The sequence below is a fragment of the Coffea arabica genome, chromosome 5e (genome assembly GCF_036785885.1).
Source record: "Coffea arabica cultivar ET-39 chromosome 5e, Coffea Arabica ET-39 HiFi, whole genome shotgun sequence".
In the NCBI taxonomy this organism is placed as follows: Eukaryota; Viridiplantae; Streptophyta; class Magnoliopsida; order Gentianales; family Rubiaceae; genus Coffea; species Coffea arabica.
The window spans coordinates 51,876,835-51,939,614 of NC_092318.1; the positions used below are offsets into that span (position 1 = coordinate 51,876,835).

Below are 62,780 nucleotides of genomic sequence, written 5' to 3' on the forward strand. Positions count from 1 at the left end.
AGAAAGCCCATTTTGGAGAGGACCTTTGAAAAGTATGCAACTTGCATATGTTAATTAAATGATGAGCTTGCTTAAGAAAAATTGACCGACTTATTTTATTGGACTCTTGTGAAAGATAAAGATGTTTCCATTATCTTCTGAAACTAAAATATTTGTGGACATCAACGTTGAGTTGTTCTTGGGAAGGTTAAATAATGACAATAATATTCTATTGATTGGCTTTTTATACATGTTCTTTTCCTCTGTAATATAAGTTTCTGAAAAAGAAAATTCCATTTTATGAAGCTAGAAGTGAAAATATATAATGGCCACTTTTTTCTTTTTGGTAAGTAAGAGATTTTGAATCCAGAAGCTCCTACTCACAATTACTTCCACTTACCACCCAACCCAATCCTCCCTCGTCTAATTACCACTTGATTGTTCGTTTCTTCGGATTTCGAAAAAAACAAAAAAAAATCTTGAACTTGGACCTCCCTGAAAAATCATAAAATGGCTTAATTTGGATCACTGCATAGTCCCTCGAAAGCTTCCACAGCTATACATTTGACGTTTCGTAAAAGGATTTCCTAACCAGTAAAGCACCACTATCCAGTAACGACACATTGGGCCCATCTTATTGGACTTAAATAGGATTTGAGGCTGTGGTTGATTTTGGGCCTCTTTTGACTATCTATTTAAGCCTTCCATGATTTGTGATCTTGCAACATTACAAAAGTAAACGTGCAGCGACACAAATTGGCTCATGACATATGATTCATGGCCTCGTGCACAAGACTCAACCAGCACAAACTTATATTCTCTCCCCCTCTCTCTCTCTTCTTCCCCAATTTTTAATAACTTATCAATAAAGCATTAATCTTCTAGCATATACATATCAAGCTTTGGTGCATGATAATTAATTTTAATTTAATTTTAAAATTCAAAATTTACACGTGTGATATGTATCCAAATTCAATAATATATATACCATCAATGTATATATATATATATAAGATTAATTCATGGATGAATAGCGAGGGAGAGATTTATTTGGATTTTATATGTTGAACGACCTTTTTTTTCCTAGACACAATAAATTCTATTTTGGACCAATTTCTACCTTACACTAAAGGGAATGGTTAAATTCAATGGGGAACCCGAAAGGAGTTGAACGCTACTAAACCAGATGCTGGACAAGATTACAGGTCAAGCGCCCCCGGTGGCCAACTACTTGGTTGTTGAACAACTTGCCTTAGTCTTTTCATTTGCAGCGAGGGAGCTGCTGGTTTGCGGTGGGAGCAAATATGCGTTTACGAGAATCCCGCAAGAGCACGAAGTGCGACTGAACCTCCACGAATCATGGGTTTTGTCCATTTCCTAAAGCATTTTGCACCGCGGAGAACAGCAAGTTATTATTGCATTTAATATTTTTACGTTACAACTAGAAGTATTTATACATCCTTTGAAAAAGGAAAAAACTTAATCCTGCTCTTACTTATCGAGATTTTTTGAGAGAATGAAGTCGCCTATGGCTACATGATCAATGACCCGATTAGGGGTGATATTGAACCAAATAGCTCGATTCGAACTCGCGAGCTACTTAATCAACAGCTCGACTCTCGAACTCATTTTGATAGAATTCGAGATTAAGTTTGAGTTACTTGTTTAAACGCGTGAGTCTAGCTCAAATTCCAAATTATTGTACTCGAAGCTCGATGAGCCTAATCGAGTATTTTTATAATATATATATAATTTTGTATATTTATTATTGTGAAATGTCAATAGACTCGATTGAGTTTGATTAGAATCGATTAGATTTAGTTAGACGCGAGTGAGACAAACTGAAGTCGAATTCAAATTCGAATTCAATTATTTTACCTTGAGTCGAGCTTTACTAGTGCACTATTTGAATTCGATTCGACTCGATTCAAATGCACCCCTAAATCTGATAACACGACAGCTATGAAAAAATATCGAGGAAACAGCGACTATATATGCATGTTAAAAGCTTCACAATGTTAAAATCATTCAAGAAATCTACAATATAACTGTACAAGGTTTTAACTATTAACATCAATCGGACATTACATAGTTGCAATATTCTTGTGCCCAGATGCTTACAAGTTAAAAGGGGGCAAAAAATAAAAAAATCATAAGTTCCCTTTGGGTGTACTTCGGCTGCTGATGTCAGTCCCACTTGCAATAGTGAATAGCCTAATTGATGTACATACAATCCTTTTCACATAGAGATTACCTTTCCGGATTTTGTCAAAATATTAGTGAATGGATACGAAAAATAGTTGACATTCATTTTTACTATAGATGGATAGGCAATGAGATCAATGAGCATGAAGCTGCAAACAAATCACTCCTATAACTTCACAAACAAAAGCAGCCCTTATCATCATTGTTATAACCCCACTGAACTTCTCCCCAAGAAAAATGAAAAAGTAACCCATAAATTAAGGAGGTTAAATGAATCTTGTGACACGTGTCAAAGATATTACGCATATGTCCAAAGGTGGCAGTGCGTATCTTTATCTTTTGTTGAGAGGAAGTATTAGCTGTGTGACAGTAATATTTCTTTAGCTGCTAATTACTTGGATCAAGATAAATGACCAAGTATATGTCTTTGTATACAAATTTGGAAAGTGATTGTGCCCAGCAGCACCATGTACAGCATGGATTAGTATTATCAATAGCTAGTTGTGATTGCAACTTTTAAGTTAGATTATCTTTACATTCTATATTTGGAAAAGCAAAACTCAGACACCTAGAACCCTCTTCAATCGCAATTCTTAGCTCTTCTAAATTGTGGCCATGCTTGTCATTGTTTTAGATAATGAAATCCATTAGCAAAATCCTAGTTTAGGTGCAACGAATTCGTATTCGTGTTAGGGAAAGACTACCGCATATTATGCCAAATTACGGGACTTGATTTTGATAATTATTATGTGATTCATTACCATTGTTTTCGTACATTATACGGTAGATCTGCAATTATACACAATTTGAATATTCTAATTATAAATTGCTACTTTTGTACGTATATCTAATTTTGTTACTGCACAAAATATCTTCATCTAGCTAGTTGGGTGCGTGATTGGAGGTTTAAGAAAATTTTCGAATTTGGGACCTCAAGGAATTTCTTTTTCTTTTACAGGAAATTAAAACTGTCGTTCTTTTTTCAATTTTTGTTGTTAATCGTGTCATTTTTTTCATTATTAAATCATTTTCGTGTACGATAAGAAGATACTAAAACTTCAATTCTCTTGTTTTAGAGGAAAAACTAACAAAAATTCACGTCTTAATGGCAAAAAATAAAAGAAAAAGAAAACCGCAGTCTTCTTGAATACATCCATGATTGTCTATGGCTTTTAATTCCTTCTCCACCTATTTGAGAAAAGGTATTCCAAAGTATTTATAAAACCCATGCTTTGCAACAAATAAATAGATACTGATATTGCTTTACTTACATAAGTAAAGTGACGCACAAAAAATCCGTCTGTACATTTTGTCCATGAAGCACTCAAATTCGCTTTAGAAGTATTAGCCTAAATAAATAAATGAAAGGGTTGTTTGGAATAGTCGAAGATGGTTAAAATCACTATGGAATCGGAAGGTTGGCCTCTTTTGCTTTCTTAGGGCAGTCAATAATCAAATTGGTAACTTGTTTGCCGTTTGACGGATTCACTTCCCTCGTAGTCATAGAGGTTCATTCGTAGTACTAATGTGACATTCGAATATGGTTGACCATTGATACAAGAAAATCAAAATTACCATGAAACCTTCTTGCATTTGAAAAACGCAGTCAAAATGGACAAGTCCAAGTCCGCTAACAACTTAATTAATTCTACTTCTTCTTTTTTTTTTTTTTCTCCAGAATTTGCCTTTTTAGCTAGGAACCCTTAATTCTTCTTCAGTTCAATTTTGTTTCGGTTCCTATATATAAGTTCAATATTGTCAAAACTCTTAGGAACTCAATATTCAAATTGAGCATCTTGTCACAACTAGCTAGGGATATACAGGTGATGTGCAGATGACAACAGCAGAACATCATCAGTAATGGACACATGCATATATATGATGAAGATCATTGACGATGATAAAAAAAAAAAAGAAAAAAGAAATATATGATGATGATGATGATGATGTGGTTAGTGTATTAATTAAGAAGGAAAACAAATTGTTGTAGCATACCAAACTGCTGATTTCGTAAGGATAATTATGTACAACAGATTTATTTGATGAGGCTTGAATCACATGTGAAAGGGTCATGCAATTGTGACTTGCCTGAATTTGTTAGATGCTATGGAATTCTGCCTTTCTTGTGGCGTAATTCCAGGGCCTGTCTTTTAAACTTGTTCGGCATCATAACTGATGCATGCCAAAGGAAAGCTGACTTTGCCTACCCCATTGTCAAAATCATATTACATACAATCTTTGTCTATTTTCAGAATGCGTAGGAATCCCATTGTAACTCTTCTTCCCTGGATTTTAGCTACATCAAGGGTTTAATGGTTTTTTTTTTTTTTTTTGTGAGGCTACAAAAAGTTTTTTCCAGCTATCAAGTACCTACGTACAAATTGATGAAATGGTTCTCCAAAGGACAGGCTGTATATGCTCTCGATCGATTATTTTAACTAATTATAATCACCCAAAAAATAGCTATTTCAGTTTCTACAGTCAGATTTTGTAAAATCTAAATCAACCGAGAACAGGGCCATAGGGTTTTACTGCACGCGATGCAACAATCCCATATATATATATAAAACTTTTAATACGTACGTACACCATTGCTTAGCAGTGATGATGATACATTAATTGATGAAAGGAGTATGGATCACCGCTGAAGCATACAAAAAGTCACGAGTCGTACGAGATGCACATGCAAATCTATACTTTTTCTCGTTAAACAGCATAAAGAGCAAATTAGGTTTTCCAATTTCCGATAATCTGAAACCGATACGTACCATATTTTCACAGTCATGGCAGCCCACATGGACGGTATTAATTAATTAAGCTTATGTTTTAACTCTACTGTTAATTAGTAAATGGCTGTGCTTAATTATTACATTTCTTTCGTCCCCCGATGCTGGATATATATGATTTCCATGACCTCATAAATGAACGTATAGTAGTAGAATTAACAACTTCTTCTTGTCTTAAGAGGTGCCCCTTTTTCTCTGTCTGTGGTGTCCATGACGACAATGATGGAGAAATGACATTTTTATCTATCCTTCTTTCTTCAGCTCCCTCGTGAAAAGATGATTATTTTTCTTTCTAATTTCCTCTTCATGCACTCAGGACGTGATAAAAGCTGTGTTATGTATGTGTAACATATATAATCGGGGGATAAAATGGTGATAAAATTGTATACACTCGATCGTTTGTCCGGGCCGGGGTTACATCTGAACAAAAGACGGTTTTGATTTATGGATAGCATCGTTGTGGTTTCAATCACGTTAAGTATTATTATTAGTAACTTGGAATCTATTAATTTGAAGGAGAAGTAATAAATTCTGAGGATGCTATAGTTTATTTTGGCTTCTTATTGCTTCGGCTGCAACCATGCATAGGGTAGAGCACCCCAACCCGAAGTCCAAGTTTTTTGTGAAAGGAAAAAAGGCATCTGTTATTGATAATATTCTCGAAAATATTAACAAAAAATTGAACTAGAAATAGGTCCAAATGTATCTCCGACTTTGGCAGGCACCATAATCATATGCTTCAAGCTAAGACTTTGTCCTTTTTATTTTCATATAGAGCTGCATGTACAAATTATTTGTTGTCAATTTATGTAGATGTATAAAAATTCTTCCGAGCTTAACGGTAATTACTCACTATCTCCGATTACGAGTAGACAATTGATTTCGATCTGTTGTTGCGAATTGGCAGTCACCCACCCCCCAAAAAAAAAAAAAAACTAGAAACATGAATAAAACATTCACACCTAACACCCCCTCTTTATCTTTAATTTCCTCATGGTTGTATATGTGTAATACTCCGTTAGGGGTCCTAATTTGAAGCTTCTAACGTACATCAGGCGAAATTTTAGTCAATGAGCTATGTTTGTGATTGTTCTTTGTCCATCAGTTAGCCCATAAAAGCTTGGTTCAGGTAATCAAATTTTAATTAATATATATCATCAGAAATCATGATATATATATATATATATGTATACATACATGTACAAGCAAGCAAACATGCACATATAAGTCAACGTGGACTTGTGGACCGGACGCATCCATGACTAAAGGAACAAAAAAATCAAATCCCGGAAAAAGAAAATGGAGTATTTCCGGACTGCCTTTAAATAGTGGTGAAAGATGAGTCTAATTATTCGGTGCTTGAATCTAACTCGATTTGATAAGAACTCATTTAAATTTGATTCTCCAACTAATCAATTTAAGTTTGAACACGTCTAATAACACTCAAATTCAATAAAAAAAAAAAACTTATTCAAATTCAGTTTCACAAACAAATAAATAAAATTTAAAAATAATTAAATAAGTTTGAACACTAAAATATTTAACTTGATTAAACTTGTTTACACCTCTATCGATCTTTAAGGCGTGGGATCCACCATCTTGTCCAGCAGCCCACAGAGGATACTAATTTGACATTGATGGAAGGTTTTGACGGAGTAATTATACATATTCGAGACTGATGATAGGACGGGGCCAGCTTTCATTCTTTATACTGTATGGTTATCTATTTATTCCAATGGGGGAGATTAATTTAGGGGTTAATTAATGAGAGGAAGAAATGGAATACAAATACAAGGATGTGGGGTCATACAGATATAGGCTACAAATCAGAGATGTGGGTCGTGTTGGTTCTGATGATAAGAAATGGACTCCGAGAATTGACCCAATCGGGACCCTACTGGTCGATCATGAACCAGCAATTAGGACCCACCGCTCATCTCCATGCATGGTTTTCCATGAAGATTTTGTTGCCAACAGTCTCAAAATAATAACTTGTATGTCTTTTTTTTTTTTTTTTTTCTCTCTTGTTTTTTTAATCTTTCTTTTTTGGTCTAATTTTCTGATCAAGTCTTCGTCCTTAAAAATTCGCTTCCATTACCATACATATAACATCCCAGTATTAATTAAGAAGGTCAAATATTGGATTTGAATTTTCGTTTTGCGTTATTTTGTCAGCACTAGGGTTTGCATCTCGACCGTCTATTTTACCTGAAATGACCATAAGGAAAAAGAAAATCAGACTTACACAAAAAAGATTACGACTACCTAATGGGAGAAGACACGAGCGGCTAGCTAATAAAATCCATTATCAAAAATATCAAATGATATGGTCGCCGCCTAATATGCATTCACAACATTAGACTAGTTAACTTATTGCTTGTCATATATATCAAAATTTACTAAGAAACACAAATTGGGATTAATCAGTACTCACCACCACATAGCCTTTTAGAAAGATTCTATGGTTTCTTTTGGAAACCATCCATTCTCTTTAACTTGTATCTCTCAAGAACGATATCTATCTATTTTTAAAAATATTTAATTTGCTATAATTCACGGATCAAAATTACTTATTCATCATCCAACCAACGACAAATTTAATTCAAAAGAGAATATTTTCTCTCTCTTTCTCTCTCTTAGAGATACATGTATACATCTTTGGCACGAGCATTTTAACTAGTACGTAGATCATTATCTCAACTGATCAAAGTATATAATGGGTTTCTTTTCAAATAAGCATAGGAATTGTCTTTTTTTGTGTGTGTGTGTGGGGGGGGGGGGGCGGGATTAGTTGATTGAGTACAGCTGTCAAGTCGTTCCTGGGACCTGTATGATGTATGTCAAAACTTATTGAAGACCAGAAATAATTAAGACCATAGTTAAGATAATGACGACCATCATCTACCCTCTTATTCCTTCTCGTGTACAATCACGAAGGCGAAGAATAATTAGACTTCGAGTTCATTGGCCTAGGTTTCAGTTTCAAGCCTTAGCCCGTGCAAACTTGTCCAAAGTTAAAAGGATGATAATTATATGCTAACTCTTGTGGTTTTTCTTTTTCCTGTTCATGATGATTTTCTTTTGGCCACTGCCAAGAAAACTAGAAAAAGCGTGATGCTTGAGAGCTTTAAAGTAGGACCAAAAACAGAGGCCCTTACTCCAACCCGATCACCGGGGCCGGGGCAGGGGAAATTATCTTTCGTCCTATCAAACCTTTTATCGTCGATGTACTGGGAGAGTGTGTGTTGCGGAGTGGTCCCCACCCCCTGAGCTGCCACGTGTCACGAATTGTCCCATTTAAGAATCACGCGTGTCGGTTGATTAAAGGCCTAAATTTCAGTTCTCAACTCCCTCAATGCGCATATCCGGCGTTAATCACCTAATTTTCACACTCAATGTCCGGCTGTAACAACAGGGGCAAATTTGGCATGACGTGGAAGAGTGTGACTGGCCAGTGACATCTTGGCTTAAAGATAATTGAGGAATTTCATTGTATTTTATTATTGTGACACCACCGTAATCCCGTGGTCCGTACCCGTATAAAAGATGGACCAGCCAGCTCTAAACAACAATTCGGTCGATTCTCTGTATTTTCTGATGTTGTGCTAATGTTCTTCTTGCCCGATAGCTTTTCTTCTTTCTTTTTTTTTTTTTTCTTTTTTGGGGGTCCAAAAAATCCAAAGCTCAATAACAGTAGTATCTCTTCCTGATCAAATTCCACAGCTTTTCAGATTGATCAAATTTTGATCCATCAGTCCTAGTAGTAATTAATGGAGAGTACGGATTCATCCACTGGCTCTCAGCAGCCCCAGCTTCCCCCCGGCTTTCGCTTCCACCCCACCGATGAAGAGCTTGTAGTCCACTACCTCAAGAAAAAGGCCGCCTCAGCTCCCCTTCCCGTTTCCATCATAGCCGAAGTCGATCTCTATAAATTTGATCCTTGGGAGCTCCCAGGTCAGTACTACTATGTTGAAACTGTTAATCAACCCTTTTACTTTTTGTTCATGTATTTGCATAGGTCCTTTTGAGTCCTATACCGGGTAAAGCATTTTAATACGGGTTATGGTCGTTTTTCTTGTTTTGTTACTTTTGTTTTTTTGCAGCGAAGGCGACTTTTGGCGAACAAGAATGGTACTTTTTCAGTCCGAGGGACAGGAAGTATCCCAACGGGGCACGGCCGAATCGGGCGGCTACGTCGGGATACTGGAAGGCTACGGGGACTGACAAGCCTGTGCTTACCTCTGGGGGGACGCAGAAAGTTGGGGTGAAGAAAGCTCTGGTGTTCTACGGGGGAAAGCCACCAAAAGGGATCAAAACTAATTGGATCATGCATGAGTATAGGCTGGTTGATAACAAAACTAGTATCAAGCCTCCAGGTTGTGATATTGGCAACAAAAAAGGCTCCCTCAGGGTAAATGTCTCCATCATTTCCTCTTTTTCAAATTTATCATTTTTGTGGAAGATTGGTACCTTTTTTGATGTTAATTTCCTAGGATGATGAATTCAATTACACTTATTTGTGAGGTTTCTTTTATTTTTTTTCTCTTTTATTTTATTTTATTTTTGGCTTTTCCAGCTTGATGATTGGGTGCTATGTCGGATCTACAAGAAGAACAATACACCAAGACCAATGGATCATGACAGGGATGATTTGAATGATATGATGCCATCAATCCCTCCATCTTTACCGCCTTCAATGTCTATGTCGTCACAACAGAAGATTCTGGGACTGAAGGCTTCAAACTTTGGTGCATTGCTCGAAAATGAACAAAGCGCGTTTGAAGTACCGGGGATGCTGAGTAGTGAAGGTAACTCTATGTCTCAGTTAACTTCATCTGGGGCCGCAAAATCACAGCTGCCTTTGGTTGGTTCAGCTTCCAATCATGTCATCCCTGCAAAGAGAGCGCTCCCAGCTCTGTACTGGAACGACGAGGGAAACCCAATTTCTCCATCGAATAAGAGGTTTCTTGCTGACAGCAGTGATGGAAACATTGGGAGGACTAATAATGATGAGAACAGTTCAATCGCCACCCTCTTGAGTCAGCTTCCTCAAACAACTTCATTGCACCAACAAGCAATGTTGGGATCTCTTGGAGATGGGGTTTTTCGACAGCCTTATCAAGTTACTGGCATGAATTGGTACTCATAGATGGGTTGCATGATTCATGATGGTTTAATTATAGGCATGATTATTTATGTTTTAAATTTTCAAGACAATTTTTATATGCTGATGACGGAAACCAAGGAGTTAAGTTTGGATGATGAGTATCCGAAGATTGATTGCCGGAATGGAGGTTGAAATTTCGTGCTAAGCATATTATGCCAAGACTTCTCAGTTGAAATTTCGCCCGCGGTTCTCGATGGAGCTTTTAGCCAATTGTAGGTGAGGCCGTGCATATTTAACAGCCGGATTAATATGGATACTTCTCTATAGGATTGGTTATTCTTAGACTTCCAGAAGAATTTTCTACTCTTTCTTCAGAGAAATAGGGGATAAATACCTACCTATATCTTCTTCTAGAATGCAGCAACTTAATGGTATTTGAAGAAAATGTAGCACAATATTGCTCTTTATTGTATAGTAAATTTAAGGGAGTATACAAGTAACTCTGCTTGCTTATAATTAAGTAGTTCACAATTTAGTATCATTTGAGTTCCTTTTGATCATAAGTCTGAGCATGCATTTACATATGGCAGCTACGTACGTACCTTGAAATTGCACAACGGCCTTTCTTTCCGGTTGGCTTCAAAAACCCTAAAGAGGTTGCAAAATCAGATGTTTGCTCACTTAAACCATTAGTTCTTCGATCTTCAATAAGTTTTCCAGAACTCGAATTCTCTTTGGGTTTATTCATTATTGCCACCCGAATCCTGTTACTAATTTGAAGCTAATATTTTGATTTTGATTTCTTAATTCGCTTTCAAGTTGTTGTTTGTCTTCCATAAATTTGACGTGATAGGATTAATTTCTGCCAGGCCCGAGTATTTGAAAATATTAATTATGTTTTTGTTGAAGATTTTGCTCTTATGAAGCCAGTGGCATAGGCTTATAGAAGACAAAAGCCTTAATTTTGGTTGTGTTCAAGAAAACGCAAGAAGAATTGATCTTTGTCGCGTCCGAATACTGAATGAAGAAGTCCTGTTGTGGTTAATGTGCTAACAGATAATTAACTTAAGTACGGGGATTACTGTCCCAAATCGCGAAATCTGTATGCTAACTCAGAGATTCTAATCGCTGGAGCAAAAGAGTTGAAGATAAACCCTTGCGTGATTTGATTTGAAACATCATTATTGGCAGATGGCATTCTGATTAAGACGTATCATGATACGACATAATTTAAGGAGGAAAATCATACAGTGTAAAATTGAAGTCCCTTGTGTTATCTTGTTTTGACTTAAATTAGGACCCCCAAACCTCTGAGTAAAAATTATAGCATACCAAATTAATAATAATAATGTTTCTAGGAGGAAAATAATCAAGAAGCAAGCAGATATTACTTTTTTTTCTGTACAAAGGGAACCAAAAATACTAATACTAGTTCCTTTTAACTTAATTGCAGCAGCAGCTCTTGATCATTTGTTTGTAGTAAAAATGAAAGGCACTAGTGTGTGTGAACATGGTAAATGGGTTTTGGATTTTTCCACTTTAGCTAGCCGTTGGAAACGTTCCATATTAATGTACAAGAAAGCATTGTATTGCATCACGTCATCTCCTTCCATTCCATGATCATCTTCAAAAATGAGTTGATGAAGAATTTGAGTTAGCGGAATGGGGGCGTCATTATCTCTTCTCCTTTGTTCAATGAATCGATAAGACATGGGGGCGTATATTCCATCAGCAATAGGGTCTCACATGTTGACAACAAGAGGCTACCTCACAAATGGCTTTCTCTCTTGGCTGACTATATATGGGACCATTCTTGCTGTCACCCAAGGGAATCATTATGTTAAAATTAACCACACAAATTTATCATCGTTAATCCCATTCCTTTCTTGGGCAGGAGTACAAAACCACTTTAATTTTGTTGCTGCTTAATTTTGCATTTGATAATGCACTAATATTTTTATTTCCTCCTGGAACGACCATTTACAAGCTACAGCACTCGTGTCTGAGTCGAGTCCAGTGGAGCGGAGTAGTATTGCATGTTCTCTTCTTCTTCTTTTTCTTCTTCCTCAAAGACTGTATGTATATACATAATTCATCCACATACTTTTCACCTACCTGCATGAATGATTATGCCAGATCAAAAAAATGCTTACGCAAGGTACATTTGTATGCCATACTGGGAATTGTAGCATGTATTTCACGTTTTCGCAGCAGACCGCGATTGTCGTATATACGTATTTATGTACGTACAAGTGTATATGCACTAGCGGAAGATTATCGCATTGAAAGCAACACTTAAGCTCGGTTAGCTTGCTTGATGACCTATAGATGATAAACCCTTTCACATTCCTTTTTTCAGTCTGCAGATTTGGAGCAAATGAGAAAGAGGGATTTTCATTAACTCTATATATATATATATATATATATATATATATATATATATATATATGTTGATGATGAATCATGAATGGCGGGGGAAGTTAAAGATTGATGATCAAGTGTTGTGAATCTTGTATTTCTTTTATAAATGGGACAGTTCATTAATTGACTACAACGGCTGGGAAATAATTAACCTCATTGATGCCACAAAACCCCGAATAGTCGTCTTCTTGATTAGCGACTTTAATTACGTCCAACCAACCTTGTCTAGATAGAGAATTATTTGTCAAAATTTATTTGCTTACATCATCATTACAATTTCAAACACAACTTTTTATTTTTTTAATTAACTTTTTATCTCACATACATCATATCATAAAAAAATGTTACAGTAAAAATATCTCAAATAATTTACAATCCAAACAGAGCCTTGAATCTTTCCCAAATCATGTAGGCACATAATTGAATTAAATTTAAATAAATAAAAAAATTAGAGATGATGGTCTTAAATCCTGGCCCACACAAAATGGTAGAGTACCACAACTCCAAGTTGGGGTTATGATCAAACTTCAAAGCCCTGTATCCTCTTTTTTTATAGCTACATTGCAGCAAAAGGCTTTAATCATAACCAATCCTATCCTGATAGATATTTGCCGAATCACTGATTCGACTGCTGAATTCAAGGCTTCTACAAAGTTTACAGTAACAGAGTTCAACTCTGACGTTGACAATCGTTTGGCTTTCAAAAAGTACACCATCCTACCACCTCAAGGAAGGACCACCACCACTTTTCCGGCTGCCCGCCACCGCCTCACTGCCCTTTCATTTATAGATAAATCTTGATTTGACTCAGAAAAGATCTAAGTGCTAATCCACTACAAATCTCAAGATGATGGAACTATTAATATCAAATCACATCCCAAAAACAAAAAAAACAAAAAAAAGAATGGACCGTATGATGTATTCCAAGCAATTTAAGGGGTTAAAGTGATAATAATCCAAAAAAAAGGAGAAAAATACAAAGGAAGTGAAACTAGAAGATATTATTCTCTCTACACGGCAAATGAATCAAATAAAATCTTCTTGAAAGTTGTTTTTCTTCTTGACACCGTTTGAATAAAATCTGTTGGAACAAATTATTCCCCCACCTCTCAAAATGTATGAATCAAGTAAAATATGCCCATAAATGGGCAACATTAATGGGCCACATTTTCTCTGTTTTATTGCTGGGCTTTCCGGACATCAACAACCCGACAAAATAACAGATTGCCTACCTCTGAATTATGCTGGTGTTACACTCCAAGCCCTTCAATCCAGATTTTTTTTTTGGTGACATTAATTAACTTTGATTTATACACAAAATTAGTTAGAACTGGACCACTACTTCTTCTAAATACTTTATGGTTTTTTAGCTATAATTTAAAAAAAAAAAAACCACTCTATATCAATTTTTCCGGCCATCAAATCAAAATATCTATCCTATTTTTGTAGATTAATCTTTGCAAAACCATCTGTTTATAAATTCTTTAAACTAGTTGATTGACATAGATGCCAAATTTACAAAAAATAAATTTTAATAAAAGGTACATCACACGCATCTTTGTGCAAAAATTACTCAAACAACATCCTATACGGAAGATTTATTTTTATAGTATTGAGTTTAAAATACTGTCTATTCAAAAAAATAGAGAGAAAAGAATTAGAAGGACAATTATAAATCATATTACTTTTTTTGGATAAATGAGAGATTTTGAATCCAAATCGTACTATTTTAACTTCCCTCGAGTATGCCGTCATTACAAATTCCATCCATTTTAGTACTCCACTAGCATCTATATCTATATATATTGCAGGGAGAGTTTTTAGGATGGTTAAATCAGAATACTTATAATTCCTCATTCTTTTTTTTTATATAGAATTTTAATTTTTTAAATTGTTATATATCATTTCATGTTTTTTGAATTTAAAAGTAGGAAGTGGCCCACTTATATAGGAATTTGATTTGAAATCTATTAATGTAAGGGTAAATAAAAAGGAAAATCACTAACTCTACTAAAAGTAAATAAGTAAATAACAATATATTTTACTCTTCAATTTAGTAATCCTAACTAAAAGGGCAAATTATATAGAAAATAAAAAGAAAATAATATTCATTGGTTATGAATTAAAAATATCAATAATGGTACCATTTGTGAATGCTAGATTATGAAATCACTAAATAGAAAACAAAGTACTACTAGCCTAAAAAAACAAATTATGAATTTAAAGGGTTTGGGAGAATGGTGAAGGAAAAAGAATAGGAAATTGGGTGGCAAAAATAGAAAGTTAAAGGCTAGTTATAGGCGAGAGAAAGAGAATAGCAAGGAGTTTAAAGAGTGGTGAAAAAAAATTTGAAAAAAAGAAGGTAAACTACTACAAGATTGAATGAAGAAAGGAGAGAAGAAAAAAATGGAATTGTAAGGATATGACAGGAAGGATGACACCGTGGTAAGAGGTCTGAAAGTCATAGAAAACAGCGGATAATCAATTAACAGGTAAAAGAGAGTGGAAAGGGTGATAGTTTTTAATAATTTTGAAAATTTTAAAAACACATCTTGCAAAGATTATTTTAAATCTATATTAAAACTTATGAAGAACATTATTCTATAAGCACTCAACAATTTTAGGATTACAAGATGAGAGAAAAATTTTATAAAATTGAGGAAAATGAATTAGTTATACTTTATATTTTTAATGTTAAAAATTTTGATATATGGGTATAACATGATATACTGATAAATAAGTTTACAATTGCTCTATCATGTAAATTGTTATAAATTAAAAATTATTGTATTCAAATTGTTATCATATGCATTGACAGAAAATAGGTTAACAAAATTTGGTTTCAACTTATTTAAAATATTAAAATTAAGAAAATCTATTTTGTAAAACTTTTTTTAACATGTCAAGCATATGTTTTTTTTTGAATATTTTTATTTGTTTCATATATTTTATCCTATACTATAATAAAAAAGTATTATTTTGAAATGAAATATAAATACGTGCATAGCACTGGATCAAAATGCTAATTCTAATATAGCCTAAGGAGTATTTGACTGGGAAGTGGGAACGGATGAGAGCATCAACAGAAAATGCAATCAACAAGAGGCACGATCAAGGCATCTGTCGAAGTTTGACCAGTCAGTAATAGTGACCTGGTCAAGTACAGCAGCGTGTCTGGGAAGTTCCATCTGTCTTTCCTATTGAAGATTTACATGATGATCGGATCCAAGTCAAAACTCTGATCAAACATTCAAAAACCAAAAAAAGGAACATTCCCCGTAAGTGTAACCCCATCCATGCCGAGTAAAGCACACCATAGGAAAAAAAAAAAAAAGCAATACCATGGAAAAGTCAATACCACCATCGACCTATAAAACCAAAAAACCAAGAAAACCTCAACAGCAATCCAAGAGTACAACAATCATAGGACTAGTAAGTTCGCTTGCTCAAGTTCACAAAACGGAGAGCGATCCAATCCCTCTGATGGAGGTGACTATCACAGTGGAGAGGCTTCCAGTCGTGGCAGACGAGTCTTGGCACGGTCCAAAAGTAGCAACTCAAAGATCCCGTATTATGCAGGCTTCAAGGTTAGCACGAGGTTTGTATCCAGAGATGGTGTCCCTAGCGCCTAGATATTATGATAAATTTAGGAGAAAACAAGCCAAGAAGGAGATTCTGAGGAGAGCTTTGACGCCCCCGGTTCGCCGGCCGACCTTAAGGTGGTTGGATTTCAGGCCAACACCCAGCCGTCTTCGTAATATGTCCAGGGAATGATCAAAGATTTGGTTGCAATAATCCCAAGTCTCTGCTTCAGGAGAGGCGTTTGAACGCTTTTTGTTGTCAAATCTCGATTGCAGATGGAGCACTAACTAGTTTCTGTATCGCTATTTCTTGTGGCGTCTGTACATATTCTTGAGCTATGATTGATCCATGTAATTATTGCTTTCCGGGACTAATTATTAATTATCTTTTCATAAACCCAAAAAAGGGAAAAATAAAAATTCAGTACACAAACGTCAAATAGCAAAAAGCAAGTACATAGCATTTATTGTGTGTTACGTAACAAATCACAAGTAGATTTTTATTACTTGTTTTTAACACGAACTACAACAGATTATATATATACCAATGTAGGAGTCTGATATATAACCCTGGCCAAGTGACTGATTACATATTTCGATGGGGAATTACAAGAAGGGCTATACATACACAATGTTGTTTACAATGGAAATTGAAGTTTATACTACTGTCATCTTCCCCTGCCATGGTAATTCAATGGATGCATATTTCCCCAGCAGCCATAATCCTTGATGTCAAAATTTCATCGTTCAAAATTTACTAGAGGAATGGGACAACTCTTCTTCGTCCCTTCTTCTTGCCTCTGGTCCTCCGTTCATTTAGTCCTGTGTGGATCGAGTACGAAAGAGATTAACAATAACATCGCAGAAAGCCTACACATTTATCTCACAAAGCTATCACGGGCATACCTTCGGAGTGCTTATTGATGCAGGATTGACATTTTCTTCTGCTGCTTGCTCAGAGATTCTAGATTCTGATTTCTCATTTGAATAACTAGAAAGAAGAGATTTCAAGGGAAGCAGAAAATAAGTCATCCAAAGAGCTAGTCATCCAAGTCCTAATATAATTCCTAGTATAGCACTACCTCGTAGACTCATGCTCCACATGACAATACAGAATTCCACTCCCCAAGGGGAAAAACGAAAAAAAAAAAAAAAAAAAACCAAATGCATGTGAGAAAATTGCTAGAACTGAATTGTGAGAAGACTTACGTTGAGAGTATTGTCACCCAAATAAGCTCCACACAATCAACCCAAAGAAGTCTTTGTTCAATTGGGATCACACCATAGGTTATAAGGTGAGCAAATGGCCACAGCTTCCAACCTGCCTGAGATTTGAACCACGGCGAAGGATGGAGTTAAGAGGGGCATACCAATTGCAGAATAACAAGTTCAATAAAAATCTTTGATTGGTACAATTAGAGAAGCTAATGATCTAGTTTTTCCACCCATTTCTTACTTCAAACTCCACCAAAATATTGTGAACACAACCTAAAGCAGCGCACTCTCATTAGTGCTTCCCCCAGAAGCAAAGACGAGACTACCAACAACCCTCACATGTATCAGTACAGGAAAAAGGAATAAGAAAGTCCATCATATGCCATTCTTTAGGTATGGTTGAACTAAAAAGATTAAAAGATTATAGTCTACCGATGCGAAGACGTATCAAAGGTGGAGACAACTATCATAAAATGATTGCTTCCCTTTGCAAAATATCCCACCAAAACCACTCAACTAAATCAGGGAAAGAAAACTCCAATACCAGACTGACATTAACAATTACATTAGCAAGTATCTCAGCAAAAAAGAAAGAAATGTCATCTTACAGTTAACATGGGCCAGAATGTCGCCTTCAATTCGCCAAAAATACTGGCAGGGGATTCAAGACGCAAAGCCCCCACAACCGCATAATAGATACTGTTCCAAACTGCAGACCAAAAGGTCTGGTCGAACACTACTTTAGCAGGAACGACCCACCAATCATCAGAGGGAAAAAGAGCCTGAAAATGACAATGCTTTATCAATTACTGGAGAACAAAAACTGTGTATTTTAAGGTAGACAAAATGAAGATATCATGACAAAACATATACCTCACAGAAGTGATAGTAATAATGAGAAAGTGATCCGTGTAGGGTAAAGCCAACAAGACCTGATCTGAACATGCGTGCTCTATCAAACTCAAGAAGAGGTTTACCTTCATAACACTGTGCAGTTTAAAGGATAAGGATTAACAATCAGGGTGTGCTTTGAGACAACTTGAAAAAGAATAATGCTGAAGCCTTGCAAAAGGGTGGACTAACCTGTGCAATCCAATCACCAACAGAATAAACGACCCCACTTATCATCATTTTGGCAAAAACTGGATTTGTTTTAAGAGCTTCTTCATACGCACTCCAGTTGTGTTGCGGTACATATCTCAAAATCTCATAAAGTGTCCATCCCTAACAGAAGAAAGAGAAGTAACTTCTTCTTAGTAGTCATTATTACACATGTACAAAACATTAACAGGTTGTCAAGTCCCTTGCCTGAAATGCAAAACATATGCTGGTACCTTTTTTTGTTCCATGGTTAATAATGCCATTTGAATGCATAATAAGCTATTAACGTTTCACAATAATAATTACTTGCAACAGCTTAACAAGTAGAAAAGGAAATTAGCTATAATGGCGTATCAACTCTCTCAACCCCATTCTCGTTTTCCCTAGAAGGCAGTGATTGCATAGCTTCATTTTCATCCCTTAAATTCTGATAGACAGCATAAAACTTTGACATATCTAATTGCATGAGTCAGATTATACAGTCAAATTTATCTCAAAAATTTTCATGTTAGATTGTCTTCTTGAGTCAAAGAAGCACCTATTTGTGACAATGAGCAAGCATCTTGTCACTAGGTTAGCAATGCTTTTGGGAAGTAATTTAGCCCACTTTTCAGAGCTTTTAGTGAAAGAATTGGACAGCCGAACTTGTACTGCAAAAAACAATTTTTTGTAAACGAATGAAGGCTTCCAGTCTTAAAGACGAACACAAACATCATGCACCACACATAACATAGCTTCACTGGAACCATGAAAGAAGTACAACAACACGAACCTTATTATGATGATGATACCCAAAAATAAAAATATATGGGTTACAAACACAAAAGGAATAAGCTACTTAAACCAAAAGAAAAATAAACTAATTAGAGTATAACGTTTTTATGCATCAAGCAATTCCCTACCACGAATAGCAATCAAGCTTCATATCCAATAAATACACAGAAACAATCCCAAAATCTAAGAAATTTTACGATTTCCCCAACGGCTGATGAACTCCAGTCACATTACTTGGTACAAAGAAGAAGTATGAAATTACTCACATGCCAATAATCGCTGTCGATCGTGAGCAACTTAGTAACAGCAAATGTCCCAGCAGCCAGAACAATGGAAGCATTAATAGCACTATCCATTAGCCTCTCCATTTCCTGCTCCCCCTTTTCACCTTCCACACTGGACCCTGTTCCACCACCACCACTATATCCAGAAGATGATGTTGCAGCCTCAAAAGACAATCTCCCTTTGTTACTAAACCCATTCACTACTTGATTTACAATATCTTCTCCACTAAGCCCTTCTGTTTCTATCTCTACAATCCCCCCAAGAACCCCATCTTGTTGATCAGTGTAGTCACTGCTCTGTACTGGGATGATGTCTGGCTCATTGGACACCGAACCTACTATAAAGCTGGAGTCTTTATGATGCTTTGACAATAAGAGATTGAAGGGGTGGGGAAAAGATTGGATTTTGGAGGTGGGCTTTGGTTGAAAACATAGGCAGGACTTGGGTTTGGGGAGAGAGAGGAAAGTCTGAGGAGTGGTGAGGCTGTTGATGGAGGCCATGTTTGGCGTCTGGGGGAAAATGGGGGTGAGTCTCTCTCTCTCATCAAGCCGGTGAAGGAATGAAGAGGGCGAGCTCTTTATATGAGAGGTAGTTGATTTTGGGTGATCTGGTGTGATAGGGTCTATGGCTCTGCACTCTTTCTTGGTAGGGCCCGGATGATTCGGATCCTTGTCATGGAAATGTGTACAATCGGATGGATGAGAAGGAACCAACAACTAGGCTCTTAGTTTTGGGTGTAGGTCGAGGGAAGTCTACATACTTCGTTGGCAAGTGTAAACGCACCCATTTCCTTTGAATTTTCAATTGAATTTAGTTTGCTGACGGTTCAGTTTCTTTTAAGTTTTTTATTGATCCTTTTGATCCACCCCTTCTTTTTAATATAGGGTAGTAATAAGTATAAAATTCAAAACATATTACAGAACTTTTTTTTAATATAGAATAGCAATATGTATAGAATTCAAAACATCTTACAGAACTTTTTTTTAATATAGAATAGCAATATGTATAGAATTCAAAACATCGGAGTTGTAAAGTAAAATTAACCCTTGAGTTCACCCCTTTTCTTTATTGTAGAGAATAATGACAGTAGGTGTAGAATTTAAAACACATTGCAGAGCTTCTCTGTAGCACAGAGTAAAAGTAGGCGTAGAATTCAAAACATGTTATGGAGTTGCAAAGCAAGGTTGATTGAGATTGTGAAGTTGCAGGTTTTATGGCGGAGTGTCAAAGTGGAGCATCCCTCCTAAGTTATGAAATTTATGTTCGGTTTGTCTTATTCAGCTTCTATGATCAATGTGAGCCAGTGGGTCGTTTGGGCCTCAGGAATTTTATATTATATATGTATATATTTATATATTTTAGGAGACAAGATACAAGAAAACCAGAGTCCAATTGCAAACAGAACAATTAATGTGGGATCCACTAGAATCTACTCCCGAATGTTGGAGCATCGTAGTTGCAGGTAGTCCACATGTTCTACGAGCAAGGGCCCTTGTAATAATTTCACAGTAATCTGTGGGTGACAGAGATGCTTGTTATTCATCTGTATCCATACGCATCGTGTATATATTTATTGAGGTTGAGGATTTTTGACACTTCCCTTTTGGTGGTGGTGGAAGAAGTAATTGCCCTCTAGAACTTCAGCTTTGTAGTCCAGACTGCTACGATTCTTGTCAGCTTTTGGAAGTGTAGAGTCGACCAACTTTAGTCCAGATAAGATAAACGTTTGTCAATAAGAGACATGAGTTGAAGAACTGAAAAAAGAAGAAGGGAGAGAGTAAAATTAGTCAAAGACTGCAGAATTCTCCAGATACATACATAATCCAGCAGGCAGCTTCTTAGACGTGATTCTTTGTTTGGACGTGAGATTATTTCATATATTATCTGGAATAATTCCTATCCAAACATTTTTTTTTTTTTGTCTATTACGAACAGACAAGAAAGAAATTTTTTTTTTTAAAAAAAAACATGGAGAATCCCAGGACAAATATTTCCTGGGCTACTTAAGCATCCAGATCCAAATAAATTGGCTTAAAAACCATTGCTTAGCGTACAAAGAGAGAATTTATAAAAGGACAATTGAGTTCCAAAAAGATATGCATTGACAGATGGTAAAGAGTCGGAAGCGTAATGCATTTGTGTATAAAAAAAAAAAAATGAATTTTTCAAAGCCAGCAAGCAATTTGAGAGCAATAACCGATTCAAAAGGATCTCTCGAGCACGTTATCATTCTTCGGTAATACAAGGCGATCTTGGCCCTCCATCAGTTTTGCAGAACGAATCACGTCACCACTCTTAATCTGAGGAAGAGTTTCTCTTCCCAGAGTCGTATACCTACACCAGAAAATTAATCAACTTCAGACGTTATGAACATAACCAGAATTCTCTGCACTTGTCCGATGGTCTCGAGTTGCACATAAACTACTTACCCGAATACAGAAAATTGACCCTCATCAAAAGACAGACCACCTAAGCCAGACTGCCAAGATCATACACGATCTATTAATGGTTTCAGAGATTGACTAAACTGAGGTAAAAAAATTGTCATCAAACTTACATTTCTCTTGTTGTATAGATATATGAAAAACTGGTTAGGTGATGAATATTCCTCTGCGACATCACTATGGGCCATAGCAACGGCACCATAAACTGATAATGGTAGTACAGGTAATTCCCCGTCCTTCAATTAGGATTAACATGAACAATTACTTAAAAGAGTCAGAGACAAAACGGTGGAGACTTGACACTTGCATACACGTAGATGTTCACAAACCTGCACGCTTAAAGTCGTCTTGTAAAGAGGCTCAAATTGTCCTGATGGCTTTATTTCTAGTGGAACGCTGTAGCCGGTGCTATTTCCAAGCTCACCGTCTGAAATTATTGCTTGATTGGCACAGTTAAGCTTCACCCCGTCGTACGCCCCATCAATCACCTATACATAATTGAGATCGTCACCATATGATTTTCCGATTGCACAAGGCCAGAGAAACATCTACAAATGTCAGAAATGTGTTCAACAAACGAGACTCTAGAAGTTGATCAATCAGTATGAGAAATAGAACAAAAGTTATGTGTATTGGCTTTCATGTCAGTACATTAATGTTTATCTCCAGTTCCCATGTATAGAGAATCACATGTTGGGTCATTATTCTCTAAGAAGTTCATACTTTTAAAGCAGTGTGTCATGTTAAGCAACTTACTGAGGAACAAAGAGAAAAATTCGAGAACAAGAATTTCTATGTCGTTCATATGGCATGTAACTGGGATGAAGGGAATTTCAGTACCTTACCAGCTTTGCAAAGTTCCCTGCAGTCAATGGAGCTGAATATCCATCTAAGACAACCTGAACATTAGTGAATAACCAGTTAAAGGAGTACGAGGGGAAGCTACAAAAGACACTTTTGTTGGCAGAGAATTATCAGCTCCACAACCAAAGAAAATGTTGTCAGTCTTAACATACCTGTCAAGAGAATATAAGTATTCTTGTAGATAATAAATTAGTAAGGGTATTCTTGTAAATAGTTTGTTAGGTTTGTACTCCTATAAATACTAGTTGGTCACTCATAATACTGTGACTAGATGTTTTCCTCCCAAAATACCAGTTGACATGGTATCAGAGCAAAAGTCCTAGGGTTAGGGTTAAACATCTAGCAAAAGTCTTGACGCGATACTGTTCATCGAGCACTGTTCACGCGGTACTGTTCACGCGGTACTGTTCATCGCGATACTGTTCACCCCGGTACTATTCACGCGCACTGTTCACGGCGCACTGTTTATAGCGAATTTTGATTGCTGTTTTGTTTGAAGTGCTATTCGCTATGGTTGAAAGTTTTGCTAATGGGGTTACCACTGATCAAGTTAAATCAAGTTCTTCAGCACATAGGTCCCAGAAAACTGTTATTATATCCGAGGAGGATTATGTTAAATTCTTACAGTACCAAACTACAAGTCACGCATCTCTTCCCTCTGCTTCTTTAGCGCAAAAAGGGTATAGATGTTACAGTCCAGTTTTAAATCGATTTTTTACTTGTGCTGATGTTACTTTCTTTGAATCCACTCCGTATTTTATCAAACAAAGTATGTCTTGTGAGTTAGACCAGTGTCCCTCTTTTTCCTCTCCTGTTTTACCAGTCCCTTCCCCTTTATTACCTGAGTTATCTAGTCCACCAGATTCCATAGCTCGATTATCTCGTCCTCATCTTCAAGTTTACTCTCGTCGTTCCATGGTTGAAAAAGTTCCTGATATGCCACGCACTTCACCAATTAATTCTCAATCTTCCAATCCAGGTATGACGCCCTCCTCTGAGTTAGATCTTCCCATTGCTTTACGCAAAGGTAAGAGACATTGTACTTCCCATCCTATTTCTAATTTTGTTTCTTATTCTCGTCTCTCTATGTCATATTCTTCTTTTGTTGCTTCCCTTGATTCTATCTCCATTCCTAAGTCTATTACCTATGCTCTTAATCATCCTGGTTGGAGATTAGCTATGCAAGAAGAGATGTCCGCTTTGGAACAAAATGGTACTTGGGATCTTGTCCCTCGTCCTTCAGGTAAGCCTGTTGTTGGTTGTAAATGGGTGTACACTATAAAAGTGCAGCCTAATGGTTCTATTGATAGATTGAAGGCTCGGCTGGTAGCTAGAGGATTTACTCAGGTGTATGGAGTAGATTACTTAGAAACTTTTTCTCCTGTTGCAAAGATTACCTCTGTTCGTCTTCTTATCTCTTTGGCAGCCACTTATAATTGGCCATTGCATCAGTTGGATGTGAAAAATGCATTTCTGCATGGAGATTTGAAAGAAGAGGTATATATGGAACAACCTCCTGGATTTGTTGTTCAGGGGGAGAATCCGCGGTTGGTTTGTCGTTTGAAAAAATCCTTATATGGATTGAAACAGTCTCCGAGGGCTTGGTTTGGCCGGTTTAGTAGTGTTGTCATGGAGTTCGGTCTGACAAGATGTGGAGTAGATCACTCTGTATTTTATCAAACAAAGTATGTCTTGTGAGTTAGACCAGTGTCCCTCTTTTTCCTCTCCTGTTTTACCAGTCCCTTCCCCTTTATTACCTGAGTTATCTAGTCCACCAGATTCCATAGCTCGATTATCTCGTCCTCATCTTCAAGTTTACTCTCGTCCAAGCACGCTTAACTTCGGAGTTCTGATGGGATCCGGTGCATTAGTGCTGGTATGATCGCACCCTTAAAGTTGAGAAAGTAAAGACCATTATGCTCATGCCCTCCACCAATCGTCCTCTTTGTCTTCAAATCCTGAATGACAACGGAATCAGGAGAAAAAGTAACTGTACACTGTAGAAATTTAGTGAGCTTACTAACAGACATTAGATTAAATGGTAAATTGGGTACGTAAAGAACAGAAGACAGCGGAAGTGATGGATTAATTTCTACAGTGCCTAGTCCTTTAACTTTAGTGGTAGATCCATCAGCTAAAGTAACATGAGAAAAGGGAGTAGACTCTTGAAAATTAGAAAAAATTTTAGAGGTACCTGACATATGATCAGTAGCCCCGGAGTCAATAATCCATGAGTCATTACCTTTTTATGGGTAGCTCGGTCTAAATATGGGATTTATTTATGTCAAAGAAAATATGTACTCGATATGTTGAGTGAAGTTGGGATGTTAGGTTGCCGACCTGTGGATACTCCTATGGATCCAAATGTGAAATTAGCAGGAGATCAAGGTGCATTACTTGATGATCCTAAGCAATATCGAAGACTTGTGGGTAAATTAAATTATCTCACTGTAACGAGACCTGACATTTCGTTTGCAGTGAGTGTTGTGAGTCAATTTCTTGATACCCCTCGTACTAGTCATTGGGATGCTGTTATACGGATTCTCAGATATCTTAAGAGTGCTCCTGGAAAAGGGTTGCTGTATCAAAATCATGGACACACTGATATTGAAGGATATAGTGATGCAGATTGGGCTGGTTCTGCCTCAGATCGAAGATCGACTACAGGATATTGTGTGTTTGTTGGTGGTAATTTAGTGTCGTGGAAGAGTAAGAAGCAAACAGTTGTATCCAGATCAAGTGCAGAATCTGAATACCGCGCTATGGCTCACACTGTGTGTGAGTTGGTTTGGTTGAAGAGCATATTACTGGAACTTGGGTTTGAGCATAAACAGCCTATGAATTTAGTGTGTGATAATCAGGCGGCTGTTCATATTGCGTCTAATCCAGTGTTTCATGAAAGGACAAAACATATTGAAGTTGATTGTCATTTCATTCGAGAGAAATTGCTTGACGGGGTCATCAAGACATCTCATGTACCGTCTGTAGATCAATTGGCTGATGTGTTTACCAAGAGTTTAGGGGGTTCTAGGGTGAAATACATTTGTAACAAGTTGGGTGCTTATGATATATATGCTCCAACTTGAGGGGGAGTGTCAAGAGAATATAAGTATTCTTGTAGATAATAAATTAGTAAGGGTATTCTTGTAAATAGTTTGTTAGGTTTGTACTCCTATAAATACTAGTTGGTCACTCATAATACTGTGACTAGATGTTTTCCTCCCAAAATACCAGTTGACAATACCCTTCCATTATCCAGATCTCCACACAAATCAATTTACGACGATAAGGTATTACACTTCGAACAGGATGAGAGTCAGGACTTAGGATGGAGATTTAGTTACCCGTAATGTTGCAACACTTCTTGGTTCACCAGCTGCTTCGGGAGAAAATGTTGAACCATCTCCTCTCTCAATGGTAAATTCTACGACCCCTCTCCCTGTGAGCCTATTCAATATATTAACAATCAATTCGTTTGAGAAAGCATGCAAGTTATTCTACACAGTTTTGTCTTCAATATGCCTTTCTGATGTCTAAGAGCCGTATCATAACATAATAACCAAATCCAGCTCATTTCAACTAAATATTTAGGTGAAACTTTATGAGACTATTTTCCTATCAAAACAGTAACAAGAAGAATTAAAAGACCATGAAAGTTGTAGAGAGTATAGACAATTGTTGAAACACTAACTAGAGCTACCACAAAGAACCTTTGCAGTAATGGAGAAAGAGAGTATAATGCAGACAGCCATCAAAATGACCCATATAGCTTTAGTAACAATCACTTTACCTAATATTCAACTAATTTCAAATGGATCTAGCTATCTCTTCACAACAAACAGTTGCAAGTGCAGACTCCATTACAAAATTGACGAGTTCTGTGTCACATGACTATAACTTCAAATTGCTCAATGTGTTAGCTTCGGGTAGTTGCTTTTACCCTTCTTATGGGCTGCTTATCACAAGAATGTAAGCAAAGGAAACAACCAAAAGAACTAAGGAGCTGCATTATACAACTAAACAAGAAACATTACCTTGGATAGTTTAAGTATTCATTAGGCAACAAGAATGATAATCCTGGAGCCTGTCCAAAAGTACATGTCAGATTCCTTTCAAAAAGCTCACACCAAATAATTGACATATGGTAAACAAAAGAAAATTATGTGCAAGGAGTGTAAGTCACAATTGATAGTGTAATTTTACTCAAAAGTCCACCTTGTGAGTAGCATATCAATAACCAGGTGGCAGTCATTTTCCCACTTGCAGAGAACTAATACAATTATTAGAATGAGATAGAACCCAAAGACAATTGTAACACCTGTAATAACTCCAGTTGTGCAACAGTATCCAGTGAAGAGGCAAGACCAACTGATACTTTATCTGGATCCTGATCTTCTATACTCTGCAGAAGGCTTTGCAAACCACCCTGGAACAGAAATAGAAGTACCACTTTGCACTTCAATAACACCAAGAAACCACCCCATGAACTACACAAACTCTTGCCAATAAGTTGCAGAATTTGATTAAGTATACTGCATCAGACACAACTAGATATCTCATCCTAAATTATGTAACAGCCTAGAGGAAGTTAACAATGAATTGAAGAGTGCATTATATGGACAATAATCATCCATTCTTCAGAATTCAAAAGGAAGAGGAATCATCACATGAAAAAAAAGGAGAAAATGGTGGTATTTTCCCTTGCACTTTGAAAATAATTCAAAAGAAATCAAAATCTCAAAATTACATAAGAGTCCATCACACTTGTGTTTGAAAATTAACTCGTACAAAAGTGAAAAAGCGGAACTTGCATAACATGGGAGAAAAGTTACAATGGTCATCACTAATCAATGCAAGTCAACTGGACATCATATAAACAAGTTTCTAAATATGTTTAAAGAGGACTTGCTATAATATGGGAAATGAATAGGGCTCTTTAAAAGAACCTATTCTTTCTTAATGGAGTATCAACAGCTGTATTTTTCAGTACCTTGCCATCTACTAGTGATGTATATAATGCTGAGCCATTCTCTCTCAGTTCAGGTGGTATGCTAGACAAAATTGATTGCTTTTCATCTGTTGCAATCTGCAATTGACAGAAAGTAGAACAATTAGAAGGTAATGAAACTAGTTGTAAATTGCTTCATCTTTCCCATACCTGAACACCCAAAAAAAGAAAACCAGTGGTACCTTAAGAGCTTTCCTCACGTTCCCCTCCATTGTTCCATATGGTTTTCTCTGTGGTATCCTTAGCAAGTATGAGATATCCTCCAGAGACTCCTGTAAGAAAAGGAAATAGTATTAGTTAGATCCCCCTATTTGAAGAAAGCAGTCAGCATAAACTTAAGTGACTAACCTGTATAGCTTTCATGTCAGTGTTAGCTGGAATTGCTCTTCGCAGAGCTAGTTCACCTGTCCTAGGAATTTTGGTTTCTGGGGAATAAAGAACTGCTTCAGCTGGAGAAACTGACCATGAATCCCAACCAGCTAAAAATACTGGGCATGAGACTTGAAGAAAAATGAGGATTCCAGCAAAGGCACCATCAAATCTCTTTACCGTCTGATCCCAAAAATTCTGAGTATAAGCAAGAGTATTACTCCAGTTCCTTGACTCCTGCATTACTAAAAGTGTCATTTCAGGACCCAGAAAAACCAATGAAGAGCAAGACAATAGTACGATTTACTTTGCATACTTCAAAACTCAAATTACAAATCCTGCAAATAATCTGAGGAGAAAAAAGACTTATAGTACCATTAGCACTTGCAAGGATGGTTAAGGAAGGAGGTGGATGCGTTTTAAACACCTTGAAGCAGAAGGCAGAACATTTAAAAAAAAAAAATACACCAGAAACTTCTTGTACATCTTACATCAGTTATACCAAAATTATACGATATTTATTGTCCTAGATTTCATATTGATCAGAGTCTCAAAGTTATAGCCTCTCTTTACTGAAATAAGGCTTAAGAACACTGTCCAAAAAATTAGTAACCAGAAGACCGAGAGTTATCGGGAAACAAGAAAGAGCAAAAGCACCTGTGATCAGTGCCTCATTCCAGCCACCCCAACATAAATGCCGCTGCTAATGAACAACGAGGAAAGGGAACCAAGCAGTTAGCTTGATCACATTTTCTAAAATGTCAATGTTAGTTGAATATCCCATATTGATATTCCAAGGATTTCCAGCCATGTATATAATGTGTTGGGCCACTCCACTCATTACCAATTGGTTTTGAGATGGAAGTCTAAGTTCTTTATCAGTCAAGATAAGCAAAACTTTCTTTAACTCGAATTTCGGTGGGTAAGAACTAAGAAGCAAAGAAGTGACTTTCAAAACTTAAAACTGACCGTTTTTTCCTTTCTTCCTTTAAATTTGGTTTCTGAATGATAAAGCATCGATGTTTATGAGCATTTTGGGAGATCGATGAAAACAATCAATCACACTCAGTCCCAATCAAAAAACACCATGACTTAATCGAAAATGTTCTGGCTTTTGAATTCATATGGATCACCCAGGAAAATACCTCTGAAAAGGATAGAACTTTACCACTTAAAGATCCACTTATTTTTTATCTAAATAATGAAATTCAGAATCAGCAGTTTGCAATATGGAACTTCAATAAATAGCTAGGACTGAACTAACCTCAGAAAGGTTCTTTTTGGCAAAAATGCAGGTGAGTTTGGGGTGAAATGGTCTTCTTTGTGGGAATTGAACTAGTCCATTAAACCGAGCCAAGGGAAATGCGAAATGGGGTGTTACAAAAGTATGCTTAGGACAAGATGGAGTGGACGAGATTTCGAAAAAGAACCTTGTTCGAGAGGGGATGGAGAGGCATAGAGGTAGAGCCATAAAGGAAGTTCGTTGTTGGGGTAGTTGTGGAGGTTTTGGCGCGCCTCATCCGAAGCCTATCTCTTTACCTGTGCCTTCTTCTCAGGGTACTATAGCAAAACAAGTCAGCACAAGAAAGCTGAAATGTCCAACCTACCACGCTCACAAATCTAATTTACAAAAACTTTCTTCAAAAATAAAAAAATGCTTTCTTGTTCTTGGTATATTATATTGTGCAAGTGTATTTCTTTTTCTTTTCTTCTTTAAATCCATTTTTCTTTTCTTTTTTTTCCTTCTTTTGGAAACATGAGACTAGTCACAAAAAGAGCAGAATCTTGTATCACATTTGCACCAATCTTGAGACTAGAAAGGGAGAAGCATTATCGTGAGAGGTTAAAATACAATAATAACAAAAACTTAAAGGGGTTATCTCTTATTTGCAAATGAATTGAAGGATTATCATTTCAGCACTAGCTGCCACTTGAATTCTTTCTAGTATTGTTATATGGAAATAGTCAACCAAAATGAGATAAAGAGTTTAAACCCTTCTTTTTTTTTCTCCCTCCTCAAATATTACCTATTTTTATGTCATTAATCAACAATTGTCTTTGCCTCTTAAATGACATGAAAAGGTTGAGTTAGGATTCAAAAAGAAGAGAGCATTTTGCTACATGCACGCAACTTAAACTTTTATTCCTTTCATAAGATTATCTTTGATTAAGTTTGAGTTTATAATAGTAAAAGAATGTCTCACGGTGCATATTATTAAATAACCAAAATTTAAATGATTCAAAAAAATAGAAGTATAAATTTATTGCTATTTTCGCTTTTCTACATGTATGTATACAACTATTTCCTTGACCATGTAAACTCAACTTCCCAAGTACAATACACAAAAAAGAATTCTAAAGAAAAGAAAATTAAATTAAAAAAACCAAGTTAAAATTTTTGAAGGGCCAAGACGTAATTAAGCTGAAGTAAAATAAGGCGTGATGATACCCGAAACCTTGGTAAAATTAACTAACAGGTGTAATGTACCATACTAGGTGGTAAAATCCCAAAATCGACGGAACAAGGAAATCTACCACGCCACCCGGCAAAGCCCCACACACACTCACTCAGCACTTGCGAGGAAGAATTTCAACTCGATTCAATTCCATTCTTCTCTGTTGGACATTTTACCAAACACTTACTTGTACCATTTCCTTATCGATCACTTCTCAACTTGGTGCTAATGGTTTCCGCCGATCTCTGATGGCCAACTTCTTAGCTCAGTTCCAGAGTATCAAAACCTCATTCGATCGCATCATAATTGCCGGTAAGAACTAGAAACTATTCCCTATGGAAAGAAAAACAATGTGCCTCCGCCCGCCGCCGGGGGGGGGGAGGGGGGGGAGCTCACTCGCCCGTTTTGAATTCAATTCGAATTGGGATTTGAAAATGCTGTTCTGCTTTGATTAGTCTCCTTCATCTATAGGCAAATGGGTTCCTATTTGAAAGAAGAAAATTTTAGTTTTTGCTCAAAATTTCTTGGTATGGTACATCTGGATTGCTTAATTTACTAGTATTGTATTGGTTCTGGATAGCATTCTGGATTTTAATATTTCAGGGCAGAGTTGTAGTGATTTGCGTACATGGGCTTGAGATTGCATTTTTAGCTTACTTCAATTTTGTCACTAATGAATATTAATCTGAAAGATTGCAAAATGATAGTCTTTCGAAAGTTGATCCCTGTGGATTCGCCAAAGAGGGCATTAGTTACTAGAAGCAGCTGAAGTGACGGGAGCAGTGAACCAAAAATATCAAGTTACTATTTTTTCCTAGCTATTTTGGTCGATATCTTTATAAAGCTATCCTGGACTCATTTTGTAACCGGGAATACTTTTCAGTTGAAGATGTGAGTGATTTGTGGCCTCTTGTCAAGAAGGGGTTTGAAGAAAAGTTGCCATTCAAAAGAGCATTTCTGAATAACAAGACCCGTAATTCAGTGCTTGTGGATGAGCTGCCTGCGGAGTATATATTGACAACAGATTCAAGAATTCGTAGCCGGTTTCCCCAAGAGCAATCGCTGTTCTGGTTCCGAGAACCATATGCTACTGTGGTTCTTGTGACTTGTGAGGTGCATGAAACAATTTCCTGATCATCTATTGGTGTCTTTATATGATGTATATGGTAGAATTGTTAAATGTTGCTTCATAAGCAGTTATACCATCACATATCTGACATGCTACTCAATGGGAGCCCACGTATTAGGTTGCACTATAATTGGTTCTTACAATGCAATGTCCTAATTGCACTTTATTGATTGATTTTCGTCATGATAAATTCAGATGGAGTTATACTGGAGTAAAAGGGGTTTAATTTAGCCAAACCCAAGCTTTTGACTTAAAACAGAGACTGTCCATTTCCTTGACATGGTTTAATTCCATATGCTGAGACACATTAAGGAATAGAGTCTAGATCCAAAACATGAGTTTTTAATCTTAAAAAAATTAAAAGAATAAAAAAGACCATGAACTTCAAATTTGCTGAGTTACGAGAGGGCTTAGGAAATAAGGTTAATCTTTGTGAATGGCAAAGTAGAATTGCCAGTAACATTTTCTCATGCCAAAGTGCTTTTCACCGATATTCTTATATTCCTAGAGTTAGCGATGGGAAATATTATTCCTGGACCATCTTCTGTGCATTATTTCATGTTGGTTGAAGCTTTAAATGGATTTATTTTTAATTGTGATCTATTGCGGTGCGCTAGTGACTGTGATACACAGTAATACGGTAGGGGAAGGTAGTTCTACAATCTTTTTCATTCTGCATTTCTGTTTTTTACCTTATTCTGATTTTGTTTTTCTTCTTCTGCCTCTGATGAAAATTTTCTTGCTTTGCTAGGATCTTGACGAGTTTAAAACTATTCTTAAACCACGCCTGAAGCTAATAGTTCAAAATGACGAACGGGAGTGGTTTATTGTTTTTGTGTCTAAAGCACCAGTTCACAATGATCAGGCCACCAAGATGGCCAAAAAAGTATACGCCAAACTTGAAGTAGAGTTCAGCTCAAAGAAGAGGGAAAGGTAAAGCTGTAATATTGAAAATTTAAATAAGGTCTTTTATCGAGCACTAATACAGTTTTTATTTAATAGTTAAGTTTTTCTGGTTAATGTTGCATTCATATTTTGATAACTCAATTTGATATTCTAGTCTGAATGTGGTTAAATTGCGTAGAGTTCCTGTCATTACAAAACCAGCTGGTTGGAATTTGAATTGAAGTTGTCTTGAAATTGTTGATTCATTCATATTGTCGTCTTCTTTCTCCTCTCTCTTCCATCATTTGCTGTCTATATTTTGACCACAACATAAGTGAACATCAAGTAACTGAATAACACAATATCCAAGCTAATTCAGAAGCTTGTTATCGACTTAAGAGGACATAAAATATGGAAAACTGTGGCTTGTGGTTTTTGGTCATAGAAAGGCAATGTGATCACTGCAACCCTATATACTTTTCTGAAGTGCTGATTATTGTTTCATTCAGGTGTTGCAAGCTGGATATACATGGAATTGATGCAAATTTTTGGGAAGACTTAGAGTTGAAAGTCACGGAATGCATAAGAAATACACTTGACCGGCGGATTCAGTTTTATGAGGATGAAATTCGCAAGCTTAGCGAACAGCGCTTTATGCCCGTATGGAATTTCTGTAATTTCTTTATTCTTAAGGTATGATGGTTGATGATGTTAAAGAGTATGCTTGTGGGTGAGGACTAGATTACCATCAGCAATCAGTAGTTCTGTTTTAATTCTGCAACAGTAATCATGTAAAACGTAGTGACTTGTTGAATGTCGAATGTCTTGCCACTCCTCTTTTCCCCCCTGTTGTAAGTGGTATTAGGCTAGTGTCTCCAGACTTATAGTCTTCAGTGTTCTTACATGTTTGCACACTATAGGCTTATCATATACAACTGCTTTAGTTCTAGCATTCTCATTCTAGGTTTTTCTGTTGCAACTGTATCATGTCTATTTGCAGGAAAGCTTGGCTTTTATGTTTGAGATTGCTCATCTCCATGAGGATTCATTGCGGGAGTATGATGAACTAGAACTCTGCTACCTGGAAACAGGTACTGTAAATTGTTGTATTGTTTGTTTTTATTGAGGATAATTTGTTAATAACTGATGGTTAATGGTAGCCATGCACTTTGAAGCTTACTAACTTAGGGTCCAAATCTACTATGACTCCTAATTGATCCGTTATGACGCTATGGTTAATTATTCATCTAAAATCACTTAACTTTCACTTCAGAGATGGTGCTAAAATTTTGGATTTGAATTAAAAATTTTGATTTTCCATCTCCATTGACGGATCTCCACATAATTTTGACATAATGCATCAGTTACATTCTTCAGCTACCATTATTGGTTGATGACAGTTCTATTAAGTTCAGCAAATATGCCTGTTCCCTGTTTTGTGAATGATCTGATTGCTGATTTTGTCAGGACTAATGAGGCAGTTTTGTCAGGTAAACTGAAGAAGTATATACTTAGTAATTTAGTTGTTAATCCCTTTGTCATGAGTTTTTTTCTTTGTTCCTGTTTTGGAATTTTTGAAGTTTCTATGGGAAAATGATTCATAAAGTTGTCCTATATGCTGGATCTGGCTATTTTCATAGGTCCACTTTTCTATAAATTTGCTAAGCTGCCTGGTCTTCTTCATTGGTACTGTGATCCCTTTCTTTTAAGAGCTGAGGAATTAAATATATGTCTCTCTGTGTCATGTAGTTAATATTAGTGGGAAACAACGGGAATTTGGAGGTATGGACCATGGTGATGATCAAGCTGCAGTGCTGAACCTGGGAAAGAAAGCACTGACACAAATGGTTCAAGACGATTCATTTCGGGAGTTTGAATTTAGGCAGTATCTGTTTGCCTGTCAAGCAAAGGTGTGCAAGACTCACTATGACTAGCTTAGGTTGGTAGTGCATAGGATACACCAGCTTTTCTTCCATTTAAACACTTCCTTAAGTTTGATTCTGGACAATCTAGATTTGGGCCATATTTGGACTTATATTTCCCTTGTTATCTATTACTGTTTGGTTGTTCGACGGTCTTCAACTTGATATCATATTACAAAAGCTTTTGATTGAAGTCACCATAAATCTTGATTTATCATATGGATCTATCCCGCTGAGTTATTTGATTCCATTTCAATTGCAAGAATTTCCAAGACCAATTTTTGAGGTTGATAATGCTTTCTTGGACTTAGCTTATGCTGTATTGCTATTTCATGGATGTTTTAAGCGTTTTGTTTCTAATAAGAATTATTATCTCATAGGCATTTTCTTCTCCATAAGTTGGTATTGACCTTTGTGTTGTTACATCATTTTTTAGCTACTATTCAAGCTAAATCGCCCATTTGAGGTTGCATCAAGGGGTTACTCATTCATTATTAGCTTCTCAAAAGTGTTGGCTCTACACGAGGTAGTTGCTAACATTATTTAAATTATTTGTCTTGTATCTTCACTCCTTGTACATTACTTTCTTATTTGTTTATTTATTTTTGGTGGTACTCTTTCCTCAGAGTGTATTACCCTTCTGCATGCGTGAAGCATGGGTAATAAATGCTTGCTTGGCTCTAATAAATGCAACTTCCTCCCATTACAAAGATGGGCTAGCCGCAGCTGATGTAGAACAGGAGTTTTATCGTGTTCAAGGGGATCTTTATTCTTTAAGTCGTACTAAGGTTGTTAATCTCTCTCAAGTAAATTTGCACTGTTCTGCACACACTGTTTGAGTGATTTCCTTCATGTAAAATCACCAGATATCTGCTTGCAATTTTCTGCTCTTTTCTTATGATGAAAGAATGGATTTGGCAGTTAATGCGACTTGCATATTTAATTGGTTATGGATCAGTTATACCAAGAAGTCCTGTGAACAGGTAGCTGGACAACTTCCCTTGCTCCAGTCAACCCTTTCTCTTTTCTATAAATTGCTTTTTCAAGAAACATAAGGCTGCTATGCCAGTACACTTAACATTCCTATTCTACAGCACCAGGGTTGTCCGACTTGTATGCTGACAATTTTCTTCTCTTAAGCAGTGCTTCGCTCAGCATGCTGTCATGGCCTAAGCCAGCAGTTTGGCCTTCTCTTCCACCTGATGCTTCGTCAGAGGTGCTTGTGAAAGAAAAGGTGCCTTTCTGCACATGGTATCTAGTAACTGGACAGAAGCTTCTTTTTCTTTTAAAAGAATGAACTGCTTATATGGTTGAAATCGGGTGTCAATTATTCTGAAGCAACTGTAAAGGTTTGGTAAAGATGCAAGAAGTTAAGACAACTTTATCAAATAGTATTACTCTCCCTCCCACAAAAAAAAAGTGGAATAATACTATTTTATTACTCATGTTAAGTTGAATCTATATTGCAAGTCATGTTTATGCTTGAGTACATTTTTGGTAAGAAAGTTTTTAATAAGGTTCTTTCAGATAATTAGTTGAGCAGTGCAAAACAATCGTCATAGTAAGTTAAATTGAATATAGTGGTTTGGCCTGATTATAAGCCTAGGTGAGACTTTACGAAATATGATATTCCATGGGAAAACAAGGAATAATTGGAGTAATCGAGGGAGATTATGGGACCACAAGCTACTTTCTGCTTCTTAAACTAATGAAAAAGATTATAGAGCCAGTCAACTTTTCTTGATACTACTTTCTGTGAAAAATTTGAACTTTCACTTCGGGAAAGTAGCAATGACTAGTTAACTGATGTTTGGTGGACTTGACATTGAAACTGAGACTATTTCATTATAAATTAAGGATTTTCAGTTAATAGCATGCCCTTCCTGGAAGCATCTGAGTTTTTTATAGTAATTTTAACATGTATCATCCTCAACATTGTTTGTCATATCGAAATTAAGCTTTTTGTATGAACTTTTATGTGCAGATGATTCTTCAAGAAGTTCCACAGGTAAAACACTTTGGCATCCAGAGGAAACCACTACCCTTAGAACCAACTGTACTTCTACGTGAGGCAAATCGCAGGAGGGCTTCTCTTTCTGCTGGAAATGTGTTTGAGTTGTTTGACGGTCGAACAAATGCTGCCGATGGGTAATGAAAACTTATGAAACATGAGTACATTGCTAAGATTTCTTCAGTGGTAGTGGTGGTCAACAAGCTGCTGCCATTGAGGAAGCTAGTTAATTGATCTTGTCTATCTGATTCTTGTGGTCCTAAATTATTTCATTCGTTCGTCCTAATTGATTTTAATTTAATAACAGCTCAACTTTACTCACTCCATTGCCTAAAGCACATGCTATATCAATGTCACGAACAAATTCTTCACCTGGAAACTTTGAGAGCATGATTGATCGACCAATGAGACTTGCAGAAATTTATGTTGCTGCTGAGCATGCTTTGTGGAATACCATTTCTGATGCAGATCTAAGGAAATCACTATCCTCTACAGAGGAATTTGAGGTATATGACAGTTTATTTATCCTAGGCATATTTATTATGTGTCCTGCGGTGCTAAGGTGTGGATTAGTAAAATTCTGGAGCCCTGCAATACTTAAAAGAAAATCTGTGCTTCCATCATGTAAAATACTTGTCTCTGCTAGTTTATGATAGAACCTTTTATATATGATCGACAGCTATGTGTGGGATAGTTGGCAGACAGAACTATCTTAATAATGATCTTGCTTTTTCCTATTTTGATTACATGTTTTTGGTTGACTTGGTTTTGGTTTAAAATTCAATTTATTGAACTTAATGGTTCAAGGAAATGCTTTATAATTTTGGCCAAGATTAAATGTTTGTTTGACATTGATTTGTCTGAAGCAACTGGCCCAAGTCAACTCTTTCTTTTTTCGTTTTTTAGGAGCCTCTTACTTTCTTCGTCTTTTACTGTTTTTGTTGGTTTTTTCTATTAGCGGTTCCAATCTTCCAAAGTTGGTTATTTTCCAACTTAAAGATAAAGAATAACTATACAGTTGGAGATTTTTCTGTCGTGTTTTCATTTGTATTTTCCTGGTATCCAGTTTCAAGTTCAGTTGGCCAATCATTGTTTAATCTCTCTTTTTCATGGTTCCAAATCCTTTCCCTATTGCACAGCAAAAATACCTGGATCTGTCAAAAGGTGCTGCTGAAAATTATCATCATTCTTGGTGGAAGAGACATGGAGTTGTCCTTGATGGTGAAATTGCAGCTATTTACCATAAAGTTGGAAATTTTGATCTAGCTGCCAAGTTGTATGAGAAGGTTTGTGCTCTTTATGCTGGTGAAGGATGGCAGAATTTGTTGGCTGAAGTTCTCCCCAGTTTAGCAGAGTGTCAGAAGATACTCAATGATCAAGCTGGCTACCTGTCTTCTTGTGTCAGACTGCTGTCATTAGATAAAGGATTGTTCTTGACTAAGGAACGCCAAGCATTCCAGTCTGAAGTTGTTCGTCTAGCTCATAGTGAGATGAAACACCCTTTGCCTCTAGATGTATCCTCGTTGATAACATTTTCCGGCAATCCTGGGCCTCCATTGGAGCTATGTGATGGGGATCCTGGTACCCTGTCAGTAACAGTTTGGAGTGGATTTCCTGATGATATTGTTCTTGACTCTTTCAGTCTCACGCTGACGGCCATGAACAGTGCTGATGAGGGCATTAAGGTTTCCATTCTTCATTTTTAAATGCTAGGTCTCAGTCTTTTGGCAGAAGATTATTATTATTATTATTATGGAAACATGATATTTACTTTCAAATTTCAGGCATTGAAGAGCTCCAATGCTACAACCTTGAAGCCCGGTAGAAATACGATCACAGTAGCCCTACCTCCACAGAAACCAGGTTCTTATGTACTGGGTGTTCTCACTGGGCAGATTGGTCAGTTGAGATTCAGATCACATAGCTTTTCCAAAGGTGGACCAGCAGACAGTGATGATTTTATGAGTTATGAGAAGCCGACAAGGCCTATCTTGAAGGTAGTGTGCTTTTCATATGATAGAGAATTGTTGGCAAAATCTTGCTCAACAACTTCATATATGTTTGATATTAAGGATAGGATAAATCCACTAGCTCATTGATCTCCATTTACATTAATTTTTTCATATTTACTTTTGAACCTTACAGAGGGTGGAAAGGCAGTTTAATACTTAATTTCTAATTCATATCATTATTCGAATGGAATTTACTATCAGGTATTCAACCCGAGACCTCTGGTTGATCTTGCTGCAGCTGTCTCATCCGCTTTGCTGATGAATGAATGTCAATTGGTTGGCATTGTTGTCAAGCCAATAAACTACCCTCTTAAGGGTGCTATACTGCACATAGACACTGGTCCTGGTTTGAGTATTGAACAGGCATATGGAATCGAAATTGAGAGGTATGCTGATGGATCCCCTGATGCATCTGACTTTGGTCCCTCAGAGTTATCTGTAGATCATGAGGCTCATGCTTCGGCAGAAGCTAAGCAGTTGACACTCCATGATGGAAAGATTGAGTTGCCTGATTGGGCAAGCAATATAACTTCTATATTGTGGATTCCAATGCGTGCTATCAGCGAGAGATTGAATAGAGGAACACAAGCAGGTTGAATCTAGTTTTGCTGTTGTTTAATATGCTGTGAGCAGGCATTTTGTTTTAGTTTCTCATTCTGTGCTGCTTGATGGTTTTTCTTTTAATTTATCAGGTGCTGCAGTTTCACAGAGACAGAGTGTTGTGGATGGATTACGGACAATAGCTCTGAAACTTGAATTTGGTGTATCATGTAACCAGACATTCGAAAAGTACTAGTATCTGTTCCATTTTCCCATTGATTTTTCTCTATTCTGATATTCTGTTTTCGAACTGATCTGGAATAGTTTGGCACCACTCTGCAGGACCTTAGCAGTCCACTTTACAGAGCCTTTCCATGTCAGTACACGTGTTGTAGATAAATGCAATGATGGTACTCTGCTTTTACAGGTACAAATCCCATAGTTTGGGATTCACTTTCTTCTGATTACTGTCATACTAGTTTTGTTTCGATTAATATATTTCCTTGTCAAGCATCATGCTTTTGATTTTTTTGAGGTTCCTAAGCTGCAGTACATCAAAATCATCCCAACAATTAAGCTCTGCTTGGTATTAATTTTCTCTACAGGGCTCAGTTTCTAGGGTAGAACAAGTAACTCGACCTGATTAACTATAACTGATTAGCCTCCTTCAGCAATGCCCGTGGAAGTGGAAGTGGTGCACACCAATCGAGTAGCTTGAATCGAGCTCGCGAGTAGCTTGATTAGCTACTCGACGCGAGATCGATTTTGTTCGATCTCGAGTCGAGCTCGAGTAGCTCGAGTATATGAAACGAGTCGATCTCGAGTAGTTAGGATGAGGTATTTTTAGCTCGTCGAGTAGTTCGAGTAGGGGTGCATGATCAAATCGAGCTCGAGTACTCGACTCAATATTGAGCTCGTGTTAAGGGTGCAGGATGAAATCGAGCTCGAGGACTCGAGTACTCGAGCTCGAGCTCGAGCTCGAATGGCACGCCGAGCTCAATCGAGTCGAGTTCGAGCCTATTTATGTTACTATCGAGTCGAGTTCGATTTTTATTTCTCGAGCTCGAGCTCGAGCTCTGGAAGTCAGCATCGAGCTCGAGCTTGAGTACGTCACTACTCGAGCTCGACTCGGCTCGATTTCACCCCTACGGGTGGAACTTATGTGTACAGTCAAATCTAGATTTAATACTTGAATGTAGAACAATTGTCAAAGTTGTGACTAAGTCCATGTCTCGCCTAGGTGATACTTCATTCACAAGTGAAAGCTTCACTGACGGTCTATGATGCTTGGCTGGATCTTCAAGATGGCTTTACTCATATTGGCAAAGGTGATAGGAGACCAACTTCTGCCGTCTTTCCACTCACCATATCTCCAAAAGCAAGAGCTGCAACTTTGTTCAGTATAGGTCTTGAGAATGCATTGCCCAAAGGTATGCCTTTGCTTTTGTTTTGGTTTCTCTTTCATGTCCTTTTTATCTTCAAAAAGACATCACACATGATGCAGTGTCCATTGACTGCATTTATTCCTGAATGTAAACAGTGAAGGAAGAAATATCAAAGTAAGCCGTCCAACATTTATATCCAAAGGATTGTCGACTTTTTTGTCGCTATGATACAGAATATGATAATACAGGAGGCTACAGTACATAAAAATATGCTTATAAAAATTTATCCTCTAGTGTCAGATAATGTAAATTTATTAGACACACATGTTGATGGACCTTGAAACATTAATAGCTGTATCTTGGTAGGAGTGCCCTTATTGTTAAAGGAATCTGTAACTAGTCAGGAAGCAAATTTTACCTCATAAGTGCAAGTTTCTTAAGGAGATTTCTTGAAGAGTTTTTAGTGCCCATTTCAGCCAACTCTCCATCATCTTTCTTTGGCAGAGCAGCATGTATTTCTACAGTGCTCGTTTTTTCCAATGATGAAGCGTGGCTAAGTGATCCAACTCACATTGGGCCTGGTGCCCGGGTGGTTTGGCCAATAGTGGGCCAAGAAATATCGAATGGTGATGTGGGCAGAGGTTTCCGTGGAATACAAATAACTTCCAGTTTTTGTTTTTCAGATTTGGAGAGCATCTGGAGCAACTAGTGAATTACAACTCTATTGTACCACAATTGGTGCACATTAATTGCCAAAGAAGTTTTTGTCAAGCACTTATAACCGTCTGGCTTAACTGATGACTGAGAAATTTCTGACTGGAATCTCGTGTAAAATGATTACGTGTAATTTGGAATTTGGACATATTTTTGAAACTAACAGTTTGTGCTTTTAGATAACACTAAGTTTATCTTCTTGGTTATGCTGCACTGCTATTGCTGCATTATTTTTATGGAGGGGTTGGAATGTCTTGGCTTGATACTTTTCTTGGTAATGCATTTGGGCACTTAAAAGTACTTATTACTACACTGTACTGCTTGATGAAGCAGAATGTAAGATCATTTGATGTTAGGTGTAGTTGTGGGTTCTTACTGGAAGATAAAAGTTGGAAATTGAAGAAAAGTTCTATTGATGCTTATCCAAATTGAGTCTTCCCTATTCAGTGGGGCATTCCTTCATGTTAGTATCTCTATGAACAGTTGAAGCTTTGTGTACGTTGAACTATAGGACATTTTATCTGGAATTTCTACTCAGAGATTTTAGCATTCTGGCTGTCCTAGAATAAGGATCAGAATACTTGAAATCAAATGCTTAGACTGATTATTCGCCCCCAAAAAAAAAATTGCTTAAACCAATTAGAGATTCTATGTGGAAATGAGACGTTCTTTATCCCTGAGTATGTATAGTTTTGTGCATGTAAGCAAGTGAGTTGCACTCTCTCTCTCATTTGTTGTGCGTTCCCTCAAAATTGTTGTTTTCCTTGTGCAGATCAAGTAGAGGCAGTTCATTCTGATAGCATACTCAATATACAATATGGAATTTCGGGTAGTAGAACTCTTGGGGCCCACACACCCATGGATGCGAAACCTATTGCCTCTGATGATTCTGTGAAGCAGTTGAATTTCAGGAGTGCTCTTGTTTTGCAGCGACCCGTACTGGACCCTTTCCTTGCGGTTGGTTTCCTACCTCTTCCTTCAAGTGGACTCCGAGTTGGCCAGCTGGTGACAATGCAGTGGAGAGTTGAGAGGTTAAAAGATCTTGGGGAAAAATCAGAAAATAACGTAAGTCCATAGTTTCTTCTTTCTGTTATTACTGTCACTAGAATGTCATGTAGGAAGCGGACTTATAGTTTCTCGCTATTGATGATCTGCAACATTAGCGAGGAGATATTATGCAAGCTATTCATCCTTATCCTAGATTTCCTTGTTAGTAGTATTTGTAGTCCTAAAGCAAGCTGGCAATGCTGATTTTCTTGCTATTGAATGTTTGATTAGCATGGGAGCTTGTGGTTTCTTCATGTTCATTTGCAAACTGCTCATGGTTATTATTCTTGGGCACAGGATGAAGTACTGTATGAGGTAAATGCTAATTCTGAGAATTGGATGATTGCCGGGAGGAAAAGGGGTCATGTTTCGCTCTCCGCAAAACAAGGTATCTTTTTGACATTTTCTTTTGCTTGCTTTTGACATTTAAATTGTGCAAGTTGCCGTCAGTTCTCAATAATAGGCACTACCCTTCCTGAAAATTTCTTGGTATTTGACCAGGTTCAAGGATGGTGATTTCAGTATTATGCTTACCACTGGTTGCTGGATATGTGCATCCCCCTCAACTGGGTCTTCCAGATTTGGACGAGGCACATATAAGTTGCAATCCTCCTGGCCCTCATCTGGTCTGCGTCTTGCCCCCAACTATGAGCTCTTCTTACTGTATCCCCACATAACAGCTCATGAATTATCTTCATGTCACTCTGTCTACAACTGCCTTGTTTCCTGAAGACAACAAGGTTAAATGTGTAAGAGACAAAGTAGCCAGTTTGGTCATCACTGGGACTTTTGTACATTTATGTTCTTTACACTGTAGGAAGAGTACCTACTACTTCAGTGTACTAGTATTCTGCGGATTGTAATTTTTCCTTCGCCTTCTGTACAGTTTGAGTTTTACTTGTACAAGAGTGTTTCAAGCGGTACAACGAAAACCAAACAGAATTGAGAGTTTGTGGCATTTTGATGGCCAGAATCTTCTTGTAGTTGGAATCTTGTCAGGAAATGGAACCATGAGCAGGGACAAAAAAATGGTATATAGTCAAGTTGGTCATATTTGCATACCATGTTGGATTTTCAAATTGATGCTAATATTTGTCTTATTTTGTGAGCGTATTATGTTGTGGAACTGTTGACATGCGTGCATCCCTTAAAAGTGCTAGGCCTTCTGCTTGTTGGTACGAGTATATACCATTGTAGTACCAACTTGAGTCGCGCCTCTCTTCATTGCCAGTAGGTTGGCTGTCATGAGGTAGGAGGATCTGGATATGTTGTCAGCAATGGGAATTAAGAGGTAAGGAAGGAAGATATTACGTAGACGTACTCTCCGATTTAATGATTTCTGCCGTCCCGGCTTTGGCATCTGATTCCTCGCGCTCTGCTACGGCATAATCAACGCCGTGAATTGTTGTTGGAAACAAATAATGCAGACTCGAAAATGGGAAGATGTTGTTGACACCCCCGAAAAAGTTTCCATCGCTCCATTCTCCCTCTAAAAGTAATTCATTGTTGGAAACAAATAATGCATGTGAAAATGAAAAGATATTATTAGCACTCCTAAAAATACCTCTACCACCAATATTATTATTTCCCCTGGAAATGTGATTGAAGGCATACCATAATTAGCATTTTTTAACCATTGTAAGTAGGAGATTTGGTTAAGGATGAACTAAAGGTTGGGGGCGTACCATAGTTAGCATATTTCAACCACTGTAAGCAAGAGATTTGGTTAGGATGAACTAATGATTGTGTTTAAAGGCTTATTAGCATGGACTGCAGACTCGTTAATTAGGCCCTCAAACCTAAAACAACTAGAAAAACCGATAATCAGAAGAAGGCTTGCAATCTTTTGTGGATGGCCGTAAGCCTGCCCTTTCCTCACACGTGCAGTCTTCGGAAAGAAAGCCTACGCCATTTAGGCCTTAAAATAAAATGGTGTCCAAAACAGGTCCCACCGAGATTTGAACTCGGGTTACTGGATTCAGAGTCCAATGTCCTGACCACTAGACCATGGGACCTGGTTGTTTCGTCGGTTAAATTATTAATTAATCATTTAAATATAGAATTTGCATGTCATGCAACGGACGAACACCACATGCCTTTCCATGAAAAGGGAATGCATCTTAGATACACTCTTATTAGGAGTTAGCTAATACTTCTCATACATAAAATTTATTCAATGGTTTTTTGCATTTTTCATTCTAAACTTGTTTCATTCTTCTCCCTGTAATCCTAGGACTAGGTTTGTTGTACAATTGTCCATACAATTTAAGATCAGATCTGACCACAGATCGATTAAGTCAAATCTAAACTCTCAATTTCAGAAAAAGTAAAATAAAATTTAAATTGGATCACCCATACTATGCATTGCGGGATGCCATTACCACTAACAATTACAAAAGTCCCAAATCCTAATTTTACCCACTTTAATGACAACCTATTCGCATAGTCGCTTTTCTTAGCGTATGTGCGTAGCACAGCGTTGAAGGATTGGGGTCCCTATTGGTAGCTAAACTTACATTCGGTTCATTGGTAAAGCCTATTCTTTTGGTATCAAGCTTCGGTTTGATCCTTAGCCGGAAAAAAAAAAAAGAAAAAAAAAAGGGGGGGGTTAAAAAATAAAACAAATTTTAAAAAAAATTGTGAACATTGGTGATCGGACAATTTATGATCCAAACACTTTTCTCTTGCCAAATAGAATTTAGTGAATTGGGCACAAGGGCAATGTTAAACGTGCCGTAATATAATGTCGTCTTGCAATGTGGTGGTGCCTCTATCTAATTTTGGAGCAAAAGCAACAAAATTCTCCTTGTGCTGACTAGTTAGAAATGCAGTTTCTTGAATCAGCTTGGAGTAAGCAAACGTGCATGGTCAATTTCTTGAGGGTTCTAGAGCTAATTACTTCGATAGAAGTCCCCAAAAAAAAAAAAAAAATGAAGAACTTCAGGCTAGTAGAAGAAAGGACTAGCATGCTGCTATTTCCAGAAGTGGTTGATCGACGTTAACAGTTGAGGAGGAAACAAGGACCCATATAATCACTAAATTTTACATCAGCATCTTAGAGAATTTAAATTGTTTAATTCCTATGTGAATTTCTTGCATTTTCTGCTATGATTTGGGAGATTTGACTTGTTCTGGACACTCAGATGATATCTACTCCAATCAAAGAACCTTCCATCATACTTAAGGCCGAAAAAAATGAAGACGTGAAAGCCACAAACTGAGCACGTGTTATACTAACTGATCATTGTGCTGTATCTGTATGGTTTCTTCATTTCGACTCAATCTAAAATCTCTATCTTACCTACGCAAGGCAAGATTGTTGTCTGCTGCAAAATGAGTTAGAATGCAAATGATTTTCTTTTCTTGTCCAAATGTCAGTCCTTTTTCATCATCAAAAATCTTGACTCAAAACATTTCATCTGGCACCAGTAGTGTATCATCCCATCATAGCATCATTTTTGTATCTCCCGCTTGCTTGAAATTACTCCTAGTACCTAAACAAGTCCTTCGTTTCCTCTTATTTTCATCGTGGAAAAACCACCACAAGAGGACAATGTCCATCTCGTCAACCTGCATCATGCAGATTATTAATTTGAGGAGCCGAGTAATTATTCCCTGAAGTAGCTAGCTTGAACTCTAGCAGAAGCAAAATCGTGAAAGAGAAAGAATATGAGGGTGGGTATTTGGTCTCAATCCAAGCCTTGTTGCAACTTAGATGCTAAGCTCCAGGAATAGGTGAAACATCGAAGACATCAACCAAACTCTCCTCCTCCACAAATTCAGGTGAGACAAAGATAGAATGTTGAGTTCAGTTAGATAGATAGGCAGTCTTCTCTTCGACTTCCAAACTTTTACTTACTTTTGTAAGATTTAAGGGACTAATCTAGCTTCGAATGCAGAAAAAGAAAAGAAAATGATTTTGTAACTTACTGTTTACTAAAAGCTACAATATGATTTGAATTAATCTTCTTGATCTTGGTGTCTCACCCTTTTAAGCACACAAGGAAAAAGTGTATCCAACAATAATATTAAACATCGTCAAGTGCAAGAGCAAATGTTCCTATAACTCACAGCTTAGTCTTCGTGGGGGCGCTGGACTGGAGGATGTAATTATGCTCGGAATAAACAATATTAATGTTAGCAATTAGGAACTTTATTTCTGCTTTTTCTTCAACCTTCCTGGCTGAATGATGACTGTCTCAATTCCTATGCCTTTTAATCCCACAATTTCGAATAATGAGTAGGACCTTTTTTTGATTATCTGTCTCTCTTGAATTGGCTCTTGAATTGGCGCTGGGCTGGGCCGGAGTGGGATTAGTCGGGCCGCTTTTACGGACTTGACCCGGACACCCACTCCGTCAGGAAAAAAAAAAAAAAAAAAAGAATTGGCTACTTTCAAGCAAGCATGGGAAGACTGTGACAAAAGCAGATCCCTACAGTTTAATCAGCTTTATAAATAGTTCGAAATCAGAAAAAGACACCATTTTTTTTATTTTTTTTCTTATAATTTTCTTGGTTAGATCAGATTTAGATTTTTTTTTTTTTCAGGATTAGTTATTTTCAATTACTGTTCCTTTTCAAGTTCATTAATCCAATCGTATCAAACCTATAAAACTTTTGAAAATTTATCTTGGTACGTCAATTTCGTCTTGGTGAGCTGATCGATGTGCTCAAAGATCAAACTTTCTTGGAGATGTTTTGTTCTTATTTGCTCTCAGTATATGAAGTACATTTCTCAGTGGTACAAAAGAGTACTAAGAATTTTTGAACCAATACATTTAGTAAGAACAGCACACTACTATTTCACAAAAAAAAAAAAGAAAAAAAAGTATCTTCGAATCATGACACGATGACTGTATTGATAGGTAATTTACAAAAGCTCCGGTGACCTGCAGTGAGACCCGAATTGCGATCGAAATTGAAACCCCTCAATTCTTTTTTCTTTTTTTTTTTTTTTTATTGTTTCCCTTTCAGCCAGAAATAAAATAGTTGTGATAATCAACAAGACTACAATAATCATTCCACTGGCGGCCAAAAACAGGAAAAAAGTTTCCTGCATTTAAATAGAGAGAGCCAAATGCAGAGTGTTGAAAACAAGACTCTTCCCGACAACTGATATTTTATGCATCGCTGCTGCTGAAATTTGAAAGGTGCATATTTGAGGATGGCGACAACACAACGACCCTTAGCCTTACTGATATCAAATCTAATCAACTTAACAATCACCATGTCAAATTCTAACCGATGCAAAATGGCATCAGAATCAGACCATCCATATTAAGTACCATCAACCTCCCACCGCCGAATCCGTTAACCCTTCATGACGGGATGGGAAAACGGATGGTGGTGGTTCTGCTTTCACTAACCAAATCTGTAAAATCAAAGTAAATTTTGCCAGAAAAAAGAGAGAGATGATGCATTTCACTACCACTCAAATCAAATGGTTTTTGCATGGACGATAGCAGCAGCGGTGGAATTGGAAGCAATTAATAATGCAGCGCTGCCAAAAAGGAAAGCCACATCCAAATCTTTCAGAAGAAACTACCAAAAAAACATGCATGGCCACCAGCTCACATGCCTAATTAGTGTCATATTCACTTTCCATGGCACTAATCAAACCGTACGATAGCGACTTGGCAATTTGATACATAACATTTTCCTCTGCTACAAAGCAATACTATTAGTTAGGCATTCAGACACAAACTCCTAAACATGTCACTATAATCCACTCTAATAGAAAGAAACTCATTCTCATCTACAAAGTACATAATAATGTTAACAAAATAATTATGCAGACAACAACAAAAAATAAAATAAATAAAAAGGGAAAGGAAAAACATTAATTACTTCTCTGGAAATAAAACATTTATAACGAATTCTGCTTGTACTCTAGTGAATAAGTATGAAAAGAATAAAGCAGAAAGAAAGTAGGAAAAAAAGGAACGACTTTATATTTATTTTGTCCAACTCTTTTACCATTTTCATACTCTAAAAATTAGCAGAATCTTTATATTTATACTTTCAACAACTTTATACACAAAGTGCTCGAAATATATTCTCATCCCAAATACTAGTATCATGAGACGCATCTGGTTCCACTTCGTTTTCCCAGATTCCTTTCTCATCAGTCATCACCCGTCCCCACAAAAACCCCCACCAACCCCCCCCCCCCCCCTTTTCCCAAAAAAAAAAAAAAACCCATCCAAAAATAAAATTAAAAAAGGAAAAAAAAAAGATCATATTGTGTTACTATATATTAATTATGCATATATATATATATATGCTTCTCTATTTTCTCCATCATCATCATTTCTCCCTTTTTTTTTATAGGGGAATAAAATTTGTAAATCCTTTCGATTCAACAAAGATTGTTGAATCTCCAATCGAGTCTAACTTCGTTAGACCCGGCAAAATGGTGGTTTGGCTTCTTGAATGATACGATGTGGCTGCTGACCATGAAGGCCGTTACACGTTCAGACACTCTGATATCCTCCATCCTCAATTCATGCAACCTCTGCACAAATTCGGGAACGTGTACTAGGTCCCACACCACCCCGACCCCACCCGGCTTCAGAACCCTCACCACCTCCCCCAGCACCCTCATCCTCTCTGCACCCGCCGCAGCTGATTTCGCCCCAAACTCCTTCCCTACCGTGTGCACGAACACAGACGATACCACCACGTCGAAGTAATTATCGCTGAAGGGCAGCGTCCCCGGGTCACCTGCCCGGCACGTGACATACTCTTGGACCCCCTCCAGCCCGGCTGTCCTGAGGGTCGACAGGGTGCTCGGCCCGTTCCTCCGTGCCCCAGTCGGATCCAGCCCAACCACCCGCCCCGACGACCCTGATTTCTTCAGCTGCATAGCCACCGCGTTGAGGAGGATTCCCCGGCCGCACCCGAGGTCGAGGGCTTGCTTCACCGACGACCAGTCCGAGACCGAGTTGACCATCCGCTGGGCCATGTCCCAGTGCAGTGATACCGAGGAGTACAAGAAGTTGGCGGCTGCAAAGAAGAGGCAGACGGCGGAGAGGGCCGTAACCGAGCCTGTAAAGCCCGCTATGAAACGGGCCAATCCGGGCCCGATGATGGGGAGGAAATGCTGTGTGAGGAAGCAAATGGGCTCGAAGTAGAGGAGGAAGAAGACGGAGAGGGCGGAGAAGAAGACGGCATGGATGAGTAGGAAAAAGGGTGTATGCCAATCGTCCATGCCGTAGATCGCATAGATCTGCGTCCAGTCTCTGCCGCTTTTGCCCATTTGTATCAACAAGAAGTTACCACCCCAGTCCAATAATTCTGCAGAGTCACTTATTTCTTGATCAGAATCTGCAACAATTCAAAACCATTCAACTGTTAACACTGTTAAAGAAATTCAACATTGAGATATATGGGAATGACTAAACCGGAATGTGGTGAAGTCATTGCGGGATATTGAGCATTGAGGGGTCGGAGCTTACTTTAACAAGATGGTTGATTAGCCATTTTTTGGTCCTCCCCCAAAAAAAAAAAAAAAAACCAGCTGAAAACTTTCTACTTCAGGCAATCCTGACGCTCACTCAGCTGAGATTCTGTTGCAAAAATAGAACCAGAATACGCAATGTTAGAATAAGTAGTTGTAAAAAGTCCAGTAAACTACCGCTAGGATGTAGAGGAAATAGCAAAAAGATTTGATTTTTTGTGAATTTGAAACGAGTTCAACTGGAGCAAAGCTCCAAAAATCATTTCTTGATACAGAAAAACTGAGGTTCAAACTGCAAAACCCAGGAACCGAAAAATCCAAAGGAAAAGTAAAAAGACAAAGTTGGAAACTTTCACTTACAGAGTGATGAGATGGTTGGCTCAGAAGCAGAAAAACCTGCAGTCAGATCTGTGTGGGAATGCAGAGAATAAATTGGTGATCCCAACAAGGAAAATGATATTGATGACAAACTGAAAGTACAACTCTATCCACTGTTGAGATGGAGAAGAGGAAGGAACGTTTCTTTTTTTAGCAGTAGCCCTCCTAAAAGCATCCCACCTACAATTAAAAGCCCAGTCTTGACCCCAGTTAAATTTATAGTATTACTGTGCATAAATGATAAGGGTACATCTATGGCAGCTTTTTGATTAGTGGAGCTCTATTCCTCCAAAATAATCTGAGCTGAATAATCTGAAAGAGGGGAGAAAGGGCCTGTAGTAGATATTAATTGAAGTAGTCGTAGTTAAGACTTAAGAGGAAGAAGCAGCTTTATAATCTTGAAAATCTAGCAAGTTTTGGCCGACTGTTATTGAAGTTGAGAAGGGATGAGGGTTAAGGTTTCGAATTTAAAATTGAGTAATCACGCGTTTATGATTTGTCGGTTTCATTTTTTGAAAGCTTATATAAAAAATCGTAGAAAGGTGGGAAAGTAAGGGATTGGATGTTAAGCACACAGCAAATGAATATGAGTGACTGCTACTCCTACTCCTTTTTAAGGTTTGAGAGTGGAGTGCGGTGTCATCCATCGACAAAGATATAGCAATTGGGTTTTTGTCAAAAAAAATATGAACAATTAAAAATTAAGACGTCTAGTTTTAATTTTCATCCATTTGGCACCAAACCCACAATTATATTTTTTAGGGTAAAATATACTTTATCTTTACGTGATTTAGTTCTTTTTTATATAACTCTTTTATAGTTTGAAAAACTATATAAAATCGCTTTATCGTTTGAACTAAAATGTTAAAGTGACGAAATTTGCATTCCATAACAGAATCAGTTAAAATGTCAAAAGTACTCCTCTGTAAAGTTTAAAATTATTAATTAACTACCAAGGGATTATGTTATATATTTTAAAAATTATAAGGGAGTTATAAAATAAAACATTAAATTATAAGAGGGTTATGTTGTAAAATATAAAATCATTAAACGTTAAAGTGTTATACATTTTATATTTATATATTTTGATCACTTCAGCGATTTTAATTTTTAGACAGTGATATTCTCGACCTTGCCTTGAGTTCCGTTATGGCCAAAATATCCGTTGCAGAGTAATTTTCCCGTCACTTTGATACCTTAATCCAAATTATAAGGGCATTAAGTATAACTTTTGAAACTATGGATAAATTATATGAAAAATCACTAAATCACAAGGGAATAAAGTGTATTTCACCCTAATTTTTATTAACTATTTCATGGCCAAAAAGGTTTAAATGGATTCGACTCTCATAATCATCATGAGTTAATCACGAGTTGATGCACGTCTTTCCAATTCTTACAAATCGACTGTCAACGCAGTCTTAACGTGACCATAGTCTTAACGCATTCTTATTGTTTCACTGCTCGTGTCAAAACAAAGTGCTTCTATACATGTGATAACTTGATGTAAAAGATACATAAGTTAAAGCTTGAAGCATCGTTTATTTATTTGACAAATAAAAAGAAAGAAAAGGAAGTAACGTGATACATACAAACCTTTTTTTTTTTTTAAGCACGATACATACAAACTTAAATGTTGTCGGCCAAGTAAACATTGGAATTGATATTCCAAATTCTCAGCTAAGATATTCGAAAACCCTTAGGATCATGTGTTTGTGTATGGATAATGGATGGATGATAACATGTACATTTGGTGAATTTGTATGTGGTGACCGAGTGAACTGTTCCCAACTAGAAATTGACTTGGAACTTTCATATCAAATCCATGCGCCAATTCCTCCATAGATTTTTCATTTCATGTATTGAATACTTGCATTCGAGAAATTAAAAATCTCTCGGCCGGGTTGTTGCTTTTACATTTTAGCTGAGCTGTTTTTCTGATGTAGTTCTGGAAAGTCATACATGGAAAGATAGAATAAATTGCTCTTGACGTAAATAGGGTGCTACTTATCATTTGAAGTTTTCCATGCAAAGCTCAGCAACTTTCATATGGCCATTGTCTGTAGATATGACAATTTCTTCATTCCCCCAATTTCTTCATACCACCAAGAATAATTATAATTCAAATTCAAAAATAGTTAGGATATATTTTCCAATTCTCCTTTATTTTTTTTCAATATTATAGTATTATACATGATAATAGAATGGTTACAACTTTCAATGCAGCTCTAGCACAATACTAATCCACTAGCTAGTAGAACTAATTTTTTTTTTTCACGAAAAAGCCTAACAGCGGTCCCTCCTCACGACTAATTCAATGTAGAATAGGTAAACTGTTGGCTTATTGCATGTAAAGATTAAAGAATATGCATGTATTTCATCCTTGACGTATAGTTTGGCAACAGAGTAGTAAATGTTCAATAATAAGACAGTCAAATTCTGCGGATTAAATCCGAATTTTCATGACCCTTTTATGCAAAAGATAATCTAAAAAAACCATTTGTTTGTTTCATATCTCTGTCATGTGTACGATATATTCCGCTTAAATTTGCTATAATGTTGATGTTCTTTAAACTCGCAAGAGAACAGAAATGCCCAACATTTTTGAATAGCTTGGCATACAGGGACAGGTAGGTGGCGCTAATCAAGGGGCTTTTTCAGTCAAGAGAAAGCAAGCAACACGATTTTTCATATACCACTACTCGCTACTTCCAATTACAATACTGAATGAGATATATTCTTCCTGATAGGGTAGCGTAAAGACCATTATTGGTTCTAAAGCTCTGATCCCATTTGAGAATTCAAGATTTCTTTAATTTCTTTAGCACAGCAGTAGTGTATCTTTGAATCCCACAATTTGGTGGATAGCTTTTATTTTGTTTCATTGAGTTCTTGACTTTTAGTACTTGCTATTGATTAATTAATCCCCTGAAAGAGATTAAAAAAAAAAAAAACCCTTAGAAAATCTTTTCAGATGGTACCTTTTTTGTCAACACGTCTTCAATCTTAAGACAACCATGCCCTTGTCGACACACTCAAACTTGCATAATGCATGAGTGCATTCTGGTCAGCTGAGTCATTTTCATTTTCTTGGATTTCTTAAATAAAGCTTGTAAATTGGAATTTGATCATTAAAATGTGGGCCCCAAGAGTAGAAAAACGGGGGAAGAGAGGAAGGAAGCTGAGGAAGGCGGACAAAAGGCTCGTCCTGACGGTGCCACCGGCAGCAAAGCAAAGCAGTGGGATGTAACGGAGGCATTTGTCCTCAGGAGGAACTGGTCCAGTAAGAGACTACTTTCAGAGTTGAAAGTTGGAACTGACTTACTGGGCTCGTGTACAAGCATCACTCGTCACCCACAATTAGACATTTCTCTGCCTCTCTGGAACGCATCATCTAGATTCTAATATATTAATACTGCTAATTACACATTAAGGGTCCGTTTGTTTCGGGTGAAAATGTTTTCCAGGAAAATATTTTCCTAATTTCCCGTGTTTGGTTGCACAAAAGTTACCTAAAACATTTTCCTATGTAAAATATTTTCACTCATCTTATGGAAAACAACTTCCCTTCCAAACTTACTGAAGTTGTTTTCCGAAATGCATGCATCCCGCCTGTAGTATGTTCCAAACTTATTGAAAACATCTTGTAGTATGTTCTTTTTTTTTTTTAGTATAAACAGGAGGATTCGAACCTAAGACCTCTTTCTTGCACTCCCTCCCCCGTACCATCCAACCCTCCCCCTAGTATATTCAAAATAAAAAAAAAATCTCATCATGCTCATCCTATGCTAGTAATTAATTATGTATAATAGAGACATTCTTTTCTAGAGAAATTTTCAGCAGTGAGAGTGCGAGATATATGTCACAATAAGCATTGCATGTGATTGATATTTGACACTAAATGGCCAGCAATTTGTTTATTGCTTAAGGAGATATTTTTTATTTATATATACATTTCTCCAAGATTTTTTAAAGTTAAACAATGAGATAAATTTTCTTATTTTGCATGGGAAGAAGTATGTAGTTATAATGTGTAGAAAGTAAAGATAGAGATAAAAGTGAAAATATTTCAAAAGTTAAACAAACATCAGAAAAATGAAGTAAGAAAATATTTTCAATAAGCTAACCAAACACCTGAAAATGATGAAAGAGAAATTATTTTCATGGAAAATTACTTCCACGGAAAATATTTTCCTAAGGAAAACATTTTACTTCCAACCAAACAGACCCTAAAATAAAAAAGTCATGCAATATCCACTTTTAAGCAGTTTCAACTATTGTATTCACACTTGCTTTGCTTTAATGCTTTCCTCAATATGCCAATGTTTTAGATTAATGCAAAGTAAGGATGACTACACACACAATAATAGAAAATGAATGCAGTTGTTTGAGGTTTGCGTGATATGCCATAACCCAGAGTACCAAAGAAAAAATGGAAAAGAGATTAAGATGGAATGTTGAGAGTCAAATAATTTTGGCTTCTAATCAATAAGTCTCAAATTTTAAGGTCTGAAAAGAGCAAGTAGAACATATAATACTCCATACATGCCATCTATGACATGAAGTCTACAATATAGGAAATCTTTTCATAACAGAAAGAGAAGTTTAAAGTCCAGTCCAATAATATGGCACGTCATACCATATGGTTTTTAATCTTTTACAAAACTCAAAAAGTGGAAAATACTTGGTTAAAATGGTGTTATCATGTATAAGGGTACAAATGAGTCGAATTTTGACCTAATCGAACTAAGACTCAACTTAGTTTTATGAAGCTCGAATTCGAACTCTCAATGTAAAACTCGAACTCGAGGTAGACTCAAATTCAAGTCGAGCTCGAACTTAAAAAAATAATTATTATTATTTTTAAAAAATTAATAAAATAATAATTTTCCTAATAAATAATAAAATATTAGGAATATATATATAATTTTACTATTAAAATAATATATATATATATATATATATAATTGAGTCGACTTGCGAGTTAACGAATTAAGTATTTTTGAATTCGAGTTCGACTTAGTCAACTCAAGTTCGATATTGACTCAGCTCAAGTCAAGCTCGGACTCGAGTTGCTCGCGAACAGTTCGATTCATTCGCAACCATAATCATATACAATAATCACTTCACCTAATTTCTTTTTCAATAACTATACACATACTAATAGGTTAAACCAATGAAATTCCGCATATGACATGAACAAATGCCAAAACATAAAGCAAAAATTTTGGGATTTTACATTGTTATCAAAAAGAGAAGTCGAGAAAGGGAGGAATGAATTGGATGATACGGAAAGAGAGAGTGCAACTGAGAAGTCTCAGGTTCGAGACTTCCCACTTAAACTAAAATAAAAAATTATCTTTTAAAAAAAATGAAAGAGAACCTAAGAGTTAAACCATGGCCTGCATATCTAACTATAGTTAAATCTATGGTGTTTGGATAGCAATAAAATAGTGAAGGAATCCGCATGAACATGTGCCAGATTCAACCACTGCGCAAAACCGTCATTTAACAGTAGTATCTTCCATGACCAATCCGTTGACTCCATTGATGCAATCCATTTGAAAAATACTACCAAATTTAAAAAGAAAAAAAAGCCATAGATCATATTTTATTAGCCCTACTAGTCAGTGGTCAACCGGGTCGCCGGCTGGGCTAAGCCAGATTCATAAAATAGCGGTATTATAATACATCCAGTTAGGTACAGATTGCGGGTTATTTGATCAAGAAATTGCAGACAAGCCAACCACATAATTTATGTCTCAGTTCGCCGGATGAAATGGCATTAGAATTTGTTAATTCGGGACAGCCGACAAACGTGTTGAAGATTCTTTGAATTTTCTGCGAACTGGGTTAGGCGTTTACTGTAACTTTTGGGTCATTAGAGTACTCTGTGAACGCTCACTGCTCGGACTAACTTTTGGGCCTTAAGACTACCTTGTTAAAAATCACGGCTTAAGGTCCAATGGGCTGTTAAGACACACACACTCTTCAGCCCATAATATACTAGTAAAAAGTTTCCCCATACGAGCTAGATTTTGAAGTCTCAGCAGTTTCAACACCCTTTTAGAGAAGAAAGAAGTGGAAGTGCTATTTCAACACACTTAAAAAGAGAAGGAAAAAGACTTCAGCAGTTTCAACATTCACAAGAATCTGTGGATTTCTGGTAACAGCAATTATATGATGAGAAGTGTCATGAATGACACAAAACTGCAACAGTACAGAGAAGCTCACAAATCTTGTCGAAATGGACAGAGAGAGACAGAGGAAGAGCAGCAAAGACTGCAAATCAAGAATCGATTGTCCAGACATGACTTGCATCAAGAGTTTAACAATCAAAATACATCATAGCCTCACAGGGTTGCCAATAATTGTTGTCCAAAACTGTGTAAGAAATTTAGTCCGGATTCCAGTGGGAGAAAGCAAAACGTTGCTTGCCAAAAGCTTGCATACTCTCTTCCTTCTCATGGACAGGGTGATTCAGGGAGATATTGTACTTGCCACTGCTCAAGAAAAACAAAGAGCTCTTATACTAGCAAACACGCTAAGATAAACTCTGACAAATTTTTTGCCTGAAACATGTCAAATATCCAAATGTAAGTGTAGGTCAAATGTCCAAATGTAAGAGTAGGGACGGGAAATGCTGGCGCTTTTACAGATTTTAGGACAACCTATTTAAACCTTTTAGGAAGCAACTGAACTTAAGAAGAAAAACTTCCGTACTTGTCAACAAATTCCAACAAGTCTGAAATTATATCCTACTTTGCCTAGATAAATGTAAAGTCAAATTTTACCTCTTGAGATAAAGAAAAAGCTTCTTAGTATAAAGATGTAAAGATTAAACTTTGATCAAATTAATATGGTCCATGAAAACAGAGAATCGGGCTAAATAGGACAAGTTTCATCACACCTAAACCAGGAACAAATCTACAGAAAGATATGATCAGCAATTTGGGGAAAAGAAGAGATGAATATATTAAAATTAGCTGTCAACAACTTTTTTGCATGAACAATGATTGACAAGGCATTCTCTGTAATTTTCAAAGAAATGACAAACCAGGTGAAGCCATCTTCAAGCTGGCTGCATCCAGATGTACATTTGATTTGGTGAACCTGTGAAATGCAGCCAAAGAACAAGTCCTGAGGATCAAGTACTTAAGAGATTCAAAATTCAAAAGTTACTACAGGTGTGTTACCATGCCGCTCAGCATTGATTCAGTATGACTAAGCTTATTTGCGATGGTGGACAAAATGACTATCGGTCATAGATTAGATGAGTCCCAGCTAGCATAAACAGCCCCAATAATTTTTTCATGCAGCTTTACACCGGAGCAAGCGACTATACCCCTATCAAGCCCTTCAAGGTACATTCCCTTCGAAAAGTCCAGTGGCCGCCCTCCTGCATCAGTTACCACACCACCAGCCTCCTGTACAAGGAGAACACCAGCAGCATGATCCCATATCTTCTCCTTGTAGCCCGCTCTGGCAAACTTCATAAAAATCTCAGCATCTCCCCGAGCTATTGCTGCATATTTCACCATGCTATGAACACGGAGCGGCTTCTTTCTGCCATAGTGTATAAAATTGCAAAACCTCAGCCTTTCAAGAGCCATTTGAGGCTGTCCAAGCATGTATTATTAACGTATAGGAGGTTAAAGCCTCTTTCCACAACCAATAGAAAGTAAAAGCGAGAAAGAAAAATAGAAAGCCTCTTTCAAAATTCAGTTTTACTGAAGTACAGAAAACAGACTAAGGGCTTAGTTGTCAACAAGTGGCATTCTCCAATCATTGTCCTATAAGAGTGAAAAAGAAGTGTAACACCTTAAAGAGCAGCCATAAACTGATATTTACCATCCATTTAGTGTTTTCTCTCCATTGAACCTTTTGAAATGCAAAACCTATTGTTTGTAGCGCTGTAACCGCAGAGGGCAGAAGAGGTTACACCTCTTTTAAAGTTAAAGCTGTACAAATAACTGCTCTGCAGATAACCAACCCAAGTTGGTAACCAGCTTCAGAAATTAAATCCAACTCTAAAATATGCAACCAGCATGATGTCCAAGTTTACTAACCATTCAAGCTAATGTAAGTCATCTCCTTTTTAATAAAGCCACAGACGTTTAGTAAGGCATTCATACAAAGTGATAGAGAGCTACACACCTTAGCCCAACGGCTTGAGCAAGTCCGGCTGTGAAGGAATGATTTGAATTAGCTTCTTCCACAGGCTCACAGAAAGTAGCCAGTGCTGGATCCTGAATAGAAGAAACTCGCACTAATCTTGCAGAATTTGGCCAGACAAGCTTTTTATCACCCTGGACAAGTGGCTGCATCCAAGCTTCACCACTACCTGTCCTTGTGTACAAGATACACCCTTCTTCCCATATACCAGGGTTAGTCACTGACAATTCTGGCACGGCATGACTTTGTTGCTCGTGTTTAACAAGCCAGTTTCTTTTAGCTGGGTAATTAGGGCACCCAAGAACTCCAATAACAACTTCTGCATTATCAATCAAGGCAAGAGCAATAGCATACTGGCTCCCACGCAAAAATCCTAGCGTTCCATCGATAGGATCAAGGACCCAATGCTTACCAAGAGGACCTCCGGCTGCATTGCACCTGCCAATTGCCTCAAGAACTTGTGAAGGCCCAAGAGCTTGAGCTGGGCTTTTAAGACCAAATCTGGGTGCTTCACTTAGGCATTCATTCACGGTGTTGACAACCATTTCCAACAGACCTGCTGATTCAGGCTTTGAAAGAGTTTGAACATCTTCTTCAGCAACTATGGAGATGTTCTGGCTCCCAAATATTTCTGACAAGATCCAGCTTACCATGGCTTGTACACTCCAATCTGTCAAAAAAGCCATCACATGTTTTGTCAAGTCAAGTACAAATGCAAATACAGATGTGGCCATATAATAAGCAATTACATAGCTTCTGTATAGCTATGCAGCTATAAAAGCTTCAACGTTTCAGATATTCAAATGGTAGCATGTTACCACGAACGAATTTGAGATCTAACAAAGTGATTAAATAAGCATATTGACATGAGAGGTGGTCAGTATGGTTTTTGATTGGAGCTGTGTGTACTTGTTTTTATCAGTCAAATAAAATAAAAAAGGACCTACTTTACTCACATTCTGCCAATATAAAGCTAATCAAATGAACTGGAAACCTTTTCTAAACAGTTCTGTGCTCCTATATTCCCCTTAAGAAAGAGAGCCAGTAAACTAACAAGGAAACAAAAATTCCTTAAAATTTGGAAGAAACGAAGTTCATCTCCGTCGACAGAAGTTCTCAAACCCCTTTCGTGAAGATAAAAAAATTCTTACTGAACTATACAATGCAGAACAACTGCATTACATAAAGTTCTTTAGAGAAATGTCATAGGGTCAGCTTTACGTGAATGAGGAAATGTCTCACCTGAACAAATTTTAAATGCCAGCTTATAGACTATCAATCAACAGAAACCCGTTGTGAGTTCTATAAAAAAAATGCAACTGTTTTCGCAAATAAGATCACATTAATATGTGAATATGTACTGAAGAAACAAGAAAAAAGCATGCAATCTTTTGTTTGTTAAGAATACCAAAGATGAGAACTTTCTTACAAGACATATGGTTCTAACAAGTATACTATTGTTCAGTACATTTACGTTCCTTTTTTTTTCACCTACTTTCTCCGAATTTCAACAATGCAAAGCTCCACAAACTATTAAGAAAAACAGAAACACAAAAATCACCTATATTAAATGTTTACCACGAAACAACACCAAAAACAAAGTTGTAACTGAAATACGGGGAAAAATAGGAAATAACTTTTTCCTTCTAAGAAAAGGAAAGTTACCAGCGATAGTGACAGGGGAATTATCCTCTTTAGACTTGAATTGAACGAAGGATGTAGAAGAAAGCAATCCTTTTTGGACTTTTTGACAGAGTGAGCATGCCATATGCACCACCCTCACGGCCACATTCAATTCCAGAGAGTATTTATCGTCCTCCATGATGCCAATTTCAACAATATAGATCCGACCCAGGTGAAGAAACAATGCTATGTGAAAAGGGTTGGTCTAGATTGGTAAAGTAAAAGCTGTTCTCTGCATGGTTGATACCTCGGAAGAGAGGTCACTGATGATGCTGCATCATCTGGGTTGACGGCAAGGGAATGGAACGCGTTTGTAATGTACCAATTTTTAGGAGTGAATTGCAATTCGCTCCCTCGGTTTTTACACATGCGAATGTGTTTGGAATTGTAAATTTATCTCAAATAATATTTCATTTGTATCATAAACACATTTTTTAATATATTTTTTTATATTTTTAATTACTTTTTATGTTACATACATCACATCACAAAGAAGTACAACTGTAGTTATTTTGAATAATACTCTATATGAGTCCCTGAAGAATTAGTAAATTGTGTAAACGCCTCCAATTTTTTCCTGATTTTAGATTTCTCTTCTCATTTTTTTTTTCATATTCAGATTCGCCTTCCATTCCATAATTCAAGTTAATCGTTAACTTACAGTTATAGTTACTTCCATAACTCCATTCCCCTGCTTATAGTACTGTCCATTACAAATATATTAAACAAAAATTAAATCTTTGGCCAAAGCCATGATTTTGAAACCTTAACAAGCCTTGTATTCTAGAGGAGTATAAAAGAATAAGGATAAAAGCTAATTTAGTTATATTAGAGTAAAATCAACGACTGAAAGTTGTCTACTACTAGACAAACTCATAAATCTTGGTGTAAGTCCCAAACTTAAGATCTATAATCTTTGCTATTTTTCTAGTAGATAATCAACAGATCTATAAGAAGTTGTTATCCTAGTGAGCGAGACTTTTTTTTTTCCCCTCTGAGTGGGGGTGAGACATAAGTTTTTTTTTTTTTTTTTTGGTGTGTTTGGGTAATAGAGGCCAATTTTGCTAACAATACAAATCAAACACCGCTAGCAATCCCTTCATTCATGTACCTTTCGTCAACATTAAAGACTTGGAAAAGCAGTCGATGCTGACTTTAATTGTATGGTTCACATGGAAAGATTACTCCCCCACGCCTTGATTCACTTTATCGAACACAAATCTTAGTAGCGTAAACATTTGACTTGCGACCCATTTTAGGATTGGAGTGCAATAAATGAGTTAGATATATTTTTCAATCGCGCGCGCGCTTTGCTTTCTTTTCTTTTATGGGACTGAAACTTCAACAGTTTCTTTCTAGCACACATGACGCAAGGCAGTAGGCAAATTGGGCATTTCAGTTTCCTTCTTCCTCTTAGACTCGTCTACTAAAAGCTGACAGGTTTGCATTAATGTTGTTAAGCTCGGATGGATTCGAGACTTTCAAGTGATGAAAGCTGCAGGGCAATACATAGTTGAAATTAAGAAAGTTCAACTTTAATTTTCAGGGGTATCATTTTATATGCTGCTGGGGACAAAGAAAATCGAGGTGTTGATGATATTCTTGATCATTTCCTCGGTGTAGCATTAATGAAAGGGGGAGAAAATTGAAAGAATAAAGACATACTACTAGTGTAATTTATTATTTCAAATGGTGGCCGTCCATATGTATATGTGACATGTCTTTCATGGTTCTACATTCCTGGGGTGGGGTACGTATTTGATTTCAAGTTTAGAAAATTGAAAGAATAAAGGCATACTACTAGTATAATTTATTAGGGAAAATGACATGTTTCATCCCTCACATTTCACAAAAATATTCTTTTCGTCCCTCACTTTTAAAATGAAGCAATTTCATCCCTGACATTTAAAAATTAAAGCTATTACATCCCTGACCTTATTTTCAATCTGAATAAAACCATCCAATAATCCAATAATAAATTTCGGAGATAGAATTGATAGGTCATTCGGTCAATTTCATCATATTCACATGACATTTATCAAACCAAAAAAAATAAATATTATAACATAAAGGCCATTATTTGTTTTGGAATAGTCGGGTTTTTCTTTTGGGTAAATCTTTTCATGCACCGTTAGTATATTCGCTTGCGAGTCTAAATGTGTATCATAAATACAAAATTTGGTGTTTAAATTTAAATTGAAACGATATGGTAGGTACATAAAACTATCAGTGTATACAATGACAATGTAGGAATTCAAGTTGAGTTATATTCAAGTTGAGTTAACCAAGTGATCTACCAATTATACCTCCAAAATTTGTAATCAGGTTGATAGGTGGTTTGATTCAGATTGAAGATTGGGTTCAAGGATGTAATAGTTTTAATTTTTAAATGTCAGGGATGAAATTGCTTCATTTTAAAAGTGAGAGACTAAAAGAATATTTTTGTGAAATGTAAGGGATGAAACAGGTCATTTTCCCAATTTATTATTTCAAATGGTGGCCGTCCATACTCCATATGTATATGTGACATGTCTCTGTTCATTTCATGGTTCTACATTCCGGGGTGGGGTACGTATTTGATTTCAAGTTTTCAACATCCAACTGTATGTGACACGTGGCTTTCTCCCACCACCGAACAGTGAATCCTGTGTAGGTTTCCCGCTACATGAACAAATTATCATGGACGAACGGGCATCATCAACCCCTACATACGTAATAAATTCGAGAGATTGGCCAATCATCCCGCGGTTGGACGACGTTTCTTAGGAGTAGTTTACATAACATAATACCATTTGCCGACTTGTATAACCAACCTGTCATTTGCAATGCCCAGGAGCTTTGATTG

At 36.9% G+C, this 62,780-nt stretch overlaps 6 protein-coding genes and 1 non-coding gene across 14 annotated transcripts; 2 read left to right on the forward strand and 5 right to left on the reverse strand.

Moving 5' to 3' along the window:
• The first annotated feature begins 8,495 nt into the window (after positions 1-8,495).
• Positions 8,496-10,618, forward strand: LOC113743760 (NAC transcription factor 56). Its single transcript, XM_027271840.2, has 3 exons — positions 8,496-8,924; positions 9,074-9,381; positions 9,547-10,618. The coding sequence occupies exons 1-3, from the start codon at positions 8,741-8,743 to the stop codon at positions 10,117-10,119; spliced, it is 1,065 nt and encodes a 354-aa protein (XP_027127641.1). The 5' UTR covers positions 8,496-8,740; the 3' UTR covers positions 10,120-10,618.
• A 5,901-nt stretch (positions 10,619-16,519) lies between these two features.
• LOC113687921 (uncharacterized) lies at positions 16,520-20,025 on the reverse strand. Its single transcript, XM_027205455.2, has 7 exons — positions 19,436-20,025; positions 18,378-18,518; positions 18,168-18,281; positions 17,903-18,076; positions 17,289-17,404; positions 16,986-17,070; positions 16,520-16,901 (listed from the first exon to the last, which is right to left on the reverse strand). The coding sequence occupies exons 1-7, from the start codon at positions 19,952-19,954 to the stop codon at positions 16,896-16,898; spliced, it is 1,155 nt and encodes a 384-aa protein (XP_027061256.1). The 5' UTR covers positions 19,955-20,025; the 3' UTR covers positions 16,520-16,895.
• A 785-nt stretch (positions 20,026-20,810) lies between these two features.
• LOC113743447 (peptidyl-prolyl cis-trans isomerase CYP37, chloroplastic) lies at positions 20,811-29,688 on the reverse strand. The gene is made up of 13 exons (XM_027271453.2): positions 29,404-29,688; positions 28,119-28,376; positions 27,953-28,042; positions 27,753-27,848; positions 27,081-27,188; positions 26,797-26,846; positions 26,107-26,209; positions 22,744-22,797; positions 22,228-22,386; positions 22,012-22,134; positions 21,884-21,933; positions 21,652-21,788; positions 20,811-21,208 (listed from the first exon to the last, which is right to left on the reverse strand). The coding sequence occupies exons 1-12, from the start codon at positions 29,608-29,610 to the stop codon at positions 21,656-21,658; spliced, it is 1,431 nt and encodes a 476-aa protein (XP_027127254.1). The 5' UTR covers positions 29,611-29,688; the 3' UTR covers positions 20,811-21,208; positions 21,652-21,655.
• Positions 29,689-30,633: 945 nt separating this feature from the next.
• On the forward strand, positions 30,634-43,304 carry LOC113687922 (trafficking protein particle complex II-specific subunit 130 homolog). 3 transcript variants are annotated; one of them, XM_027205456.2, is made up of 21 exons: positions 30,634-30,907; positions 31,479-31,708; positions 32,476-32,657; positions 33,119-33,302; positions 33,610-33,700; positions 34,359-34,519; positions 34,968-35,057; positions 35,158-35,319; positions 35,453-35,514; positions 35,675-35,765; positions 36,516-36,679; positions 36,850-37,048; positions 37,682-38,227; positions 38,327-38,539; positions 38,756-39,146; positions 39,247-39,343; positions 39,437-39,521; positions 40,335-40,524; positions 41,966-42,258; positions 42,538-42,628; positions 42,742-43,304. In XM_027205456.2, the coding sequence occupies exons 1-21, from the start codon at positions 30,844-30,846 to the stop codon at positions 42,915-42,917; spliced, it is 3,762 nt and encodes a 1,253-aa protein (XP_027061257.1). In that variant the 5' UTR covers positions 30,634-30,843; the 3' UTR covers positions 42,918-43,304. The 3 variants fall into 3 exon arrangements, with proteins under 3 accessions (XP_027061257.1, XP_071905311.1, XP_071905310.1); XM_072049209.1 differs by having other exon boundaries at positions 30,643-30,907; positions 33,119-33,269; XM_072049210.1 differs by lacking the exons at positions 42,538-42,628; positions 42,742-43,304 and having other exon boundaries at positions 30,641-30,907; positions 40,984-42,049.
• Positions 43,305-44,183: 879 nt separating this feature from the next.
• Positions 44,184-44,255, reverse strand: TRNAQ-CUG (transfer RNA glutamine (anticodon CUG)). Its single transcript has one exon. It is a non-coding gene; the product is annotated as a tRNA-Gln (tRNA).
• Positions 44,256-48,465: 4,210 nt separating this feature from the next.
• Positions 48,466-50,649, reverse strand: LOC113743429 (uncharacterized). Its single transcript, XM_027271429.2, has 3 exons — positions 50,060-50,649; positions 49,698-49,808; positions 48,466-49,566 (listed from the first exon to the last, which is right to left on the reverse strand). Exon 3 carries the CDS (start codon positions 49,496-49,498, stop codon positions 48,599-48,601), a length of 900 nt encoding a protein of 299 aa, XP_027127230.1. The 5' UTR covers positions 49,499-49,566; positions 49,698-49,808; positions 50,060-50,649; the 3' UTR covers positions 48,466-48,598.
• Positions 50,650-56,181: 5,532 nt separating this feature from the next.
• On the reverse strand, positions 56,182-60,305 carry LOC113743474 (3',5'-bisphosphate nucleotidase AHL). 6 transcript variants are annotated; one of them, XR_011814535.1, is made up of 5 exons: positions 59,918-60,305; positions 58,235-58,922; positions 57,274-57,643; positions 57,135-57,190; positions 56,182-56,580 (listed from the first exon to the last, which is right to left on the reverse strand). XR_011814535.1 is itself a non-coding variant. In XM_072049211.1 (3 exons), the coding sequence occupies exons 1-3, from the start codon at positions 60,072-60,074 to the stop codon at positions 57,340-57,342; spliced, it is 1,149 nt and encodes a 382-aa protein (XP_071905312.1). In that variant the 5' UTR covers positions 60,075-60,305; the 3' UTR covers positions 56,182-57,339. The 6 variants fall into 6 exon arrangements, 1 of the variants encoding a protein (XP_071905312.1); XR_011814534.1 differs by having other exon boundaries at positions 56,182-56,649; XR_011814533.1 differs by having other exon boundaries at positions 56,182-57,190.
• Between the last annotated feature and the right edge of the window lie 2,475 nt (positions 60,306-62,780).

Bases quoted from the DNA above. Each gene is read 5' to 3' on its own strand.
- LOC113687921 (XM_027205455.2), bottom strand. From the start codon at position 19,954: ATGGCCTCCATCAACAGCCTCACCACTCCTCAGACTTTCCTCTCTCTC. The intron at 18,519-19,435 runs GTGAGTAATTTC...TTCTTCTGTTAG, and splicing joins TCGACAGCGATTATTGGCAT to GGATGGACACTTTATGAGAT. The intron at 17,071-17,288 runs GTAAGTCTTCTC...TCTTCTTTCTAG, and splicing joins TGGGTGACAATACTCTCAAC to TTATTCAAATGAGAAATCAG.
- LOC113743474 (XM_072049211.1), bottom strand. From the start codon at position 60,074: ATGGAGGACGATAAATACTCTCTGGAATTGAATGTGGCCGTGAGGGTG. The intron at 58,923-59,917 runs GTAACTTTCCTT...CTTTTTTGACAG, and splicing joins TTCCCCTGTCACTATCGCTG to ATTGGAGTGTACAAGCCATG. The intron at 57,644-58,234 runs GTGTGTAGCTCT...ACACTATGGCAG, and splicing joins GCTCAAGCCGTTGGGCTAAG to AAAGAAGCCGCTCCGTGTTC.
- LOC113743447 (XM_027271453.2), bottom strand. From the start codon at position 29,610: ATGGCTCTACCTCTATGCCTCTCCATCCCCTCTCGAACAAGGTTCTTT. The intron at 26,847-27,080 runs GTGTTACAATTG...ACTTTTGGACAG, and splicing joins CACAACTGGAGTTATTACAG to GCTCCAGGATTATCATTCTT. The intron at 26,210-26,796 runs GTAATGTTTCTT...TATATTGAATAG, and splicing joins GAATACTTAAACTATCCAAG to GCTCACAGGGAGAGGGGTCG.
- LOC113743760 (XM_027271840.2), top strand. From the start codon at position 8,741: ATGGAGAGTACGGATTCATCCACTGGCTCTCAGCAGCCCCAGCTTCCC. The intron at 8,925-9,073 runs GTCAGTACTACT...GTTTTTTTGCAG, and splicing joins TGATCCTTGGGAGCTCCCAG to CGAAGGCGACTTTTGGCGAA. The intron at 9,382-9,546 runs GTAAATGTCTCC...TGGCTTTTCCAG, and splicing joins ACAAAAAAGGCTCCCTCAGG to CTTGATGATTGGGTGCTATG.
- LOC113743429 (XM_027271429.2), bottom strand. From the start codon at position 49,498: ATGGGCAAAAGCGGCAGAGACTGGACGCAGATCTATGCGATCTACGGC.
- LOC113687922 (XM_027205456.2), top strand. From the start codon at position 30,844: ATGGCCAACTTCTTAGCTCAGTTCCAGAGTATCAAAACCTCATTCGAT. The intron at 35,320-35,452 runs GTTGTTAATCTC...TGGATTTGGCAG, and splicing joins ATTCTTTAAGTCGTACTAAG to TTAATGCGACTTGCATATTT. The intron at 35,766-36,515 runs GTGCCTTTCTGC...TTTTATGTGCAG, and splicing joins AGGTGCTTGTGAAAGAAAAG to ATGATTCTTCAAGAAGTTCC.